This window comes from Ranitomeya imitator, chromosome 6 (genome assembly GCF_032444005.1).
Source record: "Ranitomeya imitator isolate aRanImi1 chromosome 6, aRanImi1.pri, whole genome shotgun sequence".
NCBI lineage: Eukaryota > Metazoa > Chordata > Amphibia > Anura > Dendrobatidae > Ranitomeya > Ranitomeya imitator.
The window spans coordinates 270,758,132-270,830,220 of NC_091287.1; positions in this window are offsets into that span (position 1 = coordinate 270,758,132).

A 72,089-nucleotide genomic window follows, 5' to 3' on the forward strand; every position below is an offset into this window, starting at 1 on the left:
GGAAGAGATGACACACAGGTATATACTATATACAGGAGGAGATGGCATACAGGTACATACTGTATACAGGAGGAGATGACATACAGGTACATACTATATACAGGGGAGATGACACACAGATATATACTATATACAGGAGGAGATGACACACAGGTATATACTATATACAGAAGGAGATTACACACAGGTATATACTATATACAGGGGAGATGACACACATATATATTATATACAGGAGGAGATGTCACACAGATATATACAGTGCTATATACAGGGGCAGATGACACACAGGTATATACTATATACAGGAGGAGATGACACACAGGTATGTACTATATACAGGAGGAGATGACATACAGGTACATACTATATACAGGAGGAGATGACACACAGGTATATACTATATACAGGAGCAGATGACACACAGGTATATACTATATACAGGAAGAGATGACTTATAGGTATATACTATATACAGGAGGAGATGACACACGTAAATACTATATAAAGGAGGAGATGTCATACAGGTATATACTATATAAATGAGGAGATGACACATAGGTATATAGAGGAGGAGATGACATACAGCAGGTATATACTATATACAGGGGAGATGACATACTGTTAGGGCTAGCGGAATGCACCAAATAATAAGATAGGTAGAATAAGGTACGTTCGCAACCTGGGGTCCACCGTGCAGAGATGGAACCTGCTGCTAAGTAATGACGGACTATATGGCGGTATAATGAGAATACACACACGGGTTAACTTCACCCTGTGTGAAGGAAGCGAACCCTGTTAAGTCACAGGGCCGTGGTACCGCACACAAGAGCACAAGCAAGGAGTCTCCGAGCTCAGTCTTAAGACTTGGGATCTGAGTCTGTGTAGACTACTTGCGGTCGACACCACAACTGGGGTGTCAGCGTAACCAAAATAATAACTAAAGAATGCACGAGAGTGCATGCGGTGCAGCACTGGCAGATGCCACTAACCACCAAGGCTTGGGTCAGGAAAGTGCTGTGAAAGTGCACGGCACCGCACTGGCGGACACAGCAACTAGACGCTGTATTGGTGTGTAACGTACTGTTGGGTAAGTCGGGCGCTAGACAGCAATCATCCACCTTCCGCGAACAGTCATTCAATAGGGAGGGTTTTTAAAGAGCGACTTTCACTCACAACACACACACATTTATAAATGAACACTAGCGCATGGCCGTGCGGTCATGCGAAGCTTATATAGCTGCAGCACGTTCAGGACCATCCAATAAAGGACCAATGGGAAGCTGCCACAGACGTTTAGCACCTTCAATACCTTCCTGGAGGACCAATGGGAACCACAGCAGCATCTGAGCATGTGACCCTCGATCTCCAACGGGAGATCTCACCCCAGGCATGCTCAGAAGGGAAAAAGTAGGACTTAGCCCCAAAAGCATCTGCTTGCCACTGCCCAGCACTGGCCTCAATGGCAGAAGCTGGAAAAGCAGCAGTGACCCTATGCACAGAGTGAGACTGAGCAAGACGCTGGGACCGACGTCTCCGCTGAGCAGACTCCACTGCAGCTGGAGAAGAATGGGAGACCGCAGCAGAGATGGTTCGAGATTCCCCCTGTGCAGAGGCGGGAACTTGACACCTAACATATACAGGTATATACTATATACAGGAGATGACATACAGGTATATACTATATATAGGAGGAGATGACATACAGGTATATAGTATATACAGAAGAGATGACATACAGGTATATACAGTACAATATACAGGAGGAGATGACATACAGCAGGTATATACTATTTACAGGGGAGATGACATACAGGTATATACTATATACAGGAGATGACATACAGTTGTATACTATATATAAGGGAGATGACAAACATGTATATACTGAGGGGAAAATGAGGGGTGTGAGGTGAAAATGAAAAGGTGTGAGATCAAAATGAGAGGAGTGAGGGAAAATAGTGGAGTGATCGGAAAATGACAGATGTGAGGTCAAAATGACAAGTGTTAGGGGGGAATGAGAGGAGTGAGGGAGAAAATAAGAGGACTGAGGGGGGAAATGAGAGGTGTAAGGGAGAAAATGAGAGATGTGAGGGGGAAAATGAGAGGCGTGATGGGAAAATAAGAGAAGTGAGGTGCTATTACTAACCACAGATATTTACTATGCCCAGGCAATGCCGGGCTCTTCAGCAAGTAGCTATATAAATCCCTATAACTTCTGCAAAATTTCAGTACTTTAAATAAATGTGTTTCCTCGGGATGAGATAAATTAAACCTTTAAATGCAACAACTGCATTCACCAGCAAATCAATTACACTCTTACATCTTTTACACACTAGCAATCCTGAAATATTTGTGTAATTGTAGCAAATGTGAAAAAAACTACTAATTTAAAAGCCAAACCAAATCAACATGCAACAAGTAATTATGTTTTCTTAATGTTTGTGAAAGCTTTGCCCATGACATAAAATTACAACATAAACCCCATAATCCCTCAAAATTCGGTATTACCTTGTTTTCGGAAACATACAACAACCTAAAAAGATTAAACACAGACAGCAATTGCAATTATGTTACTAGGCAATACAAATACTAAAAACATGTTCAGTATAATTGGAAAGCTTTCTAATGTCACATTCTGACCCTCATAAATGTTAATGTATAACTATTTAAAGATAAGCACATTTGTTCAGGAACAGTTCAGTAAGATTATAGCTTTCTGCTATTACTGTTCAGCTGTCAAACATTGCATTTTGCTACTTATTATGCTAATTGAAATCTGTTGTTGGTATTTACAATTGGAACTTGATTATTATAAAAGTTAGTGAGTAAACTTGACGGATACCTGTATAGACAAGTCTAATGACAAAAAACATAAAAAACATGAAAAGTGTATCGTAATGTTACAACCATCTGCTGCATTCTGTTCATACTGCAGCATTCTTCAGAAAACGTAAACTAAGACCACATTTAAAAAGTTTTTATTTTGCTGCTTTATATACTTTTTTTTTCTTGTCCAAAGGATAATGTTTATTCTCTTTTGATCAAAATAGTGTCAACTAAGTGCCCCATATTTGTTGACATTTTTTTCTACTATTATTTATTTTTGCTTGCAGCAGGGTATCTATGTACTGTTTTATATTATAGGTTTTGTCTGTTAATGGCCACAGTGTGAATGTGCACCTATTAATTGCACTTATAGTAATGCACATGTTTGACCAGTCATTTGCTTTTACCTTAGTTCCGTGTGTTTTGAGGGAAGCACTCTCTTTGGGTTGTGTACCTTGTCTATTTATCTTTCCAGGTAGGTGAAAAACACAATTAGGCCGGCGTCACACTAGCGTATTGCATCCGATGTGAGAGCATCGGATGCGATATGCTAATGACCCGCGACTCCTGCTCTGCTGCAATCGGGAGCTGAGTGTCATGCGTCTGTGCTCTGAGCCTCTCGCACAGAGATGATCGGAGCACAGCTGCGGAGGAGGCGGAGAAACTAATTTCTCCATCTCCTCCTTTGCTGGGGTCAGCGTTTAGCGCACAGTACTCGGATGATATCCGAGTGATGTGGCTGTCTCACTCGCACCCAAAGGCTTATATGGGTGCGAGTGAGCCAAGAGTCGGTTGAGTGTCCGTGACAATCGCAGCATGCTGCGATTGTCACGGACTGAGGAAAACGGGCAACAAAAAATCGGCTACTGGGAGTTGCCCCATAGTGTAACATTGGTCCGAGTGCAATGCGATTTTTTATCGCATTGCACTCATCTTTTTAAGTCGCCAGGGTGACGCCGGCCTTAGATCCAGATCCTACTATGTCCCTTGACTATTATGAGGCCTTCTGGCATACAGCACGGTGGGTTATTCGTGTGAAGGTCCATCCTGATTATCCCTTGTTTCAGCGAGATGGTTTTTTTTTTGCTATTTTATGCTCTTTTGATCAAACTAGAGTCAACTAAGTCCCCTAAGTTTTTATCATGTAACACAATTATTTATTTACTTAATTGAGAGCATGGATTTATTGTTTTTATTCTAGATTTGTTAATGGTTGCAGTGTAAATTTGCCCAGATTTTTGATTTTGCCATACTATCTTGTACATGGTACATTTGGGGAAGAGGACAATCCAATTTTTTCAGTGCAACTTGTCTATTTAGCTTTCCACAGGCAGGTGCAAAACAAAGTTAAGTATAGAGCCTGCACTACCCCCTGTCCATTCTGAGGACTACTGACACATAGCGAGTTGAGTTACTAAAGTAAAGTACCATCTTGATTAGATTCACCTTTTTACGATGGGATAGCTTATAATTTTTTAATCAAATACTTTTATTTATTTAATTACTGCATCGATTCATTGCTTTTATTTTAGGTTTTGTCTGGAACAGAAGCACAAGCAAAATCTTTCTTTACTGCACAGTTAGGACAACAAGCAAATAGTAAAATAAGTCCAGATAAACTCTCCATTTCCATTAGTGTGAAATACTTTGCTTCCACTTTTTCAGGAACATCTCTCTCTAGTGTACAGCCTTCCGCTGGGCAGGAAATTCTTCAGTCCAATCTTATAAGGCAAAGGCTGTAAATGTCCTTTAGCTTCTGGTCAACAGCCGCTTGACTTGTCTCATGGCAGCTTTACATGGATTTACTGTTCTGTATGAAGAACAGCAGATCACTATGATTTATAATAAGGTGATTACGATAGGGAGCAGCTTGAACTGTGAAGGATTGACTTCAAAGTCAAATTTCCTAAAAGTATGCTGGTCCCCAGAATTTGAAAAATCTGATATTCAATTTGTAAGGCTCCCCCACCCAGAAATAACATTTGATACCATTTAACACACTGCTCATTACTCAGAGGGCAGGCTACTGATGTTGGGCGTGGCCAAACAGGGGTCCCAATAACGCCCTGCAGCTTTTTTTGGAAAAGCAGGTTGTCTATATCAGTCAATAAAAATGAGGAGGGCTGACCAAGGTGCACCTTTTTATGCCTGTATAGTATAGAGAAAGCAGGTCAGACCAAACAGTTGTTTCCACATAGGGATAGACAAACGCCTAATCTGATAGTGGTGCGATACTACTGTGGTTAAGCAGATTGGACTGGGAGAAGTAGTCTAAAGGTACCTTCACACTGAACAACATTACAACAATAACGATAGCGATCCGTGATGTTGCAGCGTCCTGGATAGCGATATCGTAGTGTTTGACACGCAGCAGCGATCTGGATCCTGCTGTGACATCACTGGTCGGAGCTAGGAGGCCAGAACTTTATTTTGTCGCTGGATCACCCGCTGACATCGCTGGTTCGGCGTGTGTGATGCCGATCCAGCGATGTGTTCACTGATAACCAGGGTAAACGTCGGGTTACTAAGCGCAGGGCCGCGTTTAGTAACCCGATGTTTACCCTGGTTACCATTGTAAATGTAAAAAAAAAACACTAGATACTTACATTCCGGTGTCTGTCGCGTCCCTCGCCGTCAGCTTCCCACACTGACTGTGAGCGCCGGCCGTAAAGCACAGTGGTGACATCACCACTGTGCTCTGCTTTACGGCCGGCACTCACAGTCAGTGCGGGAAGCTGACGGCGAGGGACGTGACAGACATCGGAATGTAAGTATGTACAATGGTAACCAGGGTAAACATCGGGTTACTAAGCGCGGCCCTGTGCTTAGTAACCCGATGTTTACCCTGGTTACCGGGGACTTCGGCATCGTTGGTCGCTGGAGAGCTGTCTGTGTGACAGCTCCCCAGCGACCACACAAAGACTTTCCAACGATCACGGCCAGGTCGTATCGCTGGTCGTGATCATTGGAAAGTTGCTGAGTGTGACGGTACCCTAAGTCTCTAAAAATGAATCCAAAGATTCAAATGATTGAAAAGGAGGTAATCAGCGTGACTGTGAATTGATTGATCTAAGATATACAGCCTTAACAGCATCATCACTATTATACCAGCCTTTTTTATTCTTCACACACTACAAACAAAGCCATTTTTTACTATTTTCTTTTTCAAATAAAAATAAATACTATTGCATAAACTACCAGGCTAACAAGTGAAGCCTGAGAAAATAAGAAACCCACAAACCTGATTGTGTTCTAAATATGGGGCTAGTGACATCCAGAAATGTATAGATGAGCATACTGTAGATGTGGCTGCAGTACAATGTGATTGAATCTGATGGATATATTAATGTATGGTAGGTGAATAATAATTTATACATTATATGATATGTTTTAATATCTTTTAAAATACCATACTTAATGCAACTGTGTCAACTGATGTCACAAAAGTAGTTGTAATATTACCAAAAATGAAAAATATCAAAATCCAGAATAGTGTATTACACTCCCCATATTTTCTACAAGTGAAGTGCCGCACTCTGCAGCTTTTCAAGGAGATACCTACCACTGCAGGATACTCTTATTAAGGACATCTTTTTTTAACGTCACTCAGCACTTATAGAAATGGAGGCAACTCATTCTGAAGAAACACCGGACTCTTTCATTTTTGTTCCCTTCTACAAGTATACTTCCCTGATGACATATTATTATTAAGAGAGAAATGCGTTTGGGGGAGTTTCTAGGCTTACTAAAAGAACCCATACTTAGGTACTGCCGTTGGGAATAAACGCAAGCAGTCATGACAGGGCAGAGAGAGGTGATAACAAGACTCAGCTATCCTTGGAATCTTACAGAATCTGATGTCCCTATGGCTGAAATGGGTCACATCTACACATTTTCTATGCATTTTGACACTTTTTCATTTCCTTCTGTAAATCACATGTAGTTTCATGACATTTGGATTTCTGGTTATTTACAGGTGCTTCTCACAAAATTATAATACCATCAAACAGTTAATTTATTTCAGTCCTTCAATACAAAAAGTGAGACTCATATATTATATAGAGTCATTACCAACAGAGTGATCAATTTCAACTGTTTATTTATGTTAATGTTGGTGATCATGGCTTACAGCCAATGAAAACCCAAACGTTATTATCTCAGTATATTAGAATAATTTACAAAATCAACTGCAAAGGCTTCCTAAGCATTTAAAAAGGTCACTTAGTCTGTTTCAGTAGGTTTCACAATCATGGGAAAGACTGCTGACTTTACAGATGTCCAGAAGGCAGTCATTGACACACTCCACAAACAGGGTAAGCCACAAAAGGTCATTGCTAGGGTTGAGCGACCTTTACTTTTATAGGATCGGGTCGGGTTTCACGAAACCCTGCTTTTTCAAAAGTCGGGTCGAGTGAAATCGGCCGATCCTATAAAAAAAGTCGGGGTCGGGGTCGGCCGAAACCTGAAACCCAATGCAGTGCATTGGGTTTCCATGGTTCCCAGGGTCTGAAGGAGCGGAAACTCTCCTTCATGCCCTGCGATCCATATTTTAGTGTAAAATAAAGAATTAAAATAAAAAATATCGCAATACTTACCCTCTGATGCGCCCTGGTACTAACCGGGAACCTTCCTTCCTTAGAATCAGCCTTCCAGGACCTTGCGGTGACGTCGCGGTGACGTCGCGGCTTGTGATTGGCCGCGCGGCCGCCCATGTGACCGCTCGCGCAACCAATTACAAGCCGCGACGTCACCGCGACGTCACCGAAGGTCCTGGAAGGGCTGATTCTTAGGAAGGAAGGCTGCTGGAAAGAAGCAGGGCGCGTCCGAGGGTGAGTATATTCCTATTAGGTATATACTCACCTTCGGACGTGCCCTGCTTCTTTCCGGCAGCCTTCCTTCCTAAGAATCAGCCCTTCCAGGACCTTCGGTGACGTCGCGGTGACGTCACGGCTTGTGATTGGTCGCGCGAGCGGTCACATGGGCGGCCGCGCGGCCAATCACAAGCCGCGACGTCACCGCGACGTCACCGCGACGTCACCGCAAGGTCCTGGAAGGCTGATTCTAAGGAAGGAAGGTTCCCGGTTAGTACCAGGGCGCGTCAGAGGGTAAGTATTGTGATATTTTTTATTTTAATTCTTTATTTTACATTTAAATCTGAATTCCGATACCAATTCCCGATATCTTAAACATATCGGGAATCGGTATCGGAATTCCGATTCTAGATTCAAAAGATCGCCGACTTCATGGCCGACCCCACACAGGGGTCGGGTCGGGTTTCATGAAACCCGACCTTGCCAAAAGTCGGCGACTTTTGAAAATTTTCGCTCAACCCTAGTCATTGCTAAAGAATCTGGCTGTTCACAGAGTGCTATATCCAAGCATATGTGACACCCTAGGGTACTGGTTGTCACAGTGGCATTGCTTTCCTCATGGGGAGAGTTATGTCACGCTTCAAAGCCATGGAAGATTCCTTTTGACAGGTAATCAGCACATACAACACCGTTCTGACTCCAGGCCAGAAGGCAGTTAGGAAGATTTAGACAGTTGGTGCCGGACAACAGACTGGAGCAGTCTGAGGCAGAAGGACGGGTGAGGGGCCATACAGCCTGAAGTGCTGTAGCCCCTGGATAGTGATATACAGAAGGAAGAACAGCTTTTAGTGAACATAAAGAAAGGGAGAATAGCTGTGATGGGGCTACCTCCCTGATAGAGCGCAGATACCGGTAACTGGAAGACCGAGGTTGTGTCATACGCTAGGAGGCACAGCAGAAACTGGTAGGACATCTAGACTACACGTAGCCTGTCCACCCTAATACCCAGGAGACACAGTGACACATAGAGCCCGGGTCATGATAGAGACCCTGTAAAAAGGCTCGAGTCCCCTGTCATATGGCTTCGTGTCCCACTTCAATAAAGGACAGAGATAACTGAGAGGACCCAGCTAAGAAGCCATAGGCAGTAAGGAACTACACCACAGCGCTAGAAGGAAGGCCTTTAACTCCACCTGGTAAAGATGACTATAACTGTGAACATTTGAATTTCTTTTTTTTGTGAAGCAAGCATCAAATAGAGCAAAATAACTGAAAACTTCAGTGTGTATTACTACTTACCCCCCTAAAGTAGGTACTTTGTAGAGCCTCCTTTGTCAAGTCTCTTTACATAAGTCTCTATGAACTTGTCACATCTTGCCATTGTGATTTTTGCCCATTCACCAAGGCAAAACTGCTCCAGCTCTTCCTCTGGTGAGCATCAATCTTTAAGTCTGACACAGATTCTCAATTGGATTAAGGTCTGGCTTTGACCAGGCCACTCCAAAACACATGTTTCCTCTTAAACCACTCTATTGTTGCTTTAGCAGTATGTTTTGGGTGATTGTTTTGTTGGAAAGTGAACTTTAGTCCCAGTCTCCTTTCATTGAGAGACCGAAACATGTTTTGCTTGTGAATATTCCTGTATTTCGCACCATCCATCTTCTCATCAACTTGGACCATTTTCCCTGCAATGTTGGTGCTCTTGGAGTGATGTGCTATGTTGTTATGGTGCCAGACATAGCTTTCATCTTGGTGCCCAGAAAGTTCAATTATGGTCTAATATGACCACAGCACCTTCCTCTAGACATTTGAGGAGTCTTGCACATGTCTTTTGGCAAACTCAATTTTTTGTGTGTGAGTAAATGCTTTTTTCAGCCCACTTTTCCATAATGGCCACTTCTATGGAGTGCATGGCATATTGTGGTCATATGGACAGATACTCCAGTCGCTGCTTGGGAACACTACAGCTCCTTCAGGGTTACTTTTGGTCTCTGTGCTGCCTCTCTGATTAATGTTCTCCTTCCCTGGGCTGAGAGTTTTGATGGGCAGCTCTCTCTCTCTTGGCAGTTTTTTTTTGTACATCATGTTCTTTACATTTGAAGACATTGGATTTGATAGGGTTCTGTGTCATCATCAGAGATTGCAATATTTTTTTTATAACCAAACCCTGAATAGTACTTCTCAAAAACTTTGTCCGTGGCTTGTTTGGAGAACTACATAGTCTTCATGGTTTTGTTTAATTAGTGGTGGCTCTTGCTTAATAGTGTTGCAACTTATGTGACCTTTCAAAATAGGTGAGTGTATGCTGACAGACCATGGGACACTTAGATTGCACATAGGTGTACTTCCTTTCACTAAGCATGCTACTTATGAAGGAAATTACTTAACCAGAAATGTTTAGGGACTTCATCACAAAGCTGCGGAGTACATATGCAAATGCCAATATTTATTTATTTTTTACTAGATGGCAGCCCGATTCTAAAGAATCGGGAGTCTAGAATCCATATATACTTTATTTATTCAAATGTAAGAATAATACAATTAATAAATAATAGTAAGAAAGAACAAAAATAATAGGCAGTATATGGAGAAAACACCAAACAAAAGTTCAAAATTGGTGTGAAAATGTCACTGAACCACTTCACAACTAAATATATATAGTGAAGACACAAAAGAGAATAGTAAAACCAAAAACACTCAGTTTGAAAAAATGTTGCAGTAATCTGCAAGTGCTAGTAAAAGATGTAAAAAACAGGGTATTTGGTTGATACGTTTTTTGCAAAAAATGTATACTAAGCTGCTCTACCAATCTTCACGGTATACCCTTATCAGAGCAGTCCTAACTAATGTATGCAATCCCTATCTGATGTACTTAAAAACCTGATCATCTGTATATAACCTGTGTGAACAGGGTTCAGAGAGGAAAAATCCATGTGTGCACACAGGGTAGAACAGCTTTTGTGCAGATAGCCCAAGAGGAGTGGTGGAACTCCCCAGTCTTGTAGACACAAGAGAACAATTATGGAAACAGGAACACATGGGCTACTTGCACAGTGAACAAGTCTGTATGATCATGTTCACACACCACCAAGAAACCTGAAGACACAAAAGAGAATAGTAAAACCAAAAACACTCAGTTTGAAAAAATGTTGCAGTAATCCGCAAGTGCTAGTAAAAGATGTAAAAAACAGGGTATTTGGTTGATACGTTTTTTGCAAAAAATGTATACTAAGCTGCTCTACCAATCTTCACGGTATACCCTTATCAGAGCAGTCCTAACTAATGTATGCAATCCCTATCTGATGTATTTAAAAACCTGATCATCTGTATATAACCTGTGTGAACAGGGTTCAGAGAGGAAAAATCCATGTGTGCACACAGGGTAGAACAGCTTTTGTGCAGATAGCCCAAGAGGAGTGGTGGAACTCCCCAGTCTTGTAGACACAAGAGAACAATTATGGAAACAGGAACACATGGGCTACTTGCACAGTGAACAAGTCTGTATGATCATGTTCACACACCACCAAGAAACCTGAAGACACAAAAGAGAATAGTAAAACCAAAAACACTCAGTTTGAAAAAATGTTGCAGTAATCCGCAAGTGCTAGTAAAAGATGTAAAAAACAGGGTATTTGGTTGATACGTTTTTTGCAAAAAATGTATACTAAGCTGCTCTACCAATCTTCACGGTATACCCTTATCAGAGCAGTCCTAACTAATGTATGCAATCCCTATCTGATGTATTTAAAAACCTGATCATCTGTATATAACCTGTGTGAACAGGGTTCAGAGAGGAAAAATCCATGTGTGCACACAGGGTAGAACAGCTTTTGTGCAGATAGCCCAAGAGGAGTGGTGGAACTCCCCAGTCTTGTAGACACAAGAGAACAATTATGGAAACAGGAACACATGGGCTACTTGCACAGTGAACAAGTCTGTATGATCATGTTCACACACCACCAAGAAACCTGAAGACACAAAAGAGAATAGTAAAACCAAAAACACTCAGTTTGAAAAAATGTTGCAGTAATCCGCAAGTGCTAGTAAAAGATGTAAAAAACAGGGTATTTGGTATTTGGTTATAACTCTGGAACGCTTTAACGGATCTTGGCGATTCTGACATTGTTTTCTCGTGACATATTGTACTTCATGGTCGTGATAAAATTTATTCGATATAACTTGCGTTTATTTGTGAAAAAAAAAGTAATTTGGCGAAAATTTTGAAAATTTCACAATTTTCCAACTTTAAATTTTTATGCCCTTAAATCACAGAGATATGTCGCGCAAAATACTTAATAAGTAACATTTCCCACATGTCTACTTTACATCAGCACAATTTTGGAACCAACATTTTTTTTTGTTAGGGAGTTATAAGGGTTAAAATTTGACCAGCAATTTCTCATTTTTACAGCACCATTTTTTTTTTAGGGACCACATCTCATTTGAAGTCATTTTGAGGGGTCTATATGATAGAAAATACCCAACTGTGACACCATTCTAAAAACTGCACCCCTCAAGGTGCTCAAAACCACATTCAAAAAGTTTATTAACCCTTCAGGGGTTTCACAGGAATTTTTGGAATGTTTAAATAAAAATGAATATTTAACTTTTTTCCCACAAAATTTATTTCAGCTCCAATTTGTTTTATTTTACCAAGGGTAACAGGATAAAATGGATGCCAAAAGTTGTTGTACAATCTGTCCTGAGTACGCTGATACTCCATATGTGGGGGTAAACCACTGTTTGGGCGCATGGCAGAGCTCGGAAGGAAAGGAGCGCCATTTGACTTTTCAATGCAAAATTGACAGGAATTGAGATGGGACGCCATGTTGCATTTAGAAAGCCCCTCATGTGCCTAAACATTGAAACCCCCCACAAGTGACACCATTTTGGAAAGTAGACCCCCTAAGGAACTTATCTAGATGTGTGGTGACCACTTTGACCCACCAAGTGCTTCACAGAAGTTTATAATGCAGAGCCGTAAAAATAAAAAATCATATTTTTTCACAAAAATTATCTTTTTGCCCCCAATTTTTTATTTTCCCAAGAGTGAGAGAAGAAATTGGACATCAAAAATTGTTGTCCAATTTGTCCTGAGTAAGCTGATACCCCATATATGGGTGTAAACCATTGTTTATGCGTATGGCAGAGCTCGGAAGGGAAGGAGCGCCAATAGACTTTTCAATGCAAAATTGACTGGAATTGAGATGGGACGCCATGTTGCGTTTGGAGAGCCCCTGATGTGCCTAAACATTGGAACCCCTCACAAGTGACACCATTTTGGAAAGTAGACCCCTTAAGGAACTTATCTAGATGTGTGGTGAGCACTTTGACCCAACAAGTGCTTCACAGAAGTTTATAATGCAGAGCCGTAAAAATAAAAAAATCATATTTTTTCACAAAAATGATCTTTTCGTCCCCAATATTTTATTTTCCCAAGGGTAAGAGAAGAAATTAGACCAGAAAAGTTGTTGTGCAATTTGTCCTGAGTGCGACGATACCCCATATGTGGGGGTAAACCACTTTTTGGGTGCATAGCAGAGCTCGGAAGGGAAGGATCGCCATTTGACTTTTCAATGCAAAATTGACTGGAATTAAGATGGGACGCCATGTTGGTTTGGAGAGCCCCTGATGTGCCTAAACATTAAAACCCCCCACAAGTGACACCATTTTGGAAACTAGACCCCCTAAGGAACTTATCTAGATGTGTTTTGAGAGCTTTGAACCCCCAATTGTTTCACTACAGTTTATAACGCAGAGCCGTGAAAACATATATTTTTTTTCACAAAAATTATTTTTTAATCCCCAGTTTTGTATTTTCACAAGGGTAACAGAATAAATTGGACCCCAAAAGTTGTTGTCCAATTTGTCCTGAGTACGCTGATACCCCATATGTGGGGGGAACCACTGTTTGGGCACATGGCAGATCTCGGAAGGGAAGGAGCGCCATTTGGAATGCAGACTTAGATGGATTGGTCTGCAGGCGTCACGTTGCATTTGCAGAGCCCCTGATGTACCCAAACAGTACAAACCCCCCACAAGTGACCTCATATTGGAAACTAGACCTCCCACGGAACTTATCTAGATGTGTTGTGAAAACTTTGAACCCCCAAGTGTTTCACTACAGTTTACAACGCAGAGCCGTGAAAATAAAAAATCCTTTTCTTTCCCACAAAAATGATTTTTAGCCCCCCAAATTTTTATTTTCCCAAGGATAACAAGAGAACTTGGACCCAAAAAGTTGTTGTCCAATTTGTCTCGAGTATGCTGATACCCCATATGTTGGGGTAAACCCCTCTTTGGGCGCACGGGAGAGCTCGGAAGAGAAGGAGCTTTGTGTTACTTTTTCAATGCAGAATTGGCTGGAATTGAGATCGGATACCATGTCGCGTTTGGAGAGCCCCTGATCTGCCTGAACAGTGGAAACTCCCCAATTCTACCTGAAACCCTAATCCAAACGCACCCCTAACCCTAATCCCAACGGTAACCCTAACCACACACCTAACCCTGACACACCCCTAATTCTAATCCCAACCGTAAATGTAATCCAAACCCTAACCCTAGCCCTATCCCTAGCCCTAACCCTAGCCCTAACCCTAACCCTAGCCCTAACCCTAATGGGAAAATGGAAATAAATACATTTTTTTTAATTTTATTTTTCCCTAAGGCTAGGTTCACATTGCGTTAGGGCAATCCGTTTAGCGCTAGCGCTAGCAGATTGCGCTAACGCAATGTCTTTTTAGGTGTCGCGTTTAGTGGTTGCGTTAACGTCCCCGCTCTGGAAGATCGGGGATCGGACCACGGGCACGCCGCGGACGCTGCAAGCAGCGTCCGAGGCGCGCCACAAAAGAACGGCACCTTGCTAGCGCGAGCCGAAAATGGCACGCTCTAACGATGCGCTACACCCGAAAATCACATTGCTGTCAATGGGTGCGCTAACGGACCCGTTGCACGGTGATAATTGCGACATTTCCGCCATGCAGCGCTGTCCGTTAGCGTTAACCCATTAACACAATGTGAACCTAGCCTAACTAAGGGGGTGATGAAGGGGGGTTTGATTTACTTTTATATCGTTTTTTATATCAGATTTTTATGATTGGCAGCCGTCACACACTAAAAGATGCTTTTAATAGCAAAAAAGTTTTTGCGTCTCCACATTTTGAGACCTATAATTTTTCCATATTTTGGTCCACAGAGTCATGTGAAGTCTTGTTTTTTGCGGGACGAGTTGACGTTTTTATTGGTAACATTTTCGGACATGTGACAGTTTTTGATCGCATTTTATTCCGATTTTTTGTGAGGCAGAATGACCAAAAACCAGCTATTCATGAAATTCTTTTGGGGGAGGCGTTTATACCGTTCTACGTTTGGTAAAATTGATAAAGCAGTTTTATTCTTCGGGTCAGTACGATTACAGCGATATCTCATTTATATCATTTTTTTATGTTTTGGGGCTTTTATACGATAAAAGCTATTTTATAGAAAAAATAATTATTTTGGCATTGCTTTATTCTGAGGACTATAACTTTTTTATTTTTTTGGTTATGATGCTATATGGTGGCTCATTTCTTGCGGGACAAGATGACGTTTTCAGCGGTACCATGTTTATTTATATCCGTCTTTTTGATCGCGTGTTATTCCACTTTTTGTTTGGCAGTATGATAATAAAGCGTTGTTTTTTGGTTCGTTTTTTTTTTTTTTTCTTACGGTGTTCACTGAAGGGGTTAACTAGTGGGACAGTTTTATAGGTTGGGTCATTACGGACGCGGCGATACTAAATATGTGTACTTTTATTGTTTTTTTGTTTTTTTTTAGATAAAGAAATGTATTTATGGGAATAATATTTTTTTTCTTCTTTATTTAGGATTTTTTTTGTTTGTTTTTTACACGTGTGGAATTTTTTTTTTTCACTCTTTCACTTTGTCCCAGGGGGGACATCACAGATCACTGATCTGACAGTGTGCACAACACTCTGTCAGATCGGTGATCTGACAAACAGCCGGGCAGGATTAGAGCTGCAGCTGCAGCCTGCTCCTGACCCGGAAGTGCTCCCTGCAGGACCTGGATGCAGCCCCGCGGCCATTTTGGAACCGGGGACTGCAGGGAGAAGATGCTCGGTACACGGTGAGTACATCACCATGTACCAATCGTCTCAGGGAAGCACGCAGGGAGCCCCCTCCCTGCGCGATGCTACCCTGCACCGCCGGCACACCGCGATCATCTTTGATCACGGTGTGCCGGGGGTTAATGTGCCGGGAGCGGTCCGTGACCGCTCCTGGCACACAGTGCTGGATGTCATCTGCGATAGGCCGATCGCTATGATGTACTATCCCGTCGGTGGGAATTAAGGCCCACCCCACCTTGACGGGATAGTACGTCATATGGGATTAAGGGGTTAAAACAAATATACGGTAATTATCGATTTGTAATTAAAATAAGTTAAAAGACATATTGAGGTCCACCATATATAAGATAACCAGAAACAGCCATGCAAAAATCCAAAAAGGAATCTTTTTTTTGATGGTTTACAAAAGAAAAATAATATGATCAACAGTTGATAAGCAATTATAGGGGTTCCCATCTCCATGATCATATCCCAATATTTAGTAGGTGTAATAATATTAACATTAGCAAATACCTCCAATTAGAATTGTGATATAGTTTTTCTGATTAGCTATGTCAGCTTCCTCATGTGCAGGCATCGTGGGACGTAAGGTATCCATAGTTATAACCACTGAAATAGTGACAATTAATTAGCTAGTTGCTAGTGGTCATAACCATGGATGCCTAAAGTCCTGCAATGCCTGCTCATGAGGAAAGAGGCACAGTGAATCGGAAGAACTATACTACATTTCCTATTATGGCTATTTGATAATATTATTATTATTATTATTATTACACCTATTACATATTGGAATAGGATCTTGAAGATGGGAATACCCCTTTAAAGAGAACACATATTTCATTTATGATAAATATAATCTCTCACATGCATTTCGAGGTAGAGCATTGTAAATTAGAGAAAAATTATCATAAGTGACTAAATATAGTTCATCATAATAATGATAAATGCATACAGCTATAATATTTGTCTACAATAGAAGAGAAGTAAAGTGCAAGTTCAAATTAGGTTTCATTTCTCTGTCACAATGGGTTACCAATTTCTGAATATGTCCCTACTAGTGTTGAGCATTAAGATACCGCAAGTATCGGGTATCAGCCGATACTTGCGGTATCGGAATTCCGATACCGAGATCCGATACTTTTGTGGTATCGGGTATCGGTATCGGATCCATAGTGAGGTGTAAAATAAAGAATTAAAATAAAAAATATTGATATATTCACCTCTCCGGCGGCCCCTGGACATCAGCGCGGGTAACCGGCAGGCTTCTTTGTTTAAAATGAGCGCGTTTAGCACCTGAGGAATGACGTCGCGGCTTCTGATTGGTCGCGTGGCGGTCACATGGGCGGCACGCGACCAATCAGAAGCCGCGACGTCATTCTCAGGTCCTAAACGCGCTCATTTTAAACAAAGAAGCCTGCCGGTTACCCGCGGTGATGTCCAGGGGCCGCCGGAGAGGTGAATATATCAATATTTTTTATTTTAATTCTTTATTTTACACCTCACTATGGATCCCAGGGCCTGAAGGAGAGTTTCCTCTCCTTCAGACCCTGGGAACCATCAGGATACATTCCGATACTTGATGTCCCATTGACTTGTATTGGTATCGGATATCGGTATCGGCGATATCCGATACTTTTCGGGTATCGGTCGATACTATCCGATACCGATACTTTCAAGTATCGGACGGTATCGCTCAACACTAGTCCCTACATTTTCACACATGGCCAACAGTAAACCATCACATTCAGGGTAAGAGTGAGCACAGTGAAATGTACAATTTAGCTATTGCTTACTCATGTTAAGAGGTGAGTGATCGCCTACTGCTTGAGCCCCAATGTGCATCAACGCCATGGAAAAATGTTTTCCCCCTGATGTCATAGAAGAAGGTACATGATGGGTCATCGGTGATGCAGAGAGATGGCAGCCATGTTTGTGAAGTCCAGAAACGGGAGACAGATGAAGATTATGGGGAGACCTCTCACAAGAAACAAACATGTGGAACAATTTACATTGGTGTTACCTCATGTGAACTCCATACACGTACAAGAGAATATTTTAGGTACTTCCTTGTGGCCCAAAGAAATCACGGATGTCTCATTACTTACAACATTACGGAAACATTTTAAATTGTTCTATGGCTGTGATCCTCAAGGCTTTGCGGTGCGTGAAATTGGTAGAGTAAATTGTGGCCTCATGGGGGGGAGAATGTGAAGCAGGCTTTGCCTCAACTTGAATGTAGATGGATTGTGAGGTTGAACACAATGGACTCAATGAGAAATTGAGCTTTGATAGTTTTTTTGTGAAAAATCACCTAGCTGCTGTTTTCATTTTTAACCCCTTACTTTAAATTTTGTTTCATCTTCCATGTTTATCCCTCAGAATCTACTTTCTGTACACATATAACCTTTTGTGAAAGGCTAGAGCCCCCACAGTTCCATGGTTTCCTATGCGGTTGCTCTGGGAAAATGGCCTCCGAGGGGCGGTGCATGTGCAGATGGAGATCTCAGCACCAAGATCTCGGGAGATGAGATCTCAGTGCTGAAATCTCATCTCCCAAGATCTTGGTGCCAAGATCTCCATCTGCGCATGCGTCTCCCCTGGCGGCCATTTTACCAGAGTCCACCGCATAAGAAACCATGGAACTTCGGGGGCTCTGGCCTTTCACAAAATGTCGGAAGAGCCCCCGCAGCACCAGAGGCACCTGCAGAAGCACCAGAGACACTCGCAGCAGTACTAGAGACACCCACAGCGCCGGATACCCCACAGCACTGCCGAACACCCCCTCATCCTAGCCTGCAGCAATGGTACCAGTAAGATATATCTGCATTATAAGACAACCCCCATTTTCCCCCTAAAGTTTTGGGGAAAAAAGTGCATTTTAAAATCCGAAAAATATGGTAATCCTTAACTACAGTGTGAGGGCAGTTGAGATCAGATCTTAAAAATGCTTTTCACATTCTTTATAAAAATATACAGTAAAATAAGTAATTGATACACTCCCATTTATGCAAGTTTTCCCACATACAAAGAATGGAGAGGTCTGTAATTTTTATCGTAGGTACGCTTCAACTGTGAGAGAATCTAAAAACATAATCCAGAAAATCACATTGTATGATTTTTAAATAAGAATTTGATCACCTACCAACTAGCAAAATTTTTGGCTCTCATAAACCTGTTAGTTTTTTTCTAAGAAGCCTTCCTACTTTGTGCTCATTATCTGTATTACATAGTAACATAGTTATTAAGGATGAAGGAAGACTGTAAGTCCATCTTGTTCAACCCATAGCCTAACCTAACATGCCCTAACATATTGATCCAGAGGAAGGCAAAAAAACCCATGTGGCAAACAGTAAGCTTCACTTTGGGGAAAAAAAAAATCCTTCCCGACTCCAATTGAATTGAACCTGTTAGAACTCGTCACCTGTGTAAAAGACACTTGTCCACTAACTCAATCAATCACTCTCCAACCTCTCCACCATAGCCAAGACAAAAGAGCTGTCTAAGGACACCAGGAAAAAAATGTATACCTGCACCAGGCTGGGATTGAATACAGGACAATAGGCAAGCAGCTTGTGAGAAGGCAACTACTGTTATCACAATTATTAGAAAATGGAAGAAACACAAGATGATTGTCAATCTTCTTCAATCTGGGGCACAACGCAAGATCTCACCTTGTGTGGTAAGGATGATTCTGAGAAAGGTCAAGAGTTATCCCTGAACTACATGGCATGACCTGGACATTGACCTAAAGATAGCTGTGACTACAGTCTCAAACTTTATCGCTAGTAACACACTACGCCATCATGGATTAAAATCCTGCACGGCACGCAAGTTGCCCCTGCTCACGCCAACATATTTCCTTTGAAGTTCGCCAGTGACCACCTGGATGATCCAGAGGAGGCATGGGAGAAGGTCATGTGGTCAGATGAAACCAAACTAGAAGTTTTTAGTATCAACTCCTCTCACCGTGTTTGAAGGAATAAAAAGGATGAGTTCAACCCAAGAACACCATCCCAACCATGAAACATGGTGGGGGAAAACATCATACTTTGGGGGTGTTTTTCTGCAAAGGGTACAGGACAACTGTCCAAGGGAGGATGAATGGGATCATGTATTGAAAGAATTTAGCCAACAACTTCCTTCCCTCAGTAAGAACATTCAAGATGGGTCATGGCTGGGTCAGCATGACAATGACCCAAAATACACAGCCAGGGCGAGTAAGGAATGGGCTGTAAGAAGCATTTCAAGGTTCAGGAGTGGCCTAGCCAGTCTCCAGACCTGAAGCCAATAGAAAATCTTCAAGGAAGCTAAGACTCAATGTTTCTCAATGACAGCCCCGAAACCTGAAAGACATAGAGATCTGTACGCAGGAGTGGGCCAAAATTTCTACTGCAATGTGTGCAAACTTGATCAAGAACTACAGGGAATGTCTGATTTTGTAATTGCAAACTAAGGTTTCTGTACAAAATATTAAATTATATTTTTCTGTTGTATCAAATACTTATTTCATACAAATTTCTTATATAAAAATCATACAATATCAAATATTGTTGTATGCATTTAACTACTAATACTGTGATGAATTATGCTTTAATTAGTCAAAACGCAATTAAGAGATTATATTTATCATATGTGACATATTGACTATGCTCTCTTTAAGTGTTTATCAATTGTTGGTCATATTATTTTTGTATTGTAAACAATCAAAAAAAGATTCCTTCTTGGGTTTTTGCCTGAATTCTATCTAGTGGACTTCAATATGTATTTTAGCTTATTTTAATTGAACATCAATAATATTGATTTTAATATATTTTGGTGAGTTTAATTTTCTTCACTATCTGTGTGCATAATTCATATGGGAGTGCATCCCCCCAGTTATAATACTACTATGTTGGGAAACTTGGGGGTTGAGTGGGGGCGCCAACCGCTTCAAAGTAGGGTGCCAACCTCCACTGTTAGGTAGGGTTTGTCCGCTAGGCACATGTTAGGTCGTTCCAGTTTTCCTGTATTGTAGGGATCTCTAGGGATTCTGAGGGCGAGCCGCCGAGGAGTGGGGGCGCCAAGCGTTATTTAGGGTGCCAACCCCCGCTGCCAGGTAGGACAAAGCTTAGTGTCGCACTAGGATCATACAGGCACATCTTTGTTGTTTATGTCTTAATGATTAGAGTTTTTAGTATTATATACCATTAAAAGTTATTTTTTATGAATCCTGTTTTTTCTGGTTCTTGAGCTTCAAAGGGTTCTAGAGTATATATATATTTTTTGTTGGTTTTCTCTATGTTGGGAAACTTCCAACCTTAGGGTTGTATTTCTGTTTCAATATACACAAAATAATTTATTGTGCTATTTAATTTCACCTATTGTTAAACAATTTAGTGCTGAAGCATCACACCCAAATTGGATTACAAAAGTATTTAAACACAGTTTGTAATTAGTGATGAGCGAACACGTTCGGTTAACGTTTATCCATGCTTGTTCGAGTGTTAGCTGAGTATCTTGTTCATTCTTGTATATGTTGTTAGAGTCCCTGGGGCTGCAGCTGTTAGACACAGCACATGCAGGGATTGCCTGTTTGCTAGGGGATCCCCACATGTGTTGAGGCTGTCAAACAGCCGCAAATCATGTAGCCACAGTGACAAACAACATTCAAGCAAATCCAACATACTCAGATAACACTCCCGCATGCTCGGGTAAGACTTTATCAGAGAATGTTCTCTAATAACTAGTTGTAATGTAACAAATTAGGTAAAAATCAAAGGGAGACACTGTAGTTGCAAGTCTATGGGGAAAACTTAGAACTTTTAAAAAATAAATATATTTATAGAATTGTAAATATGTAAAAATTATATAGAATTTTGGGGAAAAAAATGCTTATTGGATGACCCTTTTATGTCACAGAGGGGCAGTTGAGCAGGGGGAGGAAGAGCAGAGAAGCTCAAAATAATGCTTCCAGATATTCAATATATCTGTACACATAAAAAGCAATACCTAGACAGTCCAAGAACCTCTAGGTAACAGTAGTTTAACCATTCTATTCTTGACATTTGCTTCAAGTGGTTTCCACCTTTACTTCAGTTCTTGATGACTATTTGAATTCCAAAGAATTTAATGTTTTGCAGGACTGGTTTTGAAATTGATTGTAATGTCTTGATAAAGAGTTCCCTTGTTACCCTTTGGTGATGTTATTATAATGGTTCTTAATTTTTTGCCGACATGGTGCATTTTTTGCGTTCCACATATATTTTGCCACTTGGAAACAGGATTACATATATCACCCCTGATGTGTTACACAAAATAACGTTCTTTATTTTATGGCTTTCAGGACCATGTGCAAAATATATTGTTACCTCAAATTACTTTTCTTGTAATACAGTTTTAGTCCAAACACGTGCAATTTTTATTACTTTCCACAGGTTGCACAGCACCAAAAAACAAAATCAGAAACAATAAGACCTATGCTTATGCAGACTCTTCTCAAAGGGATTCTGGCTTGTTGTCCTCCTGACTATTCTCACCACGCTCATATTTCTGTTAGCTATCCTCATGTAGTACCTGGCTTTTGTCATCATCACCACCATCACTGTCATCCACCGCAACTGCTTGCTATACTCAGAGCATGTCTACTTCTCCATTTCAGTCCCAATGGTAAATATCTATCCCTTTTATGTGTCAAAGAAACAAGAGTATATTCCCAGTACCTTGCTGGTATGCCAACTAAATTGTCACCTGGTCAAGTTATTGGTGCAGTCACTCGCCACCTTGTGTAGTCTGCTGATTTTTAAGAAATTGTCGCATGTGTTCAAAATTTCTACAAGATGCCCAGCTTCCATTATTTCTTCCTGAAAGGGGAACCCATATCCTGTTCCTATGTGATGAAGAACATAGGCCACTTTCTCTACTTAACCTTGATCTCCAAAGTGCAATACACTGAACCCGGAACTTTGGGCAAAATAAGTTTGATGGCACACTAATTGAATGTTTTAAAAACAGCTGTGCACCACTGCAACTGGGACAGGTGGTGAAGCCATTGGAACTTCGAGCTATGTCTGTTTCCAATGTTATGTGCAAATTGTCTCTCAAGTCCTACACCTCTTCTGGATGCTGTTGATATTGTGAAGTGATATTACCCCATCTCAAACACAACACAATGCACATTGTTGATTCTACTACTCTGCTCTCACTCTGTCTACTAATGCAAGGTAAAACAGTCTACCACAGTGACACCGAGTTTGAAACTTCAAAACCCAGTGCAAGTTAACACTGTATATTTTGCAGCATCTGTGCAAGCAGAGTAAAGCCATAATGAACTACGCATTGCAGCAAACAAACTGGAGTGTGAGTTACTTTGAGATCCAGCATTGGCAGCTGATGAGGGATATCTGTCGCCTTCTGAAAACCTTCAAAAAGATGACAATATTTGTCAGTAAAAACACATGTGGAATCAACAATATCATTCCTCTCATATTTCTTTTTCCTGGAAATATGCTCATCAAAATGCAAGGAGGGATAGTGGAAGAACAACAACTTCCACCTATTCATTGCCACTTTTGTCTGTTGAGGACACTAATGGTCCTTCTTACATGCTGAAGGATTTGGAAAATTAGTTGGAAAAGGAGGCAGTGGAGCAACACTGGTGCCAGAAAAACAAAGTGGGTAAGGTGTTTCATGCTTCTAAAAGGGTCGCCGAATTGACTTATATCCAGGATAGATGTGTTACATGCTCTGCAATGCTTTAGCTCAATGCTTGCTGTCTAGATGACTGACCAGCAGATCCCACTTCAATTCTTGAAAAAACAATGTTTGCTGGCTTGTGTTAGTGTTAAAGCTACAATAAATAGCAGAGAGCAGCAACAAAGAATATTTGTCATAATGTTCCATCTGCCATTGTAACCGTTTTCACTTGAGCACACAGATATGCACCAACTGAAGAGCTAAGTTCAGTTATATCTAGACTGTCTTTCCTCAGGCAGATTGAAGTGCCCGCCAGGACCCTGGGGTACTCAGAACTGGGCCGGTTCTTAATGGGATGTGTCACAGTGACCCGGTCATCCAATAAAAGAGGTTGAAGTAAATTGTGATGCCACCTGTGATATTCGGTCAAGGATGACTGACGCCGCTTAAAGGGGTTCACTGGGGTGATGTTATGGCAGCTGGGATGGTATGGCTTCCTAAAGATGAAGATGGGTTCCCAGGGTTCCAGGTGTAATAGATAAAGATGGTGTAGTGCAATGAAGAACTACAAGACACAAGGTTGCAGTCTCTTTACCTTTTTACTGGTGTAAGGCAGCCACAGTCCAGGGTACAGATCACAGGTGCAGGTGTGGTCCGGCCAGCTTGGAAATTATTCAGGAATTCCCCTAGCCAGGTGGAATTGGAAGCCTTTCTCTCTGCACTGTGTTGTAGTCCCTTGCTGCTTTAGGCCTCACACAAGGTCCTCACTTTCTACCCTTTCAGTCTCCTACAGACTGCTCTGTTCCTCTCTCCTTCCAGGAGCTGGAGAACCACTCGTCTGCATGGCCCCAGCTTTCCTCTCTCAGACTCTCTCTGTCTGCTTTCTCTCTCCTCTCTCTCCTTTCACAATCTGACTAACTCCTATTCCAGCCATAATATATAGGGGAAGTTCCCCTGAATCTGAGTCTTGAGCTTCCCCCTCTGGCCTGGAATCAGAACAGTGTTGCATGTACTGGTTACCTGTTAAAGGGATCCTTACTTGCTTCCAAGCATGACATCACCCTCCCCCTGAGGAAGGCAATACCACTGTAACAACCGATTACCTGGGGTGTTACAGAAACCCTTAACTACAATCCCAATGGATTTCCGGGTGAAAAGAATAGATCACTGGTAACAACTTTTGCTGTTTTTGACAAGTGCACTGTCATGTCGAATCTCCAGTATAATGTCAGAGCTCATATTCACTCTGGTTCTGGGGTAGCTATTTAATGCTGTTTTTTTCTTGGGTCAGGTGTCAGTGATACTTCCGTGTACTTGGTTTGTAGTTGCTGACCCAGGTTACTCATCTGTCATCATTGTGCCTCTGCACGTGTGAGGTTTGTTGTGTATGACCCGGTTTTGTCCCCTAAACTTCTACTTTCTGCTCAGTACTTATCTGTCCCTCCTGGTTCTCTGACCCCTTGGCTCATCTTGGTTTATTCTTCCATCTTGTCCCTGGTACCTCGCTCTTGTCTGGCTTTTGACCCGCAGCTCCTCATTGACTACGCTATTGTTCTCTATCCTGTGTTCCGTGCTCTCGGCTGATTCCCTGTCCTCTTGTGCGATGTCTCCTCCACTATTCAGTTACGTGACTGTCTAGCGTCAGGTCCTGTGCATACTGTGTGCCTTAGTCTCAGGTCCTGTGCGTACCCTGTGCCCTGCTCCTTACACTCCCGGCTTTTGGTCCCATGCCCTCTGCTTGAGCCATCTAGGCTTTCCACAGTGACACTGTCAGTGTCATTACAGTAATTACCCACAAGTATGGAAAACCGTAATTTTTTTCAAAGTGAACCAGACATGGAACATTGCTGACGTTAGCTTACCGTGACTATTAGCAATTTTAAATCAGCCATACCATCTGCCTGCCTAACTATCCATTGTCTATCTTCTGCACTAATCTGTTGTGACCAGTGTTGATGGGCCATGCTCAGTTACGAATCTACTCCTTGTCCATCACATTATCTATAGTATTTCAGCTGTCAAGGTTACAGTAGTTTGCCCAAAAACTGCCATGCATTTCCTTGGCTTTCCTGCTCTAATTCTCTATTGTGCAGTTTCTTCACCTGCCTCTGCCACTGCACAGCCATGCACGTCAGACATCTCCTGGCTGTCCACTTTTTTTTAGAGTGCTTAGCTTGGATTAAATTTGTCACTGGGTATACGGCATAACATTGACCATTTCTTAATGTCTTCAATACAGTAAAACACAGACAGATACACATTGTGAGGTAGTGAGGGGAATCATATATGAGGGTCAATTTGTGTCCCCCAGGATGCAGAGTTTTATTAAACCCACTGGAGAGCCTTGTGTTTACACCAGAAAGCCTGTGAATCACAAGGCAAAATAAAAGGAAGTATGGATTGGGTCCAAGTAGTTGATCCAGTCAGATTGTTAGGAAAACTCGACAAGGGCTTTAACTTTTAGAGGGATTTGCAGGTTAGGTAGTCGGGTGAATCCCTCTCTCCACTCCGAGTTTTGTAAGTGGTTATATGGCCACAATTCCATTTAATCTCTCAGTTTGGCCTTGGGTGAGTTAGTTTGGAGTCTTGTAAGCTGCAGACCAGAAAGCTCTGTGCAACCCAGGCCTGTGTGAAGCCAATACAGAGCCATGGACTTCAAAGTGGCTGATGCACCCCTGAGTTACAGAAGTGCCATTGTCCACGGCAACTGGTTGGAACTAGGGTTGAGCGAAACGGGTCGTTCATTTTCAAAAGTCGCCGACTTTTGGCAAAGTCGGGTTTCATGAAACCCGATCCGACCCCTGTGCGGGGTCGGCCATGCGGTACGCGACTTTCGCGCCAAAGTCGCGTTTCAATGACGCGAAAAGCGCCATTTCTCAGCCAATGAAGGTAAACGCAGAGTGTGGGCAGCGTGATGACATAGGTCCTGGTCCCCACCATCTTAGAGAAGGGCATTGCAGTGATTGGCTTGCTGTCTGCGGCGTCACAGGGGCTATAAAGGGGCGTTCCCGCCAACCGCCATCTTACTGCTGCTGATCTGAGCTTAGGGAGAGGTTGCTGCCGCTTCGTCAGAAGCAGGGATAGCATTAGGCAGGGTCCATTAACCACCAAACCACTTGTGCTGTAGCGATTTGCACTGTCCAACACCACCTTCAGTGTGCAGGGACAGTGGAAGCTACATTTTTTTTTTCCTCAGTGCTGTAGCTCATTGGGCTGCCCTAGAAGGCTCCCTGATAGCTGCATTGCTGTGTGTATACCGCTGTGCAAACCAACTGCTTTTTTCAAAGCACAAATCCTCTTGTTCCTTCCTTTCTGCACAGCTATCTTGTTTGTTTGTCCACACTTTTTATTTAATTTGTGCATCAGTCCACTCCTTATTGCTGCCTGCCATACCTGGCTGAGATTACTGCAGGGAGATAGTAATTGAAGGACAGTTCCTTTTTTTTTTTTTGTGGGAGATTAAGATTGGCATTTCTGCTAGAGTGCCATCCCTGTCTGTGCCATCTCTCACTCAGTGGGCCATAGAAAGCCTATTTATTTTTTTGCTTGATTTGGGTTCTAAAATCTACCTGAAAAAATCACTACATCAATCAGTGGGAGAAAAATATTGGCCTCAGGGCTTGTGTGCCACTCCTGACTCCTGTGTGTGCCATCTCTCAGTCAGTGGGCCATAGAAAGCCTATTTATTTTTTTGCTTGATTTGGGTTCCAAAATCTACCTGAAAAAATCACTACATCAATCAGTGGGAGAAAAATTTTGGCCTCAGGGCTTGTGTGCCACTCCTGACTCCTGTGTGCGTCATCACTCACTCAGTGGGCCATAGAAAGCCTATTTTTTTTTTTTTTGCTTTATTTGGGTTCTAAATTCTACCTGAAAAAATCAATAAATCAATCAGTGGGAGATTAATATTGGCCTTTGGGCTTGTGTGCCAGTCCTAAGCGTGCCATCTCTCTCACAAATAGTGGGCCATAGAAAGCCTATTTATTTATTTTTTTGGTTTTATAAATTCTCCCTGAAAAAAAAAAGGGAGATTAATATTGGCCTTTGGGCTTGTGTGCCAGTCCCAAGCGTGCCATCTCTCTCTCTCAGATAGTGGGCCATAGAAAGCCTATTTATTATTTTTTTTATTGGGTTTCATAAATTTTCCCTGGAAAAAAAAAAAGTGGGAGATTAATATTGGCCTCTGGGCTTGTGTGCCAGTCCTGAGCGTGCCATCTCTCTCACAAATAGTGGGCCATAGAAAGCCTATTTATTTATTTTTTTTTGGATTTATAAATTCTCCCTGAAAAAAAAAGGGAGATTAATATTGGCCTTTGGGCTTGTGTTATGTAGGCAATCCAGTGACACAGTGTGCCAGCAATCAGAGCACATACAGTGATCTGACAATAACCCAAAAACAATAGAACGAGCTCTGAGACGTGGAATCTCTGTAGACCGCAATACCTGAACCTATCCTAAACACAACTAAAGGCAGCTGTGGATTGCGCCTGACACTACCTATGCAACTCGGCACAGCCTGAGGAGCTGACTAGCCTGAAGATAGGAAAACAAGCCTGACTTGCCTCAGAGAAATACCCCAAAGGAAAAGGCAGCCCCCCACATATAATGACTGTTAGCAAGATGAAAAGACAAACGTAGGGATGAAATAGATTCAGCAAAGTGAGGCCCGATATTCTAGATAGAGCAAGGATAGCAAAGAGAACTTTGCAGTCTACAAAAAACCCTAAAGCAAAAAACCACGCAAAGGGGGCAAAAAGACCCACCGTGCCGAACTAACGGCACGGCGGTACACCCTTTGCGTCTCAGAGCTTCCAGCAAAACGAATTGACAAGCTGGACAGAAAAAGTAGCAACAAAAGCATCTTATCTAAGCAGAGCAGCAGGCCACAGGAAAGATCCAGAAGCTCAGATCCAACACTGGAACATTGACAAGGAGCAAGGAAGACAGAATCAGGTGGAGTTAAATAACAAAGCAGCCAACGAGCTCACCAGAACACCTGAGGGAGGAAGCTCAGAAGCTGCAGTACCACTTGTGACCACAGGAGTGAATTCAGACACAGAATTCACAACAGTACCACCCCCCCTTGAGGAGGGGTCACCGAACCCTCACCAGAGCCCCCAGGCCGACCAGGATGAGCCACATGAAAGGCACGAACAAGATCTGGAGCATGGACATCAGAGGCAAAAACCCAGGAATTATCTTCCTGAGCATAACCCTTCCATTTAACCAGATACTGGAGTTTCCGTCTAGAAACACGAGAATCCAAAATTTTCTCCACAATATACTCCAATTCCCCCTCCACCAAAACCGGGGCAGGAGGCTCAACAGATGGAACCATAGGTGCCACGTATCTCCGCAACAACGACCTATGGAATACATTATGTATGGAAAAGGAGTCTGGGAGGGTCAGACGAAAAGACACAGGATTGAGAATCTCAGAAATCCTATACGGACCAATAAAATGAGGTTTAAATTTATTAGAGGAAACCTTCATAGAAATATGACGAGAAGATAACCAAACCAGATCCCCAACACGAAGTCGGGGACCCACACGGCGTCTGCGATTAGCGAAAAGTTGAGCCTTCTCCTGGGACAAGGTCAAATTGTCCACTACCTGAGTCCAGATCTGCTGCAACCTGTCCACCACAGAATCCACACCAGGACAATCCGAAGACTCAACCTGTCCTGAAGAGAAACGAGGATGGAACCCAGAATTGCAGAAAAATGGAGAGACCAAGGTAGCCGAGCTGGCCCGATTATTAAGGGCGAACTCAGCCAACGGCAAAAAGGACACCCAATCATCCTGGTCTGCAGAAACAAAACATCTCAGATATGTTTCCAAGGTCTGATTGGTTCGTTCGGTCTGGCCATTAGTCTGAGGATGGAAAGCCGAGGAAAAAGATAGGTCAATGCCCATCCTACCACAAAAGGCTCGCCAAAACCTTGAAACAAACTGGGAACCTCTGTCAGAAACAATATTCTCAGGAATGCCATGCAAACGAACCACATGCTGGAAGAACAAAGGCACCAAATCAGAGGAGGAAGGCAATTTAACCAAGGGCACCAGATGGACCATTTTAGAAAAGCGATCACAGACCAACCAAATGACTGACATCTTTTGAGAAACGGGAAGGTCAGAAATGAAATCCATCGAAATATGTGTCCAAGGCCTCTTTGGGACCGGCAAGGGCAAAAGCAACCCACTGGCACGTGAACAGCAGGGCTTAGCCCTAGCACAAATCCCACAGGACTGCACAAAAGTACGTACATCCCGTGACAGAGATGGCCACCAGAAGGATCTAGCCACTAACTCTCTGGTACCAAAGATTCCAGGATGACCAGCCAACACCGAACAATGAAGTTCAGAGATAACTTTACTAGTCCACCTATCAGGGACGAACAGTTTCTCCGCCGGACAACGATCAGGTTTATTCGCCTGAAATCTTTGCAACACTCGCCGCAAATCAGGGGAGATGGCAGACACAATGACTCCTTCCTTGAGGATACTCGCCGGCTCAGATGAACCCGGAGAGTCGGGCACATAACTCCTAGACAGAGCATCCGCCTTCACATTTTTAGAGCCCGGAAGGTACGAAATCACAAAATCGAAGCGGGCAAAAAATAACGACCAACGGGCCTGTCTAGGATTCAAGCGCTTGGCAGACTCGAGATAAGTAAGGTTCTTATGATCAGTCAATACCACCACGCGATGCTTAGCTCCTTCAAGCCAATGACGCCATTCCTCGAATGCCCACTTCATGGCCAGCAACTCTCGGTTGCCCACATCATAATTACGCTCAGCAGCCGAAAACTTCCTGGAAAAGAAAGCACATGGTTTCAACACTGAGCAACTAGAACCTCTCTGTGACAAAACCGCCCCTGCTCCAATCTCAGAAGCATCAACCTCGACCTGGAACGGAAGAGAAACATCTGGTTGACACAACACAGGGGCAGAACAAAAACGATGCTTCAACTCCTGAAAAGCTTCCACAGCAGCAGAAGACCAATTAACCAAATCAGCACCCTTCTTGGTCAAATCGGTCAATGGTTTGGCAATGCTAGAAAAATTACAGATGAAGCGACAATAAAAATTAGCAAAGCCCAGGAATTTTTGCAGACTTTTCAGAGATGTCGGCTGAGTCCAATCCTGGATGGCTTGGACCTTAACTGGATCCATCTCGATAGTAGAAGGGGAAAAGATGAACCCCAAAAATGAAACTTTCTGCACACCGAAGAGACACTTTGATCCCTTCACAAACAAAGAATTAGCACGCAGGACCTGGAAAACCATTCTGACCTGCTTCACATGAGAGTCCCAATCATCTGAGAAGATCAAAATGTCATCCAAGTAAACAATCAGGAATTTATCCAGATACTCACGGAAGATGTCATGCATAAAAGACTGAAACACAGATGGAGCATTGGCAAGTCCGAACGGCATCACTAGATACTCAAAATGACCCTCGGGCGTATTAAATGCAGTTTTCCATTCATCTCCTTGCCTGATTCTCACCAGATTATACGCACCACGAAGATCTATCTTAGTGAACCAACTAGCCCCCTTAATCTGAGCAAACAAGTCAGATAACAATGGCAAAGGATACTGAAATTTAACAGTGATCTTGTTAAGAAGGCGGTAATCAATACACGGTCTCAGCGAACCATCCTTCTTGGCTACAAAAAAGAACCCTGCTCCCAGTGGTGATGATGATGGGTGAATATGTCCCTTCTCCAGGGATTCCTTCACATAACTGCGCATAGCGGCGTGTTCAGGCACGGATAAATTAAATAATCGACCTTTAGGGAATTTACTACCAGGAATCAAATTGATAGCACAATCACAATCCCTATGCGGAGGTAGGGCATTGGACTTGGGCTCTTCAAATACATCCTGATAATCAAACAAGAACTCTGGGACCTCAGAAGGAGTGGATGACGAAATAGACAAAAATGGAACATCACCATGTACCCCCTGACAACCCCAGCTGGATACCAACATAGAGTTCCAATCCAATACTGGATTATGGGTTTGCAGCCATGGCAACCCCAACACGACCACATCATGCAGATTATGTAGCACCAGAAAGCGAATAACTTCCTGATGTGCAGGAGCCATGCACATGGTCAGCTGGGTCCAGTACTGAGGTTTATTCTTGGCCAAAGGTGTAGCATCAATTCCTCTCTACGGAATAGGACACCGTAAAGGCTCCAAGAAAAACCCACAACGTTTAGCATAATCCAAATCCATCAGATTCAGGGCAGCGCCTGAATCCACAAACGCCATGACAGAATACGATGACAAAGAGCATATCAAGGTAATGGACAGAAGGAATTTGGATTGTACAGTACCAATGACGGCAGACCTATCAAACCGCTTAGTGCGCTTAGGACAATCAGAAATAGCATGAGTGGAATCACCACAGTAGAAACACAGACCATTCAGACGTCTGTGTTCTTGCCGTTCAACTCTGGTCATAGTCCTATCGCACTGCATAGGCTCAGGTTTAGACAATACCGCCAAATGGTGCACAGATTTACGCTCGCGCAAGCGTCGACCGATCTGAATGGCCAAAGACATAGACTCATTCAAACCAGCAGGCATAGGAAAACCCACCATGACATCCTTAAGAGCCTCAGAGAGACCCTTTCTGAACAAAGCTGCCAGCGCAGATTCATTCCACAGAGTGAGTACTGACCACTTCCTAAATTTCTGACAATATACTTCTATATCATCCTGACCCTGGCACAAAGCCAGCAAATTTTTCTCAGCCTGATCCACTGAATTAGGCTCATCGTAAAGTAATCCGAGCACCAGGAAAAACGCATAGACATTACTCAATGCAGGGTCTCCTGGCGCAAGAGAAAATGCCCAGTCCTGAGGGTCGCCGCGCAAAAAAGAAATAATAATCAAAACCTGTTGAATAGGATTACCAGAAGAATGAGATTTCAAGGCCAGAAATAGCTTACAATTATTTTTGAAATTTAGAAACTTAGTTCTATCACCAAAAAGCAAATCAGGAATAGGAATTCTTGGTTCTAACATAGATTTCTGATCAATAGTATCTTGAATCCTTTGTACATTTGTAACGAGATTATCCATTGAAGAGCACAGACCCTGAATATCCATGTCCACACCTGTGTCCTGAAACACCCAAATGTCTAGGGGAAAAAAAAGACTGAACACAGAGCTGAGAAAAAAAAATGATGTCAGAACTTCTTTTTTCCCTCTATTGAGAATCATTAGGTTGGCTCCTTGTACTGTTATGTAGGCAATCCAGTGACACAGTGTGCCAGCAATCAGAGCACATACAGTGATCTGACAATAACCCAAAAACAATAGAACGAGCTCTGAGACGTGGAATCTCTGTAGACCGCAATACCTGAACCTATCCTAAACACAACTAAAGGCAGCTGTGGATTGCGCCTGACACTACCTATGCAACTCGGCACAGCCTGAGGAGCTGACTAGCCTGAAGATAGGAAAACAAGCCTGACTTGCCTCAGAGAAATACCCCAAAGGAAAAGGCAGCCCCCCACATATAATGACTGTTAGCAAGATGAAAAGACAAACGTAGGGATGAAATAGATTCAGCAAAGTGAGGCCCGATATTCTAGATAGAGCGAGGATAGCAAAGAGAACTTTGCAGTCTACAAAAAACCCTAAAGCAACAAACCACGCAAAGGGGGCAAAAAGACCCACCGTGCCGAACTAACGGCACGGCGGTACACCCTTTGCGTCTCAGAGCTTCCAGCAAAACGAATTGACAAGCTGGACAGAAAAAGTAGCAACAAAAGCAAAGAAGCACTTATCTAAGCAGAGCAGCAGGCCACAGGAAAGATCCAGAAGCTCAGATCCAACACTGGAACATTGACAAGGAGCAAGGAAGACAGAATCAGGTGGAGTTAAATAACAAAGCAGCCAACGAGCTCACCAGAACACCTGAGGGAGGAAGCTCAGAAGCTGCAGTACCACTTGTGACCACAGGAGTGAATTCAGCCACAGAATTCACAACAGGCTTGTGTGCCAGTCCTAAGAGTGCCATCTCTCTCTCTCAGATAGTGGGCCATAGAAAGCCTATTTATTATTTTTTTTATTGGGTTTTTAAATTTTCCCTGAAAAAAAAATAAAAGTGGGAGATTAATATTGGCCTCTGGGCTTGTGTGCCAGTCGTGAGCGTGCCATCTCTCTCACAAATAGTGGGCCATAGAAAGCCTATTAATTTTTTTAGTTGATTTGGGTTCTAAATTCTACGTGAAAAAAATCAATCAGTGGGAGATAAATATTGGCCTCTGGGCTTGTGTGCCACTCCTGACTCCTGTGTGCGTCATCTCTCACTCAGTGGGCCATAGAAAGCCTATTTATTTTTTTGCTTGATTTGGGTTCTAAAATCTACCTGAAAAAATCACTACATCAATCATTGGGAGAACAATATTGGCCTCTGAGCTTGTGTGCCACTCCTGACTCCTGTGTGCGTCATCTCTCACTCAGTGGGCCATAGAAAGCCTATTTTTTGTTTTATTTGTTTTCTAAATTCTCCCTGAAAAAATCATTTTATTTTATTTGGTTTCTAAATTCTTCCTGAAAAAATCATTTTTTCTTATTTGGTTTTTTTTTCTAAAGTCTACCTGAAAAAAAAAAAATCAAATCAGTGGGAGATTAATATTGCTCTTTCTGCTTGTGTGCCAGTCTTGACTCCTGGGTGTGCCATCTCTCTCTCTCTCTCTCTCTCCAATTGTGGGCCATAGAAAGCCTATTATTTTTTTTGCTTGATTTGGGTTCCAAAATCTACCTGGAAAAAGCACTACATCAATCATTGGGAGAAATATATTGGCCTCTGGGCTTGTGTGCCACTCCTGACTCCTGTGTGTGGCATCTCTCACTCAGGAGGGCATAGAAAGCCTTTTTTTTTTTTTTTTTTTTTTTGGTTTCTAAATTGTCATTGGAAAAATCATTTTATGTTATTTGGTTTCTAAATTCTTCCTGAAAAAATCAATTTTTTTTATTTTGTTTCTAAAGTCTCCCTTAAAAAAAATAAATAAATTAAAAAAAACAGTGGGAGATTAATATTTACATTTGTGCTTCAGTGACAGTCCTGCGTGTGTGGCATCTCTCTCATTTGGTGCCACCAAAAGCAGAGTGTGTAACATTGTGCCTGATTTTCGTTGTGGTCTCACCCACCTGTAAAGGGGTAGCTAAATCATACTGAAGTTATAGCTCACCGTGTAAGTTGTGTGACAGCAACAAATACCGTTAGTTTGGTTACGTTTTTAAAACAATGAGGAAGTCTGGTGGAAGAGGTCGTGGCCGGGGGCGTTCATTGTCAGCTGGTAATGAGGGTAGTGGTAGTGGTGGAGCATCAGGTGGTCGTGGGAAAAAAAATATTGCACCTAAGTCTGGAGCTGTGGAGCCAGGTTCGTCGTCTGGCTACACAAGGCCTCGAACGCTCCCTTTTCTGGGAGTAGGAAAACCGCTTTTAAAGCCGGAGCAGCAAGAGCAAGTTTTGGCTTATCTTGCTGACTCAGCCTCTAGCTCTTTTGCCTCCTCTCGTGAAACTGGTAAATGTAAAAGCAGCGCGTCGTTAGTGGATGTTCACGGTCAGGGACAAGTCGCTTCCTTGTCCTCTTCAGCAAAAACAACAACAGAGAAGAATGCAGCAGGCGACACAACGGGTTACTCCATGGAGCTCTTTACACATACCGTCCCTGGCTTAGAAAGTGAAGCAGTTAACAGTCCATGCCCATTACAAGTTGAATCTGACATGGAGTGCACTGATGCACAGCAACAGCCAGACTACTATGCTGGTCCTTTGACTCAGACCACAACATTGCCCTCGCAGGGTAATGATCAAGAATCAGACCCTGATAAGACTATGTTGCCCCATCACGAACGCTATACCACCGACCGAAACGGTGACACAGACGAAGTTGCACACAAGCTACAAGAAGAGGTAATAGATGACCCAGTTCTTGACCCCGATTGGCAGCCATTGGGGGAACAGGGTGCAGGAGGCAGCAGTTCTGAAGCAGAGGAGGAGGGGCCGCAGCAGGCATCAACATCGCAACAGGTTCCATCTGCCGGGCCCGTATCTTGCCCAAAACGCGTGGCAAAGCCAAAACCTGTTGGAGGACAGCGTGGCCATCCGGTTAAAGCCCAGTCTGCAATGCCTGAAAAGGTATCCGATGCTAGAAAGAGTGCAGTCTGGCATTTTTTTAAACAACATCCAATTGATCAGCGCAAAGTCATCTGTCAAAAATGTTCAACTACCTTAAGCAGAGGGCAGAATCTGAAAAGTCTCAATACAAGTTGCATGCATAGACATTTAACCACCATGCATTTGCAAGCTTGGACTAACTACCAAACGTCCCTTAAGGTTGTAGCACCCTCGGCCAATGAAGCTAGTCATCAACGCAACATCCCTTCCGGCAGTGTAGGGCCACCATTTTCCGCACCACCTGCATTATCTGTGCAGGTTTCTTTGCCAGGCCAAAGCAGTCAGGGTCAGGGAATCACCAGTTTCGTAGTAGGAAACACTGCATCTAGGGCACCGGCGGCAACAATACCATCTCCCACCATCTCTCAGTCTGCCATGTCCACCGGCACCCCCGCTAGTTCCACGATCTCCAGCTCTCCAGTCCAGCTCACCCTACATGAGACTATGGTTAGAAAAAGGAAGTACTTAGCCTCGCATCCGCGTACACAGGGTTTGAACGCCCACATAGCTAGACTAATCTCGTTAGAGATGATGCCCTACCGGTTAGTTGAAAGCGAAGCTTTCAAAGCCCTGATGGACTACGCTGTACCACGCTACGAGCTACCCAGTCGACACTTTTTTTCCAGAAAAGCCATCCCAGCCCTCCACCAGCATGTTAAAGAGCGCATCGTCCATGCACTCAGGCAATCTGTGAGCACAAAGGTGCACCTGACAACAGATGCATGGACCAGTAGGCATGGCCAGGGACGTTACGTGTCCATCACGGCACACTGGGTGAATGTTGTGGATGGAGGGTCCACAGGGGACAGCAAGTTTGGGACAGTTCTGCCTAGCCCACGGTCTAGGAAACAGTTGGCTGTAGCCGTTCGCACCCCCTCCTCCTCCTCCTCATCCTCCTGCAGAAGCGAGAGCTCGTCCACAGACCGCAGTCGCACAACCACTCCATCCGCAGCTGCCACTGTTGCACACCAGGTCTCCTGTTATGGCTGGCAATCAGGCAACACAGCGTGCAGTAATCAGCGCACATACAGAGATCTGGCAATAACCAAAAACAATAGAACGAGCTCTGAGACGTGGAATCTCTGTAGACTGCAGTACCTGATCTATCCTCACACAACTATAAGCAGCAGTGGATTGCGCCTATCACTACCTATGCAACTCGGCACTGCCTGAGGAGCTGACTAGCCTGAAGATAGAAATACAAGCCTGACTTACCTCAGAGAAATACCCCAAAGGAATAGGCAGCCCCCCACATATAATGACTGTTAGCAAGATGAAAAGACAAACGTAGGAATGAAATAGATTCAGCAAAGTGAGGCCCGATATTCTAGACAGAGCGAGGATAGCAAAGAGAACTATGCAGTCTACAAAAAACCCTAAAACGAAAACCACGCAAAGGGGCAAAAAGACCCACCGTGCCGAACTAACAGCACGGCGGTGCACCCCTTTGCTTCTCAGAGCTTCCAGCAAAAGTTAATAGCAAGCTGGACAAAAAAAACAGAAAACAAACTAGAAGCACTTATCTAGCAGAGCAGCAGGCCCAAGGAAAGATGCAGTAGCTCAGATCCAACACTGGAACATTGACAAGGAGCAAGGAAGACAGACTCAGGTGGAGCTAAATAGCAAGGCAGCCAACGAGCTCACCAAAACACCTGAGGGAGGAAGCCCAGAGACTGCAATACCACTTGTGACCACAGAAGTGAATTCAGCCACAGAATTCACAACAGTACCCCCCCCTTGAGGAGGGGTCACCGAACCCTCACCAGAACCCCCAGGCCGACCAGGATGAGCCACATGAAAGGCACGAACAAGATCTGGGGCATGGACATCAGAGGCAAAAACCCAGGAATTATCTTCCTGAGCATAACCCTTCCATTTGACCAGATACTGGAGTTTCCGTCTAGAGACACGAGAATCCAAAATCTTCTCCACAATATACTCCAATTCCCCCTCCACCAAAACAGGGGCAGGAGGCTCCACAGATGGAACCATAGGTGCCACGTATCTCCTCAACAACGACCTATGGAATACATTATGTATGGAAAAGGAGTCTGGGAGGATCAGACGAAAAGACACCGGATTGAGAATCTCAGAAATCCTATACGGACCAATAAAACGAGGTTTAAATTTAGGAGAGGAAACCTTCATAGGAATATGACGAGAAGACAACCAAACCAGATCCCCAACACGAAGTCGGGGTCCCACACGGCGTCTGCGATTAGCGAAAAGCTGAGCCTTCTCCTGGGACAAGGTCAAATTGTCCACTACCTGAGTCCAGATCTGCTGCAACCTGTCCACCACAGAATCCACACCAGGACAGTCCGAAGACTCAACCTGTCCTGAAGAGAAACGAGGATGGAACCCAGAATTGCAGAAAAATGGAGAGACCAAGGTAGCCGAGCTGGCCCGATTATTAAGGGCGAACTCAGCCAACGGCAAAAATGACATCCAATCATCCTGGTCAGCGGAAACAAAACATCTCAGATATGTTTCCAAGGTCTGATTGGTTCGTTCGGTCTGGCCATTAGTCTGAGGATGGAAGACCGAGGAGAAAGATAGGTCAATGCCCATCCTACCACAAAAGGCTCGCCAGAACCTCGAGACAAACTGGGAACCTCTGTCCGAAACAATATTCTTAGGAATGCCATGTAAACGAACCACATGCTGGAAGAACAAAGGCACCAAATCAGAGGAGGAAGGCAATTTAACCAAGGGCACCAGATGGACCATTTTAGAAAAGCGATCACAGACCACCCAAATGACCGTCATTTTTTGAGAAACGGGAAGGTCAGAAATGAAATCCATCGAAATATGTGTCCAAGGCCTCTTCGGGACCGGCAAGGGCAAAAGCAACCCACTGGCACGTGAACAGCAGGGCTTAGCCCTAGCACAAATTCCACAGGACTGCACAAAAGCACGCACATCCCACGACAGAGATGGCCACCAGAAGGATCTAGCAACCAACTCCCTGGTACCAAAGATTCCTGGATGACCGGCCAGCACCGAACAATGAAGTTCAGAGATAACTTTACTAGTCCACCTATCAGGGACGAACAGTTTCTCGGCCGGACAACGATCAGGTTTATTAGCCTGAAATTTCTGCAACACTCTCCGCAAATCAGGGGAGATGGCAGACACAATGACTCCTTCCTTGAGGATACTCGCCGGCTCAGATAACCCCGGAGAGTCGGGCACAAAACTCCTAGACAGAGCATCCGCCTTCACATTTTTAGAGCCCGGAAGGTATGAAATCACAAAATCAAAACGAGCAAAAAATAACGACCAACGGGCCTGTCTAGGATTCAAGCGCTTGGCAGACTCAAGATAAGTAAGGTTCTTATGATCAGTCAAAACCACCACGCGATGCTTAGCACCCTCAAGCCAATGACGCCACTCCTCGAATGCCCACTTCATGGCCAGCAACTCTCGGTTGCCCACATCATAATTACGCTCAGCAGCAGAAAATTTCCTGGAAAAGAAAGCACATGGTTTGAACACTGAGCAACCAGAACCTCTCTGTGACAAAACCGCCCCTGCACCAATCTCAGAAGCATCAACCTCGACCTGGAACGGAAGAGAAACATCAGGTTGACACAACACAGGGGCACAGCAAAAACGACGCTTCAACTCCTGAAAAGCTTCCACGGCAGCAGAAGACCAATTAACCAAATCAGCACCCTTCTTGGTCAAATCGGTCAATGGTCTGGCAATGCTAGAAAAATTACAGATGAAGTGACAATAAAAATTAGCAAAGCCCAGGAATTTCTGCAGACTTTTTAGAGATGTCGGCTGAGTCCAATCCTGGATGGCCTGAACTTTAACCGGATCCATCTCGATAGTAGAAGGGGAAAAGATGAACCCCAAAAATGAAACTTTCTGCACACCGAAGAGACACTTTGATCCCTTCACGAACAAGGAATTAGAACGCAGTACCTGGAAAACCATTCTGACTTGCTTCACATGAGACTCCCAATCATCTGAGAAGATCAAAATGTCATCCAAGTAAACAATCAAGAATTTATCCAGATACTCACGGAAAATGTCATGCATAAAAGACTGAAAAACAGATGGAGCATTGGCAAGTCCGAACGGCATCACCAGATACTCAAAATGACCCTCGGGCGTATTAAATGCCGTTTTCCATTCATCTCCCTGCCTGATTCTCACCAGATTATACGCACCACGAAGATCAATCTTAGTAAACCAACTAGCCCCCTTAATCCGAGCAAACAAGTCAGAAATCAATGGCAAGGGATACTGAAACTTAACAGTGATCTTATTAAGAAGGTGGTAATCAATACACGGTCTTAGCGAACCATCCTTCTTGGCTACAAAAAAGAACCCTGCTCCCAATGGTGACGACGATGGGCGAATATGTCCCTTCTCCAGGGACTCCTTCACATAACTGCGCATAGTGGTGTGTTCAGGTACGGACAAATTAAATAAACGACCCTTAGGGAATTTACTACCAGGAATCAAATCGATAGCACAATCACAATTCCTATGCGGAGGTAGGGCATCAGACTTGGACTCTTCAAATACATCCTGAAAGTCCGACAAGAACTCTGGGATGTCAGAAGGAATGGATGACGAAATAGACAAAAATGGAACATCACCATGTACTCCCTGACAACCCCAGCTGGTTACCGACATAGAGTTCCAATCCAATACTGGATTATGGGTTTGTAGCCATGGCAACCCCAACACGACCACATCATGCAAATTATGCAGTACCAGAAAGCGAATAACTTCCTGATGTGCAGGAGCCATGCACATGGTCAGCTGGGCCCAGTACTGAGGCTTATTCTTGGCCAAAGGTGTAGCATCAATTCCTCTCAACGGAATAGGACACCGCAAAGGCTCCAAGAAAAATCCACAACGTTTAGCATAATCCAAATCCATCAGATTCAGGGCAGCGCCTGAATCCACAAACGCCATGACAGAATACGATGACAAAGAGCACATTAAGGTAATGGAATAAAGGAATTTGGACTGTACAGTACCAATAACGGCAGAGCTATCGAACCGCCTAGTGCGTTTAGGACAATTAGAAATAGCATGAGTAGAATCACCACAATAGAAACACAGTCTGTTCAGACGTCTGTGTTCTTGCCGTTCTACTTTAGTCATAGTCCTGTCGCACTGCATAGGCTCAGGTTTACTCTCAGACAATACCGCCAGATGGTGCACAGATTTACGCTCGCGCAAGCGACGACCGATCTGAATGGCCAAGGACATAGACTCATTCAAACCAGCAGGCATAGGAAATCCCACCATTACATCCTTAAGAGCTTCAGAGAGACCCTTTCTGAACAAAGCCGCTAGTGCAGATTCATTCCACAGAGTGAGTACTGACCACTTCCTAAATTTCTGACAATATACTTCTACATCATCCTGACCCTGGCATATAGCCAGCAGATTTTTCTCAGCCTGATCCACTGAATTAGGATCATCGTAAAGCAATCCCAGCGCCTGGAAAAATGCATCAACATTACTCAATGCAGAATCTCCTGGTGCAAGAGAAAACGCCCAGTCCTGTGGGTCGCCGCGCAAAAAAGAAATAATAATCAAAACCTGTTGAATAGGATTACCAGAAGAATGAGGTTTCAAGGCCAAAAATAGCTTACAATTATTTCTGAAGCTCAGGAACTTAGTTCTGTCACCAAAAAACAAATCAGGAATCGGAATTCTTGGTTCTAGCATCGATTTCTGATCAATAGTATCTTGAATCTTTTGTACATTTACAACGAGATTATCCATTGAGGAGCACAGAACCTGAATATCCATGTCCACAGCTGTGTCCTGAATCACTCTAATGTCTAGGGGAAAAAAAAGACTGAAGACAGAGCTAAGAAAAAAAAATGATGTCAGGATTTCTTTTTTCCCTCTATTGGGAATCATTGGTGTGGCTCCTTGTACTGTTATGGCTGGCAATCAGGCAACACAGCGTGCAGTAATCAGCGCACATACAGAGATCTGGCAATAACCAAAAACAATAGAACGAGCTCTGAGACGTGGAATCTCTGTAGACTGCAGTACCTGATCTATCCTCACACAACTATAAGCAGCAGTGGATTGCGCCTATCACTACCTATGCAACTCGGCACTGCCTGAGGAGCTGACTAGCCTGAAGATAGAAATTCAAGCCTGACTTACCTCAGAGAAATACCCCAAAGGAATAGGCAGCCCCCCACATATAATGACTGTTAGCAAGATGAAAAGACAAACGTAGGAATGAAATAGATTCAGCAAAGTGAGGCCCGATATTCTAGACAGAGCGAGGATAGCAAAGAGAACTATGCAGTCTACAAAAAACCCTAAAACGAAAACCACGCAAAGGGGCAAAAAGACCCACCGTGCCGAACTAACAGCACGGCGGTGCACCCCTTTGCTTCTCAGAGCTTCCAGCAAAAGTTAATAGCAAGCTGGACAAAAAAAACAGAAAACAAACTAGAAGCACTTATCTAGCAGAGCAGCAGACCCAAGGAAAGATGCAGTAGCTCAGATCCAACACTGGAACATTGACAAGGAGCAAGGAAGACAGACTCAGGTGGAGCTAAATAGCAAGGCAGCCAACGAGCTCACCAAAACACCTGAGGGAGGAAGCCCAGAGACTGCAATACCACTTGTGACCACAGAAGTGAACTCAGCCACAGAATTCACAACAGTCTCCCATTATGGGGCAGCTACTGGCAAATGTCAGCAGGCTGTATTGGCTATGAAGTGTTTGGGCGACAACAGACACACCGCGGAAGTTCTGTCCGAGTTCTTGCAGAAAGAAACGCAGTCGTGGCTGGGCACTGTAGATCTTGAGGCAGGCAAGGTAGTGAGTGATAACGGAAGGAATTTCATGGCTGCCATCTCCCTTTCCCAACTGAAACACATTCCTTGCCTGGCTCACACAATAAACCTGGTGGTGCAGTGCTTCCTGAAAAGTTATCCGGGGTTATCCGACCTGCTCCTCAAAGTGCGTGGACTTTGCTCACATATCCGCCGTTCGCCCGTACACTCCAGCCGTATGCAGACCTATCAGCGTTCTTTGAACCTTCCCCAGCATCGCCTAATCATAGACGTTGCAACAAGGTGGAACTCAACACTGCACATGCTTCAGAGACTGTGCGAACAGAGGCGGGCTGTTATGTTTTTGTGGGAGGATACACATACACGGGCAGGCAGTAGGATGGCAGACATGGAGTTGTCAGGTGTGCAGTGGTCGAAGATTCAAGACATGTGTCAAGTCCTTCAGTGTTTTGAGGAATGCACACGGCTGGTTAGTGCAGACAACGTCATAATAAGCATGAGCATCCCCCTAATGCGTCTGCTGATGCAAAGTTTGACGCACATAAAGGATCAGGCATCTGCAGCTGAGGAAGAGGAAAGCCTTGATGACAGTCAGCCATTGTCTGGCCAGGGCAGTGTACAGGACGAGGTAGTGGGCAAAGAGGAGGAGGAGGACGAGGAGGATGATGGAGATGATTATGTTTTTAATGAGGAAGCTTTTCCGGGGCCACTGGAAATTGTTGGGGCGGCAAGGCCGGGTTCTGGTTTTTGGAGGGACACAAGTGACGTGGATTTGCCTGAAACTGCCCCTCAGCCAAGCACAACCGCAGATTTGAGAACTGGAACTTTGGCCCACATGGCGGATTATGCCTTACGTATCCTCAAAAGGGACACACGCATTACTAAAATGATGAACGATGACGATTACTGGTTGGCCTGCCTCCTTGATCCTCGCTATAAAGGCAAATTGAAAAATATAATGCCACATGACAACTTGGAAATAATATTAGCAACCAAACAATCAACTCTTGTTGACCGTTTGCTTCTGGAATTCCCTGCACACAGCGCCCGTGATCGTTCTCACACGAGCTGCAGGGGCAGCAGACCAGAGGTGTTAGAGGGGCAGAAATCAGAAGTGGCGTTGGCCAGAGGGGTTTTCTGACCAGGTTGTGGAGTGATTTTGCTATGACCGCAGACAGGACAGGTACTGCAGCATCAATTCAAAGTGACAGGAGACAACATTTGTCCAGTATGGTTACAAACTATTTTTCATCCCTTATCGACGTTCTCCCTCAACCGTCATTCCCATTTGATTACTGGGCATCCAAATTAGACACCTGGCCAGAATTGGCAGAATATGCATTGCAGGAGCTTGCTTGCCCGGCAGCTAGTGTCCTATCAGAAAGAGTATTCAGTGCTGCAGGTTCAATACTAACAGAAAAAAGGACTCGTCTAGCTACCCAAAATGTAGATGATCTAACCTTCATTAAAATGAACCACAACTGGATTTCGACATCTTTTGCCCCACCTTGCCCGGCTGACACCTAGCTTTCCTATGAAAAGGTCTTGCCTGTGGACTATTCTGAATGACTTTTCCAATCTCGTAATTTTCTGCACCTGATCGTCCAGCATACGACATGTTTACACCTCACTAAATGGCCAAACTCCCCACACAGGGCCGTGGTATCGCCACTTGGCGCCAGCACCCGTGAGAGTGCTGTTTGTCTGAAGAGGTGGGTGTGCCCGCTTTTGGTCGACGGCACTGCCACTGGGTCCCTCATAGTACAATAAAGTGTCTCTGGCGGTGGTGGTGCGCACCCAACGTCAGACACACCGTTGTAATATGAGGGGCCCTGGGCCTGTACCGCCGGCCACAAGACAGTTCCCCCCAGCTCAAACAGTGCTCTACCACTTGCAAAATTATCTCTCACAGCTCCACCAATGTTTAGTCTATGCGCTGACATCCTTCAATGCCTGGCACTGACAATACCATTGTATTGACATTTTTGTTATGCTAGGCCTTCGAAGCCTGTCTGCGGTCCCTTCTTCCACTAGGTCTCCACTGACCATTGTACTGCTGCCCGTGTACCCCTGGAACCAGTTTAAAATTGCCTACAGCCATCCCAATTTTATTATGTTATGCCTTCGAAGCCTGTCTGCGGTCCGTACTTTCTACTACTACTACACTGACCAGGCCACTGCTGCCCGTGTTCCCCTGGAACCAATTTAAAATTGCCTACAGCCATGTGTTATTATGTTAGGCCTTCGATGCCTGTCTGCGGTCACTCCTTCCACTAGGCCTCCACTGACCACACCACTGCTGCCCATGTACCCCTGGAACCAATTTAAAATTGCCTACAGCCATCTGTTATTATGTTAGGCCTTCGATGCCTGTTTGCGGTCACTCCTTCCACTAGGCCTCCACTGACCACACCACTGCTGCCCGTGTACCCCTGGAACCAATTTAAAATTGCCTACAGCCATGTGTTATTATGTTAGGCCTTCGATGCCTGTCTGCGGTCACTCCTTCCACTAGGCCTCCACTGACCATTGTACTGCTGCCCGTGTACCCCTGGAACCAATTTAAAATTGCCTACAGCCAGCCCAATTTTATTATGTTAGGCCTTTGAAGCCAGTCTGCGGTCCGTTCTTTCTACTACTACTACACTGACCAGGCCACTGCTGCCCGTGTTCCCCTGGAACCAATTTAAAATTGCCTACAGCCATCTGTTATTATGTTAGGCCTTCGATGCCTGTTTGCGGTCACTCCTTCCACTAGGCCTCCACTGACCACACCACTGCTGCCCGTGTACCCCTGGAACCAATTTAAAATTGCCTACAGCCATGTGTTATTATGTTAGGCCTTCGATGCCTGTCTGCGGTCACTCCTTCCACTAGGCCTCCACTGACCACACCACTGCTGCCGGTGTACCCCTGGAACCAATTTGAAATTGCCTACAGCCATCTGTTATTATGTTAGGCCTTCGATGCCTGTTTGCGGTCACTCCTTCCACTAGGCCTCCACTGACCACACCACTGCTGCCCATGTACCCCTGGAACCAATTTAAAATTGCCTACAGCCATGTGTTATTATGTTAGGCCTTCGATGCCTGTCTGCGGTCACTCCTTCCACTAGGCCTCCACTGACCATTGTACTGCTGCCCGTGTACCCCTGGAACCAATTTAAAATTGCCTACAGCAAGCCCAATTTTTTTATGTTAGGCCTTCGAAGCCTGTCTGCGGTCTGTTCTTTCTACTACTACTACACTGACAAGGCCACTGCTGCCCGTGTTCCCCTGGAACCAATTTGAAATTGCCTATAGCCATCTGTTATTATGTTAGGCCTTCGATGCCTGTTTGCGGTCACTCCTTCCACTAGGCCTCCACTGACCACACCACTGCTGCCCGTGTACCCCTGGAACCAATTTAAAATTGCCTACAGCCAGCCCAATTTTATTATGTTAGGCCTTCGAAGCCTGTCTGCAGTCCGTTCTTTCTACTACTACTACACTGACCAGGCCACTGCTGCCCGTGTTCCCCTGGAACCAATTTAAAATTGCCTACAGCCATCTGTTATTATGTTAGGCCTTCGATGCCTGTTTGCGGTCACTACTTCCACTAGGCCTCCACTGACCACACCACTGCTGCCCGTGTACCCCTGGACCAATTTAAAATTGCCTACAGCCATGTGTTATTATGTTAGGCCTTCGATGCCTGTCTGCGGTCACTCCTTCCACTAGGCCTCCACTGACCACACCACTGCTGCCCGTGTACCCCTGGAACCAATTTGAAATTGCCTACAGCCATCTGTTATTATGTTAGGCCTTCGATGCCTGTTTGCGGTAACTCCTTCCACTAGGCCTCCACTGACCACACCACTGCTGCCCGTGTACCCCTGGAACCAATTTAAAATTGCCTAAAGCCAGCCCAATTTTATTATGTTAGGCCTTCGAAGCCTGTCTGCTGTCCGTTCTTTCTACTACTACTACACTGACCAGGCCACTGCTGCCCGTGTTCCCCTGGAACCAATTTGAAATTGCCTACAGCCATCTGTTATTATGTTAGGCCTTCGATGCCTGTTTGCGGTCACTCCTTCCACTAGGCCTCCACTGACCACACCACTGCTGCCCGTGTACCCCTGGAACCAATTTAAAATTGCCTACAGCCATGTGTTATTATGTTAGGCCTTCGATGCCTGTCTGCGGTCACTCCTTCCACTAGGCCTCCACTGACCATTGTACTGCTGCCCGTGTACCCCTGGAACCAATTTAAAATTGCCTACAGCCAGCCCAATTTTTTTATGTTAGGCCTTCGAAGCCTGTCTGCGGTCCGTTCTTTCTACTACTACTACACTGACCAGGCCACTGCTGCCCGCGTTCCCCTGGAACCAATTTAAAATTGCCTACAGCCATCTGTTATTATGTTAGGCCTTCGATGCCTGTTTGCGCTCACTCCTTCCACTAGGCCTCCACTGACAACACAACTGCTGCCCGTGTACCCTGGAACCAATTTAAAAATGCCTACAGCTAGCCCAATTTTTTTATGTTAGGCCTTCGAAGCCTGTCTGCGGTCCGTTCTTTCTACTACTACTACACTGACCAGGCCACTGCTGCCCGTGTTCCCCTGGAACCAATTTAAAATTGCCTACAGCCATCTGTTATTATGTTAGGCCTTCGATGCCTGTTTGCGGTCACTCCTTCCACTAGGCCTCCACTGACCACACCACTGCTGCCCGTGTACCCCTGGAACCAATTTAAAATTGCCTACAGCCATCTGTTATTATGTTAGGCCTTCGATGCCTGTCTGCGGTCACTCCTTCCACTAGGCCTCCACTGACCATTGTACTGCTGCCCGTGTACCCCTGGAACCAATTTAAAATTGCCTACAGCCAGCCCAATTTTTTTATGTTAGGCCTTCGAAGCCTGTCTGCGGTCCGTTCTTTCTACTACTACTACACTGACCAGGCCACTGCTGCCCGTGTTCCCCTGGAACCAATTTAAAATTGCCTACAGCCATCTGTTATTATGTTAGGCCTTCGATGCCTGTTTGCGGTCACTCCTTCCACTAGGCCTCCACTGACAACACAACTGCTGCCCGTGTACCCTGGAACCAATTTAAAAATGCCTACAGCCAGCCCAATTTTTTTATGTTAGGCCTTCGAAGCCTGTCTGCGGTCCGTTCTTTCTACTACTACACTGACCAGGCCACTGCTGCCCGTGTTCCCCTGGAACCAATTTAAAATTGCCTACAGCCATCTGTTATTATGTTAGGCCTTCGATGCCTGTTTGCGGTCACTCCTTCCACTAGGCCTCCACTGACCACAGCACTGCTGCCCGTGTACCCCTGGAACCAATTAAAAAAATGCCTACAGCCAGCCCAATATTTTTATGTTAGGCCTTCGAAGCCTTTCTGCGGTCCGTTCTTTATACTACTACTACACTGACCAGGCAACTGCTGCCCGTGTTCCCCTGGAACCAATTTAAAATTGCCTACAGCCATCTCTTATTATGTTAGGCCTTCGATGCCTGTTTGCGGTCACTCCTTCCACTAGGCCTCCACTGACCACACCACTGCTGCCCGTGTACCCCTGGAACCAATTTAAAATTGCCTACAGCCATGTGTTATTATGTTAGGCCTTCGATGCCTGTCTGCGGTCACTCCTTCCACTAGGCCTCCACTGACCACACCACTGCTGCCCGTGTACCCCTGGAACCAATTTGAAATTGGCTACAGCCATCTGTTATTATGTTAGGCCTTCGATGCCTGTTTGCGGTCACTCCTTCCACTAGGCCTCCACTGACCACACCACTGCTGCCCGTGTACCCCTGGAACCAATTTAAAATTGCCTACAGCCATGTGTTATTATGTTAGGCCTTCGATGCATGTCTGCGGTCACTCCTTCCACTAGGCCTCCACTGACCATTGTACTGCTACCCGTGTACCCCTGGAACCAATTTAAAATTGCCTACAGCCAGCCCAATTTTTTTATGTTAGGCCTTCGAAGCCTGTCTGCGGTCCGTTCTTTCTACTACTACTACACTGACCAGGCCTCTGCTGCCCGTGTTCCCCTGGAACCAATTTGAAATTGCCTACAGCCATCTGTTATTATGTTAGGCCTTCGATGCCTGTCTGCGGTCACTCCTTCCACTAGGCCTCCACTGACCATTGTACTGCTGCCCGTGTACCCCTGGAACCAATTTAAAATTGCCTACAGCCAGCCCAATTTTTTTATGTTAGGCCTTCGAAGCCTGTCTGCGGTCCGTTCTTTCTACTACTACTACACTGACCACACCACTGCTGCCCGTGTTCCCCTGGAACCAATTTAAAATTGCCTACAGCCATCTGTTATTACGTTAGGCCTTCAATGCCTGTTTGCGGTAACTCCTTCCACTAGGCCTCCACTGACCACACCACTGCTGCCCGTGTATCCCTGGAACCAATTTAAAAATGCCTACAGCCAGCCCAATTTTGTTATGTTAGGTCTTCGAAGCCTGTCTGCGGTCCGTTCTTTCTACTACTACTACACTGACCAGGCCACTGCTGCCCGTGTTCCCCTGGAACCAATTTAAAATTGCCTACAGCCATCTGTTATTATGTTAGGCCTTCGATGCCTGTTTGCGGTCACTCCTTCCACTAGGCCTCCACTGACCACACCACTGCTGCCAGTGTACCCCTGGAACCAATTTAAAATTGCCTACAGCCATCTCTTATTATGTTAGGCCTTCGATGCCTGTCTGCGGTCACTCCTTCCACTAGGCCTCCACTGACCACACCACTGCTGCCCGTGTACCCCTGGAACCAATTTGAAATTGCCTACAGCCATCTGTTATTATGTTAGGCCTTCATAGTAACATAGTAACATAGTAACATAGTTAGTAAGGCCGAAAAAAGACATTTGTCCATCCAGTTCAGCCTATATTCCATCATAATAAATCCCCAGATCTACGTCCTTCTACAGAACCTAATAATTGTATGATACAATATTGTTCTGCTCCAGGAAGACATCCAGGCCTCTCTTGAACCCCTCGACTGAGTTCGCCATCACCACCTCCTCAGGCAAGCAATTCCAGATTCTCACTGCCCTAACAGTAAAGAATCCTCTTCTATGTTGGTGGAAAAACCTTCTCTCCTCCAGACGCAAAGAATGCCCCCTTGTGCCCGTCACCTTCCTTGGTATAAACAGATCCTCAGCGAGATATTTGTATTGTCCCCTTATATACTTATACATGGTTATTAGATCGCCCCTCAGTCGTCTTTTTTCTAGACTAAATAATCCTAATTTCGCTAATCTATCTGGGTATTGTAGTTCTCCCATCCCCTTTATTAATTTTGTTGCCCTCCTTTGCACTCTCTCTAGTTCCATTATATCCTTCCTGAGCACCGGTGCCCAAAACTGGACACAGTACTCCATGTGCGGTCTAACTAGGGATTTGTACAGAGGCAGTATAATGCTCTCATCATGTGTATCCAGACCTCTTTTAATGCACCCCATGATCCTGTTTGCCTTGGCAGCTGCTGCCTGGCACTGGCTGCTCCAGGTAAGTTTATCATTAACTAGGATCCCCAAGTCCTTCTCCCTGTCAGATTTACCCAGTGGTTTCCCGTTCAGTGTGTAATGGTGATATTGATTCCCTCTTCCCATGTGTATAACCTTACATTTATCATTGTTAAACCTCATCTGCCACCTTTCAGCCCAAGTTTCCAACTTATCCAGATCCATCTGTAGCAGAATACTATCTTCTCTTGTATTAACTGCTTTACATAGTTTTGTATCATCTGCAAATATCGATATTTTACTGTGTAAACCTTCTACCAGATCATTAATGAATATGTTGAAGAGAACAGGTCCCAATACTGACCCCTGCGGTACCCCACTGGTCACAGCGACCCAGTTAGAGACTATACCATTTATAACCACCCTCTGCTTTCTATCACTAAGTCAGTTACTAACCCATTTACACACATTTTCCCCCAGACCAAGCATTTTCATTTTGTGTACCAACCTCTTGTGCGGCACGGTATCAAACGCTTTGGAAAAATCGAGATATACCACGTCTTCGATGCCTGTTTGCGGTCACTCCTTCCACTAGGCCTCCACTGACCACACCACTGCTGCCCGTGTACCCCTGGAACCAATTTAAAATTGCCTACAGCCATGTGTTTTTATGTTAGGCCTTCAATGCCTGTCTGCGGTCACTCCTTCCACTAGGCCTCCACTGACCATTGTACTGCTGCCCGTGTACCCCTGGAACCAATTTAAAATTGCCTACAGCCAGCCCAATATTTTTATGTTAGGCCTTCGAAGCCTGTCTGCGGTCCGTTCTTTCTACTACTACTACACTGACCAGGCCACTGCTGCCCGTGTTCCCCTGGAACCAATTTGAAATTGCCTACAGCCATCTGTTATTATGTTAGGCCTTCGATGCCTGTCTGCGGTCACTCCTTCCATTAGGCCTCCACTGACCACACCACTGCTGCCCGTGTACCCCTGGAACCAATTTAAAATTGCCTACAGCCAGCCCAATTTTATTATGTTAGGCCTTCGAAGCCTGTCTGCGGTCCGTTCTTTCTACTACTACTACACTGACCAGGCCACTGCTGCCCGTGTTCCCCTGGAACCAATTTAAAATTGCCTACAGCCATCTCTTATTATGTTAGGCCTTCGATGCCTGTTTGCGGTCACTCCTTCCACTAGGCCTCCACTGACCACACCACTGCTGCCCGTGTACCCCTGGAACCAATTTAAAATTGCCTACAGCCATGTGTTATTATGTTAGGCCTTCGATGCCTGTCTGCGGTCACTCCTTCCACTAGGCCTCCACTGACCACACCACTGCTGCCCGTGTACCCCTGGAACCAATTTAAAATTGCCTACAGCCATGTGTTATTATGTTAGGCCTTCGATGCCTGTCTGCGGTCACTCCTTCCACTAGGCCTCCACTGACCATTGTACTGCTGCCCGTGTTTCCCTGGAACCAATTTAAAATTGCCTACAGCCAGCCCAATTTTTTTATGTTAGGCCTTCGAAGCCTGTCTGCGGTCCGTTCTTTCTACTACTACTACACTGACCAGGCCACTGCTGCCCGTGTTCCCCTGGAACCAATTTGAAATTGCCTACAGCCATCTGTTATTATGTTAGGCCTTCGATGCCTGTTTGCGGTCACTCCTAACACTAGGCCTCCACTGACCACCCACTGCTGCCCGTGTACCCCTGGAACCAATTTAAAATTGCCTACAGCCATGTGTTATTATGTTAGGCCTTCGATGCCTGTCTGCGGTCACTCCTTCCACTAGGCCTCCACTGACCATTGTACTGCTGCCCGTGTACCCCTGGAACCAATTTAAAATTGCCTACAGCCAGACCAATTTTTTTATGTTAGGCCTTCGAAGCCTGTCTGCGGTCCGTTCTTTCTACTACTACTATACTGACCAGGCCACTGCTGCCCGTGTTCCCCTGGAACCAATTTAAAATTGCCTACAGCCATCTGTTATTATGTTAGGCCTTCGATGCCTGTTTGCAGTCACTCCTTCCACTAGGCCTCCACTGACCACACCACTGCTGCCCGTGTACCCCTGGAACCAATTTAAAAATGCCTACAGCCAGCCCAATTTTTTTATGTTAGGCCTTCGAAGCCTGTCTGCGGTCCGTTCTTTCTACTACTACTACACTGACCAGGCCACTGCTGCCCGTGTTCCCCTGGAACCAATTTAAAATTGCCTACAGCCATCTGTTATTATGTTAGGCCTTCGATGCCTGTTTGCGGTCACTCCTTCCACTAGGCCTCCACTGACCAGACCACTGCTGCCCGTGTACCCCTGGAACCAATTTAAAAATGCCTACAGCCAGCCCAATTTTTTTATGTTAGGCCTTCGAAGCCTGTCTGCGGTCCGTTCTTTCTACTACTACTACACTGACCACACCACTGCTGCCCGTGTTCCCCTGGAACCAATTTAAAATTGCCTACAGCCATCTGTTATTATGTTAGGCCTTCGATGCCTGTTTGCAGTCACTCCTTCCACTAGGCCTCCACTGACCACACCACTGCTGCCCGTGTACCCCTGGAACCAATTTAAAAATGCCTACAGCCAGCCCAATTTTTTTATGTTAGGCCTTCGAAGCCTGTCTGCGGTCCGTTCTTTCTACTACTACTACACTGACCAGGCCACTGCTGCCCGTGTTCCCCTGGAACCAATTTAAAATTGCCTACAGCCATCTGTTATTATGTTAGGCCTTCGATGCCTGTTTGCGGTCACTCCTTCCACTAGGCCTCCACTGACCAGACCACTGCTGCCCGTGTACCCCTGGAACCAATTTAAAAATGCCTACAGCCAGCCCAATTTTTTTATGTTAGGCCTTCGAAGCCTGTCTGCGGTCCGTTCTTTCTACTACTACTACACTGACCAGGCAACTGCTGCCCGTGTTCCCCTGGAACCAATTTAAAATTGCCTACAGCCATCTGTTATTATGTTAGGCCTTCGATGCCTGTTTGCGGTCACTCCTTCCACTAGGCCTCCACTGACCACACCACTGCTGCCCGTGTACCCCTGGAACCAATTTGAAATTGCCTACAGCCATGTGTTATTATGTTAGGCCTTCGATGCCTGTCTGCGGTCACTCCTTCCACTAGGCCTCCACTGACCATTGTACTGCTGCCCGTGTACCCCTGGAACCAATTTAAAATTGCCTACAGCCAGCCCAATTTTTTTATGTTAGGCCTTCGAAGCCTGTCTGCGGTCCGTTCTTTCTACTACTACTACACTGACCAGGCCACTGCTGCCCGTGTTCCCCTGGAACCAATTTGAAATTGCCTACAGCCATCTGTTATTATGTTAGGCCTTCGATGCCTGTTTGCGGTCACTCCTAACACTAGGCCTCCACTGACCACCCACTGCTGCCCGTGTACCCCTGGAACCAATTTAAAATTGCCTACAGCCATGTGTTATTATGTTAGGCCTTCGATGCCTGTCTGCGGTCACTCCTTCCACTAGGCCTCCACTGACCATTGTACTGCTGCCCGTGTACCCCTGGAACCAATTTAAAATTGCCTACAGCCAGACCAATTTTTTTATGTTAGGCCTTCGAAGCCTGTCTGCGGTCCGTTCTTTCAACTACTACTATACTGACCAGGCCACTGCTGCCCATGTTCCCCTGGAACCAATTTAAAATTGCCTACAGCCATCTGTTATTATGTTAGGCCTTCGATGCCTGTTTGCAGTCACTCCTTCCACTAGGCCTCCACTGACCACACCACTGCTGCCCGTGTACCCCTGGAACCAATTTAAAAATGCCTACAGCCAGCCCAATTTTTTTATGTTAGGCCTTCGAAGCCTGTCTGCGGTCCGTTCTTTCTACTACTACTACACTGACCAGGCCACTGCTGCCCGTGTTCCCCTGGAACCAATTTAAAATTGCCTACAGCCATCTGTTATTATGTTAGGCCTTCGATGCCTGTTTGCGGTCACTCCTTCCACTAGGCCTCCACTGACCACACCACTGCTGCCCGTGTACCCCTGGAACCAATTTAAAAATGCCTACAGCCAGCCCAATTTTTTTATGTTAGGCCTTCGAAGCCTGTCTGCGGTCCGTTCTTTCTACTACTACTACACTGACCAGGCAACTGCTGCCCGTGTTCCCCTGGAAACAATTTAAAATTGCCTACAGCCATCTGTTATTATGTTAGGCCTTCGATGCCTGTTTGCGGTCACTCCTTCCACTAGGCCTCCACTGACCACACCACTGCTGCCCGTGTACCCCTGGAACCAATTTAAAATTGCCTACAGCCATCTGTTATTATGTTAGGCCTTCGATGCCTGTCTGCGGTCACTCCTTCCACTAGGCCTCCACTGACCATTGTACTGCTGCCCGTGTACCCCTGGAACCAATTTAAAATTGCCTACAGCCAGCCCAATTTTTTTATGTTAGGCCTTCGAAGCCTGTCTGCGGTCCGTTCTTTCTACTACTACTACACTGACCAGGCCACTGCTGCCCGTGTTCCCCTGGAACCAATTTGAAATTGCCTACAGCCATCTGTTATTATGTTAGGCCTTCGATGCCTGTCTGCGGTCACTCCTTCCACTAGGCCTCCACTGACCACACCACTGCTGCCCGTGTACCCCTGGAACCAATTTAAAATTGCCTACAGCCAGCCCAATTTTATTATGTTAGGCCTTCGAAGCCTGTCTGTGGTCCCTTCTTTCTACTACTACTACACTGACCAGGCCACTGCTGCCCGTGTTCCCCTGGAACCAATTTAAAATTGCCTACAGCCATCTGTTATTATGTTAGGCCTTCGATGCCTGTTTGCGGTCACTCCTTCCACTAGGCCTCCACTGACCACACCACTGCTGCCCGTGTACCCCTGGAACCAATTTAAAATTGCCTACAGCCATGTGTTATTATGTTAGGCCTTCGATGCCTGTCTGCGGTCACTCCTTCCACTAGGCCTCCACTGACCACACCACTGCTGCCCGTGTACCCCTGGAACCAATTTGAAATTGCCTACAGCCATCTGTTATTATGTTAGGCCTTCGATGCCTGTTTGCGGTCACTCCTTCCACTAGGCCTCCACTGACCACACCACTGCTGCCCGTGTACCCCTGGAACCAATTTAAAATTGCCTACAGCCATGTGTTATTATGTTAGGCCTTCGATGCCTGTCTGCGGTCACTCCTTCCACTAGGCCTCCACTGACCATTGTACTGCTGCCCGTGTACCCCTGGAACCAATTTAAAATTGCCTACAGCCAGCCCAATTTTGTTATGTTAGGCCTTCGAAACCTGTCTGCGGTCCGTTCTTTCTACTACTACTACACTGACCAGGCCTCTGATGCCCGTGTTCCCCTGGAACCAATTTGAAATTGCCTACAGCCATCTGTTATTATGTTAGGCCTTCGATGCCTGTCTGCGGTCACTCCTTCCACTAGGCCTCCACTGACCATTGTACTGCTGCCCGTGTACCCCTGGAACCAATTTAAAATTGCCTACAGCCAGCCCAATTTTTTTATGTTAGGCCTTCGAAGCCTGTCTGCGGTCCGTTCTTTCTACTACTACTACACTGACCAGGCCACTGCTGCCCGTGTTCCCCTGGAACCAATTTAAAATTGCCTACAGCCATCTGTTAATATGCTAGGCCTTCGATGCCTGTTTGCGGTCACTCCTTCCACTAGGCCTCCACTGACCACACCACTGCTGCCCGTGTACCCCTGGAACCAATTTAAAAATGCCTACAGCCAGCCCAATTTTTTTATGTTAGGCCTTCGAAGCCTGTCTGCGGTCCGTTCTTTCTACTACTACTACACTGACCAGGCCACTGCTGCCCGTGTTCCCCTGGAACCAATTTAAAATTGCCTACAGCCATCTGTTATTATGTTAGGCCTTCGATGCCTGTTTGCGGTCACTCCTTCCACTAGGCCTCCACTGACCACACCACTGCTGCCCGTGTACCCCTGGAACCAATTTAAAATTGCCTACAGCCATGTGTTATTATGTTAGGCCTTCGATGCCTGTCTGCGGTCACTCCTTCCACTAGGCCTCCACTGACCACACCACTGCTGCCCGTGTACCCCTGGAACCAATTTGAAATTGCCTACAGTCATCTGTTATTATGTTAGGCCTTCGATGCCTGTTTGCGGTCACTCCTTCCACTAGGCCTCCACTGACCACACCACTGCTGCCCGTGTACCCCTGGAACCAATTTAAAATTGCCTACAGCCATGTGTTATTATGTTAGGCCTTCAATGCCTGTCTGCGGTCACTCCTTCCACTAGGCCTCCACTGACCATTGTACTGCTGCACGTGTACCCCTGGAACCAATTTAAAATTGCCTACAGCCAGCCCAATTTTTTTATGTTAGGCCTTCGAAGCCTGTCTGCGGTCCGTTCTTTCTACTACTACTACAGTGACCAGGCCACTGCTGCCCGTGTTCCCCTGGAACCAATTTAAAATTGCCTACAGCCATCTGTTATTATGTTAGGCCTTCGATGCCTGTTTGCGGTCACTCCTTCCACTAGGCCTCCACTGACCACACCACTGCTGCCCGTGTACCCCTGGAACCAATTTAAAAATGCCTACAGCCAGCCCAATTTTTTTACGTTAGGCCTTCGAAGCCTGTCTGCGGTCTGTTCTTTCTACTACTACTACAGTGACCAGGCCACTGCTGCCCGTGTTCCCCTGGAACCAATTTAAAATTGCCTACAGCCATCTGTTATTATGTTAGGCCTTCGATGCCTGTTTGCGGTCACTCCTTCCACTAGGCCTCCACTGACCACACCACTGCTGCCCGTGTACCCCTGGAACCAATTTAAAATTGCCTACAGCCATGTGTTATTATGTTAGGCCTTCGATGCCTGTCTGCGGTCACTCCTTCCAATAGTTCTCCACTGACCAGACCAATGCTGGCCGTGTACCCCTGGAACCCAGCTGAAAGTGCATGTAGCCTCCTTTTTTTCTTTGTTTTATATTTAGAAAGCCCAGATGAACTACGCTGTGCAATGGTTCAAGCTACCCAGTCGACATTTCTTTTGCGAGAAAAGCCATCCCAGCCCTCCAGCGGCATGAAAAAGTCTGCATTGTCATAGCACTCAGGCAATCAAACAGTAGAAAGGTGCACCTGACAAGAGACGCATGGACCAGTAGGCATGTCCACAAAAAGTTACGTGTCCATTACGGCGCACTGGGTTAATGTGTTGGATGCATGGTCCACAGGGGACAGCCTACAAAGTCTGTCTGCAGTCCCTAATTCCAATTTTCCTCCGCTGACCACACCACTGCTGCCCGTGTACCCCTGGAACCAATTTTACAGTGTCTACAGCCTAATTTTGTTATGTTAGGCCTACTACGCCTGTCTGCGGTCCCTCCTTCCAATACTCGTCCACTGAACACACCACTGCTGCCCGTGGACCCCTGGAACCTATTTTTAATTGCATAGAGCATCCTTTTTTTAATAGTAGGCGTACAAAGTCTGTCTGCGGTCCACTATTGAAATTGTCCTCCACTGCCTAGAGCACTGCTGCTTGTGTACTCCTGTAACTTTTTTAAGCTGCAGTGAGCCACATTTTTGGTTTAAGTCCTACTACCTGTGTCTGTCTGCGCCACTCAATTCAGCTGTGTTCCTTTGAAAAAAGCTGAGCGTCAATAGTCTTGTTTTCAGCCTCTAGGAATTTTAAAACTGCATTGGGGGTACAACTTTGGTAGGGCCTACTAACGGTGTCTGCCTCCCCAAGGTGTGCCCCAGGTTTCCTCGCCATTGCTTCGATCTTAATGCTCTCGTTTAGTAGTTGTTGGAAACTACGCTGCATTAGGCCTACAAATTGGGTATGGGGTGTAGAGAGATGGTGTGTTCCACTCCAAGGTGTTCCCCAGGTTTCCTCTCCATTGCTTCGATCTTCATGCTCTCGTTTAGTAGTTGTTGGAAACTACACTGCATTAGACCTACAAATTGGGTATGGGGTGTAGAGAGATGGTGTGTTCCACTCCAAGGTGTTCCCCAGGTTTCCTCTCCATTGCTTCGATCTTCATGCTCTCGTTTAGTAGTTGTTGGAAACTACGCTGCATTAGGCCTACAAATTGGGTATGGGGTGTAGAGAGATGGTGTGTTCCACTCCAAGGTGTTCCCCAGGTTTCCTCTCCATTGCTTCGATCTTCATGCTCTCGTTTAGTAGTTGTTGGAAACTACGCTGCATTAGGCCTACAAATTGGGTATGGGGTGTAGAGAGATGGTGTGTTCCACTCCAAGGTGTTCCCCAGGTTTCCTCTCCATTGCTTCGATCTTCATGCTCTCGTTTAGTAGTTGTTGGAAACTACTCTGCATTAGGCCTACAAATTGGGTATGGGGTGTAGAGAGATGGTGTGTTCCACTCCAAGGTGTTCCCCAGGTTTCCTCTCCATTGCTTCGATCTTCATGCTCTCGTTTAGTAGTTGTTGGAAACTACACTGCATTAGGCCTACAAATTGGGTATGGGGTGTAGAGAGATGGTGTGTTACACTCCAAGGTGTTCCCCAGGTTTCCTCTCCATTGCTTCGATCTTCATGCTCTCGTTTAGTAGTTGTTGGAAACTACACTGCATTAGGCCTACAAATTGGGTATGGGGTGTAGAGAGATGGTGTGTTCCACTCCAAGGTGTTCCCCAGGTTTCCTCTCCATTGCTTCGATCTTCATGCTCTCGTTTAGTAGTTGTTGGAAACTACGCTGCATTAGGCCTACAAATTGGGTATGGGGTGTAGAGAGATGGTGTGTTCCACTCCAAGGTGTTCCCCAGGTTTCCTCTCCATTGCTTCAATCTTCATGCTCTCGTTTAGTAGTTGTTGGAAACTACACTGCATTAGGCCTACAAATTGGGTGTGGGGTGTAGAGAGATGGTGTGTTCCACTCCAAGGTGTTCCCCAGGTTTCCTCTCCATTGCTTCGATCTTCATGCTCTTGTTTAGTAGTTGTTGGAAAGTACACTGCATTAGGCCTACAAATTGGGTATGGGGTGTAGAGAGATGGTGTGTTCCACTCCAAGGTGTTCCCCAGGTTTCCTCTCCATTGCTTCGATCTTCATGCTCTCGTTTAGTAGTTGTTGGAAACTACACTGCATTAGGCCTACAAATTGGTTATGGGGTGTAGAGAAATGGTGTGTTCCACTCCAAGGTGTTCCCCAGGTTTCCTCGCCATTGCTTCGATCTTCATTCTCTCGTTTAGTAGTTGTTGGAAACTACGCTGCATTAGGCCTACAAATTGGGTATGGGGTGTAGAGAGATGGTGTGTTCCACTCCAAGGTGTTCCCCAGGTTTCCTCTCCATTGCTTCGATCTTCATGCTCTCGTTTAGTAGTTGTTGGAAACTACACTGCATTAGGCCTACAAATTGGGTATGGGGTGTAGAGAGATGGTGTGTTCCACTCCAAGGTGTTCCCCAGGTTTCCTCTCCATTGCTTCGATCTTCATGCTCTCGTTTAGTAGTTGTTGGAAACTACGCTGCATTAGGCCTACAAATTGGGTATGGGGTGTAGAGAGATGGTGTGTTCCACTCCAAGGTGTTCCCCAGGTTTCCTCTCCATTGCTTCGATCTTCATGCTCTCGTTTAGTAGTTGTTGGAAACTACGCTGCATTAGGCCTACAAATTGGGTATGGGGTGTAGAGAGATGGTGTGTTCCACTCCAAGGTGTTCCCCAGGTTTCCTCTCCATTGCTTCGATCTTCATGCTCTCGTTTAGTAGTTGTTGGAAACTACGCTGCATTAGGCCTACAAATTGGGTATGGGGTGTAGAGAGATGGTGTGTTCCACTCCAAGGTGTTCCCCAGGTTTCCTCTCCATTGCTTCGATCTTCATGCTCTCGTTTAGTAGTTGTTGGAAACTACGCTGCATTAGGCCTACAAATTGGGTATGGGGTGTAGAGAGATGGTGTGTTCCACTCCAAGGTGTTCCCCAGGTTTCCTCTCCATTGCTTCGATCTTCATGCTCTCGTTTAGTAGTTGTTGGAAACTACGCTGCATTAGGCCTACAAATTGGGTATGGGGTGTAGAGAGATGGTGTGTTCCACTCCAAGGTGTTCCCAGGTTTCCTCTCCATTGCTTCGATCTTCATGCTCTCGTTTAGTAGTTGTTGGAAACTATGCTGCATTAGGCCTACAAATTGGGTATGGGGTGTAGAGAGATGGTGTGTTCCACTCCAAGGTGTTCCCCAGGTTTCCTCTCCATTGCTTCGATCTTCATGCTCTCGTTTAGTAGTTGTTGGAAACTACACTGCATTAGGCCTACAAATTGGGTATGGGGTGTAGAGAGATGGTGTGTTCCACTCCAAGGTGTTCCCCAGGTTTCCTCACCATTGCTTCGATCTTCATGCTCTCGTTTAGTAGTTGTTGGAAACTACGCTGCATTAGGCCTACAAATTGGGTATGGGGTGTAGAGAGATGGTGTGCTCCACTCCAAGGTGTTCCCCAGGTTTCCTCTCCATTGCTTCGATCTTCATGCTCTCGTTTAGTAGTTGTTGGAAACTACGCTGCATTAGGCCTACAAATTGGGTATGGGGTGTAGAGAGATGGTGTGTTCCACTCCAAGGTGTTCCCAGGTTTCCTCTCCATTGCTTCGATCTTCATACTCTCGTTTAGTAGTTGTTGGAAACTATGCTGCATTAGGCCTACAAATTGGGTATGGGGTGTAGAGAGATGGTGTGTTCCACTCCAAGGTGTTCCCCAGGTTTCCTCTCCATTGCTTCGATCTTCATGCTCTCGTTTAGTAGTTGTTGGAAACTACACTGCATTAGGCCTACAAATTGGGTATGGGGTGTAGAGAGATGGTGTGTTCCACTCCAAGGTGTTCCCCAGGTTTCCTCTCCATTGCTTCGATCTTCATGCTCTCGTTTAGTAGTTGTTGGAAACTACGCTGCATTAGGCCTACAAATTGGGTATGGGGTGTAGAGAGATGGTGTGTTCCACTCCAAGGTGTTCCCCAGGTTTCCTCTCCATTGCTTCGATCTTCATGCTCTCGTTTAGTAGTTGTTGGAAACTACGCTGCATTAGGCCTACAAATTGGGTATTGGGTGTAGACAGATGGTGTGTTCCACTTCAAGGTGTTCCCCAGGTTTCCTCTCCATTGCTTCGATCTTCATGCTCTCGTTTAGTAGTTGTTGGAAACTACGCTGCATTAGGCCTACAAATTGGGTATGGGGTGTAGAGAGATGGTGTGTTCCACTGCAAGGTGTTCCCCAGGTTTCCTCTCCATTGCTTCGATCTTCATGCTCTCGTTTAGTAGCTGTTGGAAACTACGCTGCATTAGGCCTACAAATTGGTGTTCTCCAGGTTGCCTTTCCTGAGCTTCTATCTTCAGGCTCTCATTAAATTGTGGTTAAATGGAACAACTGCATTTGGCGTACTAGTTGGTTTGGGGCCTACTATCGGTGTCTGCCACTCCTTGCTGTTCTCCTGGTTTCCTGTCCTGAAATTCCATTTTCAGGCTCTCGTTAAGTAGTTGTTAATGTTAGACTGCATTTGGCCTACTAGTTGGGTTGGGGCCTACTATCGGTGTCTGCCACTCCTTGCTGTTCTCCTCCACTGAACAAAGCTGTGCCGCCTGTTTACTACGGTTGCCAATTTTGAACTGCATTTCGACTACTTACTGATTTGGGCCTACTCTCTGTGTAAGCCTCTCATTCCAGTTGTCCTCCACTGCAATGCCCCCTGGTTAGTCCTGTGTTACCAATTTTGAACTGCATTTAGCCAACTTTATTCTTTGGGCCTATATCTGTGTTTCCTCCTCATTCTGCCCATTGCCCAGCCAGTGATAGATGAGTCTGCTGGTACATTGACCCATAACGCAAAATTCCCCGTGCACGCTACACAGCAAGATTGTGACCCTGCTGAAAGTCAGGTTCCTCTTCCCGCATACCATACCACCTTACACGGGGACAAAGAGGAAGGTGCAGATGAAAGTGCAGGTTCCTTCATCAGGTGGGGGGAGGAATACTAGTTGGCGACGTCACTGGCACAGGGCCTCTCATAGTACGCAAAAGCCGTGCAAATACACCGCTGTACTTTGAGGGGCCCTGTGCCAGTGCCAATGCCAACGAGTGGGCCCCCCTGCTTGCTCAGGATCACAGCACTTGCAAAGTTGAAATACTTACCTCTCCCTGCTCCACTGCCGTGACGTGGTCCAGATTTACTGGGCCCACTAATTACTTGAACCAGCCCTACCCCCCACAACTTTAGCCAAATGACCCCCAATTTCAAATGCCTTACAATTATTATAAGGTAAATTACGATTGACAAGCTTCTGTAACAAGAATGGATGTTTTTGCCATTAAAATGGGCAGTGTAGGTGTTTTCCTGGCCTCCACTCACTGCCGACTATGCTCCCCCATTGACTTGCATTGGGTTTCGTGTTTCGGGTGATACCCGACTTTTCGCCATAAGCGGCCGATTCCACTCGACTCGACTTCTAAGATAGTCGGGTTTCGCGAAACCCGGCTCGACTCTAAAAAGGTCAAGGTCGCTCAACTCTAGTTGGAACAAAGACTATTTGTGGAAACCCGGCTCTGATCTGGAGGATATTACTTCTGTTTATGTGAGTCTGAAAATAAGGACACTTTTATGTGGAACATTCTGTGGTCCCTGCTTATCTGTCACACTGTGCCAACCCTGCTGCAATACATAATCTATCATACAATGTCAACTGGAAGGAATCTGGCTCCAAAATGTCCTGCAGCTGGACAATAACTTGGTTTGACCTTTGATATATTTGGTGGTATTTACTCTTGATTGTTGGTAGATATCATTTGGTAGAGAACCCACTTGTTTGCCTATTTGCAGTTTTCCTCTGTCTGTGCATTCGTTATTTCGTGTTTCTATGTCTAATTGTGTGGTTTAGGCACTTGAGACCCTTTTACATTTTAAATGACCTAAGAAACTTTACGTTTTAATGTCGACTTTCTGCTCATTTAGAATTCTATGTATATGTTGGTGATTAATTTTTTAAACAAATTACTGAAATTTTTTCCAACAGGGAGGCATATGAGTAGATTAAAATTGTTCTTCAACTGGAAAACTACTCCAAACATACAGTTGATAGGGTTAGGAACTATCTTCAGTTAACAAATTAGGAGTCTTGGAAGTGATTACATAGCCCCATAGAGCCCTGATCTCAACATTAGGGTTGAGCGAAACGGGTCGAACATTTTCAAAAGTCGCCGACTTTTGGCTAAGTCGGGGTTTCATGAAACCCGATCCGACCCCTGTGCGGGGTCGGCCATGCGGTACGCGACTTTCGCGCCAAAGTCGCGTTTCAATGACGCGAAAAGCGCCATTTCTCAGCCAATGAAGGTAAACGCAGAGTGTGGGCAGCGTGATGACATAGGTCCTGGTCCCCACCATCTTAGAGAAGGGCATTGCAGTGATTGGCTTGCTGTCTGCGACGTCACAGGGGCTATAAAGAGGCGTTCCCGCCGACCGCCATCTTACTGCTGCTGATCTGAGCTTAGGGAGAGGTTGCTGCCGCTTTGTCAGAAGCAGGGATAGCGTTAGGCAGGGTCCATTAACCACAAAACCGCTTGTGCTGCAGCGATTTGCACTGTCCAACACCACCCTCGGTGTGCAGGGACAGTGGAAGTTTTTTTTTTTTTTTTTTTCCCCTCAGCGCTGTAGCTCATTGGGCTGCCCTAGAAGGCTCCCTGATAGCTGCATTGCTGTGTGTACGCCGCTGTGCAAACCAACTGCTTTTTTCAAAGCACAAATCCTCTTGTTCCTTCCTTTCTGCACAGCTATCTTTTTTGTTTGTCCACACTTTTTATTTCATTTGTGCATCAGTCCACTCCTTATTGCTGCCTGCCATACCTGGCTGAGATTACTGCAGGCAGGGAGATAGTAGCTGCCTGCCATACCTGGCTGAGATTACTGCAGGCAGGGAGATAGTAATTGTAGGACATTCCCTGTTTTTTTTTTTTTTTTTTTTTTTGGTGGGAGATTAAGATTGGCAATTTGGCATTTCTGCTAGAGTGCCATCCCTGTGTGTGCCATCTCTCTCACATAGTGGGCCATAGAAAGCCTTTTCATTTTTCTGTATTTTTTTTTGTGGGGTGTATAAATTCTCCCTGATAAAAATACAGTGGGAGATTAATATTGGCCTTTGGGCTTGTGTGCCAGTCCTGAGTGTGCCATCTCTCTCACAAATAGTGGGCCATAGAAAGCCTATTTTATTTTTTTTTGGGTTTTATAAATTCTCCCTGAAAAAAAGGGAGATTAATATTGGCCTCTGGGCTTGTGTGCCAGTCCTGAGCGTGCCATCTGTGCCAGCCCTGAGCGTGCCATCTCTCTCACAAATAGTGGGCCATAGAAAGCCTATTTAATTTTTTTTTTGGTTTTATAAATTTTCCCTGAAAAAAGGGAGATTAATATTGGCCTCTGGGCTTGTGTGCCAGTTGTGAGCGTGCCATCTGTGCCAGTCCTGAGCGTGCCATCTCTCTCACAAATAGTGGGCCATAGAAAGCCTATTTAATTTTTTTTTTGGTTTTATAAATTTTCCCTGAAAAAAGGGAGATTAATATTGGCCTCTGGGCTTGTGTGCCAGTTGTGAGCGTGCCATCTGTGCCAGTCCTGAGCGTGCCATCTCTCTCACAAATAGTGGGCCATAGAAAGCCTATTTAAATATTTTTTTGGTTTTATAAATTCTCCCAGAAAAAAAGGGAGATTAATATTGGCCTCTGGGCTTCTGTGCCAGTCCTGAGCGTGCCATCTGTGCCAGTCCTGAGCGTCCCATCTCTCTCACAAATAGTGGGCCATAGAAAGCCTATTTTTTTTTTTTTTTGGGTTTTAGAAATTCTCCCTGGAAAAAAAAAGGGAGATTAATATTGCCCTTTGGGCTTGTGTGCCAGTACTAAGCGTTCCATCTCTCTCTCTCTCTCAGTCAGTGGACCATAGAACGCCTATTTTTGGTTTTATTTGTTTTCTAAATTCTCCCTGAAAAAATCATTTTATTTTATTTGGTTTCTAAATTCTTCCTGATAAAATCATATTTTTTTTATTATTTTTTTTTCTAAAGTCTCCCTGAAAAAAAAAAAAAAAAACAGTGGGAGATTAATATTGGCCTTTCTGCTTGTGTGCCAGTCTTGACTCCTGGGTGCGTCATCTCTCAGTCAGTGGGCCATAGAACGCCTATTTTTGGTTTTATTTGTTTTCTAAATTCTCCCTGAAAAAATCATTTTATTTTATTTGGTTTCTAAATTCTTCCTGATAAAATCATATTTTTTTTATTATTTTTTTTTCTAAAGTCTCCCTGAAAAAAAAAAAAAAAAAACAACCAAAAAAAACAGTGGGAGATTAATATTGGCCTTTCTGCTTGTGTGCCAGTCTTGACTCCTGGGTGTGCCATCTCTCTCTCTCTCTCTCTCTCTCTCTCTCTCTCTCTCTCTCTCTCTCTCCAATTGTGGTCCATAGAAAGCCTATATTTTTTTTCCTTGATTTGGGTTCTAAAATCTACCAGAGAAAATAACTACATCAATCATTGGTAGAAAAATATTGGCCTCTGGGTTTGTGTGCCACTCCTGACTCCTGTGTGCGTCATCTCTCAGTCAGTAAGCCATAGAACGCCTATTTTTGTTTTTATTTGTTTTATAAATTCTCCCTGAAAAAATCTTTTTATTTTATTTGGTTTCTAAATTCTTCCTGATAAAATCATATTTTTTTTATTATTTTTTTTTCTAAAGTCTCCCTGAAAAAAAAAAAAAAAAAACAAACAAAAAAAACAGTGGGAGATTAATATTGGCCTTTCTGCTTGTGTGCCAGTCTTGACTCCTGGGTGTGCCATCTCTCTCTCTCTCTCTCTCTCTCTCCAATTGTGGTCCATAGAAAGCCTATATTTTTTTTCCTTGATTTGGGTTCCAAAATCTACCAGAGAAAATAACTACATCAATCATTGGTAGAAAAATATTGGCCTCTGGGCTTGTGTGCCACTCCTGACTCCTGTGTGCGTCATCTCTCAGTCAGTGGGCCATAGAACGCCTATTTTTGTTTTTATTTGTTTTATAAATTCTCCCTGAAAAAATCATTTTATTTTATTTGGTTTCTAAATTCTTCCTGATAAAATCATATTTTTTTTATTATTTTTTTTTCTAAAGTCTCCCTGAAAAAAAAAAAAAACAAAAAAAAAAAACAAAACCCCCAAAAAAATGGGAGATTAATATTGGCCTTTCTGCTTGTGTGCCAGTCTTGACTCCTGGGTGTGCCATCTCTCTCTCTCTCTCTCTCTCTCTCCAATTGTGGTCCATAGAAAGCCTACATTTTTTTTCCTTGATTTGGGTTCCAAAATCTACCAGAGAAAATAACTCCATCAATCATTGGTAGAAAAATATTGGCCTCTGGGCTTGTGTGCCACTCCTGATTCCTGTGTGCGTCATCTCTCACTCAGTGGCCCATAGAAAGCATATAGTTTGTTACATTTGTTTTCTAAATTCTCCCTGCAAAAATCTATTTTTTTTTTTTTGGGGGGTTTCTAAAGTGTTCCTGAAAAAAAAAAAAATAAAAAAAAAATAATAGTGTGACATTAATATTAACATTTGTGCTTCAGTGACAGTCCTGCGTGTGGGGCATCTCTCTAATTTGCAGCCACCAAAAAAAGAGTGTGTAACATTGGGCCTGATTTTCGCTGTGGTCTCACCAACCTGTAAAGGGGTAGCTAAATCATACTGAAGTTATAGCTCACCGTGTAAGTTGTGTGACTGCAACAAATAACGTTAGTTTGGTTACGTTTTTAAAACAATGAGGAAGTCTAGTGGAAGAGGTCGTGGCCGGGGGCGTTCATTGTCAGCTGGTAATGAGGGTAGTGTTAGTGGTGGAGCATCAGGTGGTCGTGGGGAAAAAAATATTGCACCTAAGTCTGGAGCTGTGGAGCCAGGTTCGTCGTCCGGCTACACAAGGCCTCGAACGCTCCCTTTTCTGGGATTAGGAAAACCGCTTTTAAAGCCGGAGCAGCAAGAGCAAGTTTTGGCTTATCTTGCTGACTCAGCCTCTAGCTCTTTTGCCTCATCTCGTGAAACTGGTAAAAGTAAAAGCAGCGCGTCGTTAGTGGATGTTCACGGTCAGGGACAAGTCACTTCCTTGTCCTCTTCAGCAAAAACAACAACAGAGAAGAATGCAGCAGGCGACACAACGGGTTACTCCATGGAGCTCTTTACACATACCGTCCCTGGCTTAGAAAGTGAAGCAGTTAACAGTCCATGCCCATTACAAATTGAATCTGACATGGAGTGCACTGACGCACAGCCACAGCCAGACTACTATGCTGGTCCTTTGACTCAGACCACAACATTGCCCTCGCAGGGTGCTGATCAAGAATCAGACCCTGATGAGACTATGTTGCCCCATCACGAACGCTATACCACCGAACGACACGGTGACACAGACGAAGTTGCGCAGGAGGTACAAGAAGAGTTATTAGATGACCCAGTTCTTGACCCCGATTGGCAGCCATTGGGGGAACAGGGTGCAGGCGGCAGCAGTTCTGAAGCAGAGGAGGAGGAGGGGCCGCAGCAGGCATCAACATCGCCACAGGTTCCATCTGCCGGGCCCGTATCTTGCCCAAAACGCGTGGCAAAGCCAAAACCTGGTGGAGGACAGCGTGGCCATCCGGTTAAAGCTCAGTCTGCAATGCCTGAAAAGGTATCCGATGCTAGAAAGAGTGCAGTCTGGCATTTTTTTAAACAACATCCAATTGATCAGCGCAAAGTCATCTGTCAAAAATGTTCTACTTCCTTAAGCAGAGGTCAGAATCTGAAAAGTCTCAATACTAGTTGCATGCATAGACATTTAACCACCATGCATTTGAAAGCTTGGACTAACTACCAAACGTCCCTTAAGGTTGTTGCACCCTCGGCCAATGAAGCTAGTCATCAACGCAACATCCCTTCCGGCAGTGTAGGACCACCATTTAGCGCACCACCTGCTGTATCTGTGCAGGTATCTTTGCCAGGCCAAAGCAGTCAGGGTCAGGGAATCACCAGTTTCGTAGTAGGAAACACTGCATCTAGGGCACCGGCGGCAACAATACCATCTCCCACCGTCTCTCAGTCTGCCATGTCCACCGGCACCCCCGCTAGTTCCACGATCTCCAGCTCTCCAGTCCAGCTCACCCTACATGAGACTATGGTTAGAAAAAGGAAATACTTAGCCTCGCATCCGCGTACACAGGGTTTGAACGCCCACATAGCTAGACTAATCTCGTTAGAGATGATGCCCTACCGTTTAGTTGAAAGCGAAGCTTTCAAAGACCTGATGGACTACGCTGTACCACGCTACGAGCTACCCAGTCGACACTTTTTTTCCAGAAAAGCCATCCCAGCCCTCCACCAGCATGTTAAAGAGCGCATCGTCCATGCACTCAGGCAATCTGTGAGCACAAAGGTGCACCTGACAACAGATGCATGGACCAGTAGGCATGGCCAGGGACGTTACGTGTCCATCACGGCACACTGGGTAAATGTGGTGGATTCAGGGTCCACAGGGGACAGCAAGTTTGGGACAGTTCTGCCTAGCCCACGGTCTAGTAAACAGTTGTCTGTAGCCGTTCGCACCCCCTCCTCCTCCTCCTCCTCCTCCTCGTCCTCCTGCAGAAGCAAGAGCTCGTCCACAGACCGCAGTCGCACAAACACTCCATCCGCACCTGCCACTGTTGCACACCAGGTCTCCCATTATGGGGCAGCTACTGGCATACGTCAGCAGGCTGTATTGGCTATGAAGTGTTTGGGCGACAATAGACACACCGCGGAAGTTCTGTCCGAGTTCTTGCAGCAAGAAACGCAGTCGTGGCTGGGCACTGTAGATCTTGAGGCAGGCAAGGTAGTGAGTGATAACGGAAGGAATTTCATGGCTGCCATCTCCCTTTCCCAACTGAAACACATTCCTTGCCTGGCTCACACCTTAAACCTGGTGGTGCAGTGCTTCCTGAAAAGTTATCCGGGGTTATCCGACCTGCTCCTCAAAGTGCGTGGACTTTGCGCACATATCCGCCGTTCGCCTGTACACTCCAGCCGTATGCAGACCTATCAGCGTTCTTTGAACCTTCCCCAGCATCGCCTAATCATAGACGTTGCAACAAGGTGGAACTCAACACTGCACATGCTTCAGAGACTGTGCGAACAGAGGCGGGCTGTTATGTTTTTGTGGGAGGATACACATACACGGGCAGGCAGTAGGATGGCAGACATGGAGTTGTCAGGTGTGCAGTGGTCGAAGATTCAAGACATGTGTCAAGTCCTTCAGTGTTTTGAGGAATGCACACGGCTGGTTAGTGCAGACAACGCCATAATAAGCATGAGCATCCCCCTAATGCGTCTGCTGATGCAAAGTTTGACGCACATAAAGGATCAGGCGTCTGCACCAGAGGAAGAGGAAAGCCTTGATGACAGTCAGCGATTGTCTGGTCAGGGCAGTGTACATGACGAGGTACCGGGCGAAGAGGAGGTGGAGGATGAGGAGGATGATGGGGATGAGTATATTTTTAATGAGGAAGCTTTCCCGGGGGCACGGGAAATTGGTGGCGTGGCAAGGCCGGGTTCTGGTTTTTTGAGGGACACAAGTGACGTAGATTTGCCTGCAACTGCCCCTCAACCAAGCACAACCGCAGATTTGACAACGGGAACTTTGGCCCACATGGCGGATTATGCCTTGCGTATCCTCAAAAGGGACACACGCATTACAAAAATGATGAACGATGACGATTACTGGTTGGCCTGCCTCCTTGATCCTCGCTATAAAGGCAAATTGCAAAATATTATGCCACATGAGAACTTGGAACTAATATTAGCAACAAAACAATCAACTCTTGTTGACCGTTTGCTTCTGGCATTCCCTGCACACAGCGCCCGTGATCGTTCTCACACGAGCTCCAGGGGCCAGCAGACCAGAGGTGTTAGAGGGGCAGAAATCAGAAGTGGCGTTGGCCAGAGGGGTTTTCTGACCAGGTTGTGGAGTGATTTTTCTATGACCGCAGACAGGACAGGTACTGCAGCATCAATTCAAAGTGACAGGAGACAACATTTGTCCAGTATGGTTACAAACTATTTTTCATCCCTTATCGACGTTCTCCCTCAACCGTCATTCCCATTTGATTACTGGGCATCCAAATTAGACACCTGGCCAGAATTGGCAGAATATGCATTGCAGGAGCTTGCTTGCCCGGCAGCTAGTGTCCTATCAGAAAGAGTATTCAGTGCTGCAGGTTCAATACTAACAGAAAAAAGGACTCGTCTGGCTACCCAAAATGTAGATGATCTAACCTTCATTAAAATGAACCACAACTGGATTTCAAAATCTTTTGCCCCACCCTGCCCGGCTGACACCTAGCTTTCCTATGAAAAGGTCTTGCCTGTGGACTATTCTGAATGACTTTTCCAATCTCGTAATTTTCTTCACCTGATTGTCCAGCATACGACATGTTTCCACCTCACGAAATGGCCAAACTCCCCACACGGGGCCGTGCTATCGCCACTTTGCGCTTGGACCCTTGAGAGTGCTGTTTGTCTGAAGAGGTGGGTGTGGCCGCTTTTGGTCGACGGCACTGCCACTGGGTCCCTCATAGTACAATAAAGTGTCTCTGGCGGTGGTGGTGCGCACCCAACGTCAGACACACCGTTGTAATATGAGGGGCCCTGTGCCTGTACCGCCGGCCACAAGACAGTTCCCCCCCCCAGCTCAAACAGTGCTCTACCACTAGCAAAATTATCTCTCACAGCTTCACCAATGTGTAGTCTAGGCGCTGACATCCTTCAATGCCTGGCACTGACAATACCATTGTTTTGACATTTTTGTTATGTTAGGCCTTCGAAGCCTGTCTGCGGTCCCTTCTTTCTACAACTACTACACTGACCAGGCCACTGCTGGCCGTGTTACCCTGGAACCAATTTAAAAGTGCCTACAGTCAGCCCAATTTTGTTATGTTAGGCCTTCGAAGCCTGTCTGCGGTCACTCCTTCCACTAGACTTCCACTGACCAGACCACTGCTGCCCGTGTACCCCTGCAACCAATTTAAAAGTGCCTACAGCCAGCCCAAGTTTGTTATGTTAGGCCTTGGAAGCCTGTCTGCGGTCACTCCTTCCACTAGACTTCCACTGACCAGACCACTGCTGCCCGTGTACCCCTGGAACCAATTTAAAAGTGCCTACAGCCAGCCCAAGTTTGTTATGTTAGGCCTTGGAAGCCTGTCTGCGGTCACTCCTTCCACTAGACTTCCACTGACCAGACCACTGCTGCCCATGTACCCCTGGAACCAATTTAAAAGTGCCTACAGCCAGCCCAAGTTTGTTATGTTAGGCCTTCGAAGCCTGTCTGCGGTCACTCCTTCCACTAGACTTCCACAGACCAGACCACTGCTGCCCGTGTACCCCTGGAACCAATTTAAAAGTGCCTACAGCCAGCCCAAGTTTGTTATGTTAGGCCTTGGAAGCCTGTCTGCGGTCACTCCTTCCACTAGACTTCCACTGACCAGACCACTGCTGCCCGTGTACCCCTGGAACCAATTTAAAAGTGCCTACAGCCAGCCCAAGTTTGTTATGTTAGGCCTTGGAAGCCTGTCTGCGGTCACTCCTTCCACTAGACTTCCACAGACCAGACCACTGCTGCCCGTGTACCCCTGGAACCAATTTAAAAGTGCCTACAGCCAGCCCAAGTTTGTTATGTTAGGCCTTGGAAGCCTGTCTGCGGTCACTCCTTCCACTAGACTTCCACTGACCAGACCACTGCTGCCCGTGTACCCCTGGAACCAATTTAAAAGTGCCTACAGCCAGCCCAAGTTTGTTATGTTAGGCCTTGGAAGCCTGTCTGCGGTCACTCCTTCCACTAGACTTCCACTGACCATACACTGCTGCCCATGTACCCCTGGAACAAATTTAAAAGTGCCTACAGCCAGCCCAAGTTTGTTATGTTAGGCCTTCGAAGCCTGTCTGCGTCCCGTTCTTTCAACTACAACTACACTGACCAGGCCACTGATGGCCGTGTTCCCCTGGAACCAATTTTAACTTGCCTACAGCCAGCCCAATGTTAGGCCTTTGATGCCTGTCTGCCGTCACTCCTTCCACTAGGCCTCCACTGACCTGTCTATTGCTGCCCGTGTACCCCTTGAACCAACATCATTAAATATAAAAAAAATTAATTTGATTATAAAAAATAAGATCGTGTTGAGATCTCAAATGCAGACATTTTAACA